The sequence below is a fragment of the Ursus maritimus genome, unplaced genomic scaffold (genome assembly GCF_017311325.1).
Source record: "Ursus maritimus isolate PB19 unplaced genomic scaffold, ASM1731132v1 scaffold_21, whole genome shotgun sequence".
NCBI classification, from domain to species: Eukaryota; Metazoa; Chordata; class Mammalia; order Carnivora; family Ursidae; genus Ursus; species Ursus maritimus.
Genome location: NW_024424564.1, coordinates 10,084,066 through 10,156,154, shown reverse-complemented (window position 1 = coordinate 10,156,154; position 72,089 = coordinate 10,084,066). Strand labels below are relative to the sequence as shown.

At 38.0% G+C, this 72,089-nt stretch overlaps 1 long non-coding RNA gene across 1 annotated transcript; it reads right to left on the bottom strand.

Annotated features, from left to right (window-relative positions):
* Nucleotides 1-32,358: 32,358 nt before the first annotated feature.
* On the bottom strand, nucleotides 32,359-39,808 carry LOC103656857. Its single transcript, XR_005836672.1, has 3 exons — nucleotides 39,616-39,808; nucleotides 36,196-36,280; nucleotides 32,359-33,213 (listed from the first exon to the last, which is right to left on the bottom strand). It is a non-coding gene; the product is annotated as an uncharacterized LOC103656857 (long non-coding RNA).
* Between the last annotated feature and the right edge of the window lie 32,281 nt (nucleotides 39,809-72,089).

Here is a 72,089-nt window from a genome sequence, read left to right as displayed (position 1 = left end):
TTTTACATGCCATGTAAGCCATGATAATAAATTACAGAAAGATACCCAAATATTCCCATTTGAAAACTGTTTGCAGTTAAATTGAGGAAATAGGGTATGCATGCATAAAATATTTAAAGAAGAGTTAAAAAGCCATGTTTGAGAAAAACACTTAGACTAATTACCCATACAAGTATTGAGGATGATGAAAATGGGGAAAGATATTTAATACGGGACCTGCAACTTAAAAGGAGGGACCTTGAAGAAATGGTGTTTAGTTTGGGATTCTGTGGGGGGATCACTGGCCACTGTGGACAGCCACATTCAGTCACCCAGCGCCCATCCCCCCAGGTCAAATGTGGCTGGTGGGGAAGTGGTATGCTCTTTTCTACTGCTCTCACTTGGCTCTTCTTAAATATTCTCTCACTCCGCTTTTTTGGGTGTGTGGGTCGAAAGTTCAGGAACTTGTCGCTCTGACATAATACCAGTTTGCTCGTGTTGAGTTGCAGTTTTCATTGTGATCTCAGAAGTCGAGTTTTCCACAACACTCTATCAGCTTCTCTTCAAGGGCATATGAAAGCCGATTTCAAAGAAAACAACGTTCGCCCTTCTTGGTGAAAAGTAAGGCACTTCTTGAGCTTTGAACATTTTGTTTACTTCTCTGCTTACTTCACATATTTTGTCCAGATTCCGTTATCTGGTGGAAATATGTGCTAATTCTACAATCGCATTTCTTTGCACATCTGAAATTTTATGTGGCAGTTTGCAAACAACTACAGTTTTTTAGTTTGGTCTTCTTTAGTGGTTGTAACACTGTATTTCTATTTTTAGTCCAGTGACAAATAACTTTTGGTCCTTCTCTCTTAAGATTTTATTATATTGGTATATTTTGATGTGTATTTTATTATATTAGTGAAAAAGAAAATCAAATGTTCCCTTATACTCTCTCCCTCAAAATCGGTCTCCCTGATACTAATGCTCTTCACTTTATTAAAAAAAATTTTTTTTAAATGCTGTTCTCTTTAATCCACACTCAACACTGCACAAATTGGCTTGCTAAAGCACAGGTCTGAGAATGTCCTTTCCTTTAAAAAACCCCTGATGGCTTCTGTGGCACACACAGTCAAGCCTGTGTTCCATCACGTGACATTCAAGGCCTGCCAGAGCTTCTTCCCAGGCCTCCCTCGCTCTTGCTGTTGTTCAGAGCCCACTCCCTTGCTAACCCTGTGTGAAGGGAGTTCTCACACCTCAGTGCCTTTGATCATGCAAATTCCTCTCACGGCATTGGCCTTTCCTCTTCTCTTCCTGGACGTTCTGATCATGTTTCAAGGACTTTCGAACCAGCCCTTCCAGCTCTAAATAATTGGTTTCCCTCTGGGTTTTCCAAGCTTAGGACTCTTACTTCTGTTGGTCATTACCTGTTGGGGGACTTCTGTCAGTAAAAGCCACAGTTTGTTTAGAAGTATTGAGATAGTTGACTTCAGGGACTGACTGCCTTCTGAATCAGTTTGAATTTTGGGAAACTTGAAATTTAAGGCCTCTAATTTGTCCATTCCTGCCATTACGTTTGCTGTCCATAGGCCCTCTAGATTCTGACTTTTATTACAATTTTATTAGAATTTACCCAGAATTCTGATAGCATGTTATGAGCAAGTAGGAAATTAAAGGCACTTGACCTAGTACGGGAGCCCCTTTGGTGTCTGGGGTTCTATTTCCATTGTCTTCTTCAGGCCTCACTGAGGTCAGCCTCATTAGACCCACTTATACAGACAAGGAAACTCAGATTCTGAGAGTCTGGTGATGTGCTCCTGAGGCACATGGGGGCAGGGGAATGCAGTGAATATAGGCATAGGTATCTGAAGGCAGACTACGTGGGTTTAGAGCTACACTGCCTGGGTTTGAATCCTGGCTCTGCTAACTAGCTTGTACCAGTTACTAAACTTTTCTGTGCCTCAGTTTCCTTCACTGGAAAATATGATAGTTTTGTCTTCCTCGTGGGTTTTATTTCTCTTAAGATTAAGTCAATGTATATAAAGCATATAAAACAGTGTGTGATGTGATAAACATATATAAGTGTTAGTATTACTATTACTATTAGTATTAATATTAACAACTCTAATAAGCACAGAACTAAAAAGTGAATGAATCAGGATTTGCACTAGGTCTTTTGGCTCCAAAATCTGTCTGCTTGTACATGTCAAACTGCCTCCTGCTCTGCCCATTTGCCTTGACATTAAAGGGTAGAGTGAAACGTTCTTTCATCTTTTCCCTTAGGAATTCAAACTCTTTATCAAATTATTGTGGTTTAAAATGCATGACTAGTACCTCCTGCATACTTTCTGGGGATTGAAGGCTTTAGCAACCTTAGCATGAGAGAGACCAAATTCTAAAATTATTTTGGTTTAAAATGTACAACCAGTATTTTCTGGGGTTTGAAGACTCCAGAAGCATTAGCATAAAGGAGACCAAGTTGTGCTTCCATAGAAGAGCATGGTAAAAACCATGGGTCCTACTATGAAGGTTGTTCCAGGGTGGTTTGCTACAATATTAATATTGGTATCTGCCTACTGATGTTTGGACTGTCTACACCAGGCCACATGGTAAGAAGGGACTCAAAGCGGCCTGAGTGTGCTTGTTCCAGCACATGCACTAGCAGCTCTCTCTCTACCTTCTTTCCCTCATTAAGGGGTGAAGGAAAGTTTTGTAAAGTTGTAGGAGTTTGTCTTCCTCCGCACCCCCCTTCCCCCTTCTTCTGTTCCACAGAAAGGCATGGGCCCCACATTGCTCAGGAAGAACAAAGCGGAGGTGAGAGGTAGATAAGAAAGGTGTTATGTTTGGCATGACTGGTTTAGGCTTAAGGTTGGGCCTAAATAGACATTTAGGGTGAATTTTTTATATCCCTTGGGTGTAACTTGCTGTGTCTACATCCATATGATACCATATAATTAAACAAGAGACTTTGTTTGTGAGATGCATTCCCTAAGAGTATCCTGTTTTTAATTTAGTGAAATTCATTTAAATCCAACATACTCATTCTGGGCTTAGAGCCATGACATCAGACTAATTTCTGTGGGTATAAATTTGTATAAGATAAGGCCAGCTACTTCCAGGAGTCCTAAGTCTTATTCAGAAAACAAATGAGTATAACTCTAATATGATGTGTTAAGTTCTATGATCATGCAAGGAGGAGAAATGGCCTAGATGATTGGCTGGGGTCAGTGGTGGTAGGAGGAGTAGTCAAGAAAAGCTATCCATGAAGAATATAGGAAATCATCACATGGAAAAAGAGATGAATCCATCAAGCAAAGGGCAGGGCAAGACCTTGGAGATGTGAAAGCACCTGGTTTATTCAACTGATCTAAAAATGGTAGCTTCAAAATGTTCCAAATGTTTTATAAGATGACCACCTTTATGGCACCTATGAGGCAGGTTCTATTATTATTTTCATTTTATAGATGAAGAAACCAACTTGCCCAGTAATATAGCTGGGAAGTGACAAGACTTGAACAAGGCAAACCACCTCCAAAGAAAGATATGATTGTTAGCCATTAAACTTGACTGCTATTCCCTATACCACCTCTCTAGGTTGCCTCTTCTCAACAAGGTTGGCCATCAGAATCACGAGGGAGATTTCTACAAATGTACAGATCCTGGCACTTCCCCCAGGGGGAATTTCATGCCTCTTCTTGGTAAATGGCTCTGCTATTCCACTAGTTGCTCAACCTTGAGCTTCAGAATAGTTCATGACACCTCTTCCTTTTTTATTTTCCACAATCAGTTCATCTCCAGATTTTGTCAGTTTTCCACTGAAAATTTAACCTGAATTCTCCCATTTGTGTATCCACCTCCACTTTCAGCACCCAAATCCAAGCTATCCAAACCAACTGTTCTTTCATCTTCTCTTCTGTCCCCCGTCTAATCCATCCACATCACAGCCACAGTGATTATATCATCCTCTGGCTCAAAGTCTTCCAATGTACCCAAGTTGCCCTAGGGATTCAGCCCACACCTTCATGACAGTTTACAAGGCTCTGCATGGCTGAGCCCATTCCTGTTCTCCCAGTTTATTTCCTGTTGTCCTTCCTCTTGTCCAGCCACATGGATGTTCTCTTACTTCCTTCAATGCGACAAGCTCTTTTCTACCTAAGGGTCTTTCCACATGCTGCTGTTCCTTCTGTGAGGACTTTTATTTATTTATTTATTTATTTATTTATTTATTTATTTGTTTGTTTGTTTTTAGAGAGAGAGCATGCAGGAGGGAGGGGCAGAGGGAGAGGGAGAAAGAGAATCTTAAGCAGGCTCCATGCCCAGTGTGGAGCCATACATGGGGCTCCATCTCAGGACCCTGAGATCATGACCTGAGCCGAAATCAAGAGTTGATGCTTAACTGACTGAGCCACCCAGGCGCCCTGAGAACTATTATTTTCATACCTGGTTCCTTCTCAGGTTTCAGACCTTCCCTGACCCTCTTTGACAAAATATCCTTTCTGTTATTTTCTTTTAGGACAAGCTGTTCTTCTTTTATAGCACCATATGATTACTTATTGAAATCAGTGTTCCTAGCATAGGCTTGAAAGGTCTATGAAGGTAGATATTGCACCTGCTGTATTCATCATTGTATACGTTCTACCTGGCCCGATGTTTGGCCCAGAACAGATGCACAATACAGTTTTAATGAATAAGTGATGGACAAAATGTATTTAAAGCTGCATGAGATTGGAAAAGAGGTCACTGCATTTAGCAAGGAGACCACTGGTATTGTTCACTTGGCTTGTTTCAGTTAAGTGATGGGGAAGAAATCAAAGCTAGTGAATCCTGAAGTTGAATGGGGAAGCAGAAAGGAAATCAAGTTAATGTTATATGAAGGAAATAATAATTACCATGTTCCAAATCTTGAACTAGGCACTAAGCATTTGCTATTTAATCATTGCAGTAACCTTTTTTTGAAAAGATTTTATTTATTTATTTGGGGGGGGAGAGAGAGAGAACAAGCATAAGGTGGCGGGACGGGCAGAGAAAGAGAAGGAGAAGCAGACTCCCTCTGAGCAGGGAGCCCAACATGGGGCTCGATCCCAGGACCCCAGGATCACAAGCTGAGCTGAAGGCAGTTGTTTAACTAACTGAGCCACCCAGGCATCTCTCATTGCAGTAAACTTATGGGCTTCTATTATCTCCATGTTTTAGATAAGGTAAAAAATCTCAGAAAGGTTAAGTAATATGCCCAAGGTCATATATCTAGAACAGAGCAAAATCAGGACCAGGCCTAATTTCAGAGTCCATGCTCCTGACCAATAAAACCAATGGCTCTTGAGTGTGCAGAAGAATCATGGCAGTGGGTACTTATTTAAACCACTACCATCAAGAAATTGAAATTCTGCTACTATCAAGAGAATGAAATGAAGTAGGTGTCAGTGATAATCTAGGGACAAGCATTTTGAATGATTCTAAGGCAGGTTGACGTGTGGATCCTGCTCTATGGAGCATCACTCCATGCTATGCTTCACGAGAGAGCAGATTTTAGGTCACTTGCAGCTTCTGATGTAAGTTCTAAGATCTCTAAGACTTCATTTCATCCATATATTAATAAAAGTTTTCTGGGGCCCCTGCGTGGCGCAGTCCATTGAGCGACAGACTCTTGGTTTTAGCTCAGGTCCTGATCTCAGGGTTGTGAGATCGAGCCCCGCATCTCCGTGCTCAGGAGGGAGTCTGCTTGAGATTTTCTCTCCTTCTTCCTCTGCCCCTACCACTTGTGCTCTCTCTCAATCTCTCTCTCAAAAATAAATAAATCTTAAAAAAAAAAAGTTTTCTCACAAGCTTTGGTGATTAAATGAGCTAGTTTGTAGAATGCTAACATATAGTAGGTGCACAATAAATAATGGCCTTCTCTTAGACTTTTCTTTTAGGAACTTTCACTAGATTAGCAATGGAAGAAAGCAGTAATTCGAAGCTGTGCTAATTTCTGGGAAAGTTTTATTTTCTCCCCCCTCTTACCTCTATTTTATAGATAGAGACACAGTCATAGAGAGTACTGGGCCCAAGGTCATAGAAGGTAAATGGTAGGGGCGCCTGGGTGGCGCAGTCATTAAGTGTCTGCCTTCGGCTCAGGGCGTGATCCCAGCGTTCTGGGATCGAGCCCCACGTCAGGCTCCTCCACTAGGAGCCTGCTTCTTCCTCTCCCACTCCCCCTGCTTGTGTTCCCTCTCTTGCTGTCTTTCTCTGTCAAATAAATAAATAAAATCTTAAAAAAAAAAAAAGAAGGTAAATGGCAGGCTTTCTAACCTCTGTGAAGTGCTGGTGAAGAAATTAGACTTGGAGAGAAGTCTGTAGTAAATGCTTATTAAATTGAATTTCAAATTTAGCTATTCTTTCTATGGGTTTTCTCTTCAAAAAGAATATAATCTTCCCTTTCTCCTTTATTTGTTGACTTTTATATTTCACTCTTTTTAAATATATGTCCTTGTGTTTTTATTATAAACATCAAATCTGTTTAGGAGACCACAGAGTACTGAAATCAAATAAATATAGTCAGTGTGTCAGGGTATAGGCGGACCATAAGCACAGGAGAATTGTGGTGTGGATGCTTAGAAATTGTTCATAGAAGCTACAATAACTCTAGAGGCTTCAAAATAACATATGTGAGAAGAAGGTGAAGCCTTTGCCCACAAGGGAGGGATGACTTGCTCCTGGCTCCTTGCCTCACGGTGGGTGAGATTAGTAAGGACTCTGGGATCTTGTCTTGGGCCTTTCCCTCCCAAACTTGACACCAATTCTGTGCTTCAGCTTTTCTTCAGTTTTTCCCTGGCTGTGCCTTTATCATGCAGAGCATGTGACTCCACTTCCCTCCTTCTGTGGCTTTGCTTTTGGAGCATGAACACGTAAGCCAGCCTGAGTTGAAGCCTCTGCCTGCATGTCAGCTAAAAGCTTTATGTCTGTGTGTCTTGCCTTAGATAAGACCTCAGTAAGTGTCCAGGATTTTTTTCAATTGATGTTTTGATCCCTTAGTTCTTATATTGGTGCTTTTGCTTTTAAGGTTCACTTTGTTCTGACATATTTCATACTTGGTCTCAGTGCCTGGGTTTTTAGCTGCCCTTTATCTCAAAATCTGCTTGTATGGTGCATTAGAAATATGTATGTTCCTCTTGCTCTTTGTGCCATGAATAACAGTTAATCTGACTACTTGGAAATAGACTCCATTCTATTTTCCAAATTTACAGTAATTTAGTATGTGAGTCAGCGTTCTCCAGAGAAACAGAACCAATAGGAAGTGTAGATACAGAAATTAGATATAGATTCATTTTAAGAAATTGGATCATGTGATTGTGGAGGCTTTGTGAGTTGAAAATCTGGGGAAAGGTTGGCAAACTGGAGACTCAGGGAAACGTTGCAGTTCGATGCAAAGGCAGTCTGCTGGCAAACCAGAAAGAACCAGCACGTCAGGTGAAATCTAAAGGGCAGTCCACTGGCAGAAGTCCTTATTGCCGAGGGGAGGTAAGGCTTTTGTTCTATCCAGGTCTTCAATTGATTGTGTGAGGCCCACCTTCACTATGGAGTCCATCTGTTTTATTCAAAGTCTACTGATTTAAACAAAATCTCCTCCACACATCCTCACAAAAACATCCAGAGTAATGTTTGACTAAATATTTGGGCACTGTGGCCAGCAAAGTCAGTATGTAAAATCAATCATCATGAGCTTACTGTATTTCAAACTGGATTCAACAGAACACTATTGTAGATGTTAATAGATTGGCGTGAAAAATAAAGAAGTTCAAAGGTTAAATATATTTGTGGCATGTTACCTACTGTACTTCCCTCTCGTAGTGTCCTATTGCACATTCGTCTGTTAAAGACTGAGAATTCCTGAGGTCAAGAACATTGCTTACTTTGTGCACTGCTGCCCAAGGAAGGCAGGATAGCCCTGACTCTGTGGTGCTTTGCTTGGCAGCTGCCACCTCCACCAACACATGCGGGGACGTTGTTTCCCTAAAATTCCAGAACTTGAACCCTGATTCTCAGACCTCAATTGCATAGAAATGTTTGTCTAAGTGCTAAAAATATGTGCTACCACCTAATCCAATAAAATAGGACAACCATTTTAGTTAGCTGTCCACGGCTTTCTAATAAATCACAGGCAAATGCTTAACATGTCTGTGCAGCGTTGAGGCTGAGCTGTCATGAGTAGTGCTTGGTTGTTCCAGTTCTGTTGTTTTCTCCTTTGATTGCACCTTCCCATTTTGTTTGCACTGCTCTGTCCCATGCCATTTCACATCCCTCTTTTGCCACTGCATGTTTCTTCCCTATACCTCAGGAAGTTTTAACCCAACTGAGTCCTACCATAAAAAGAGCAAAGGTTTCATTGTTCTTTTTGTGTGCTGTTTTCCTTCTGTACTTGGTGGCAAAGTCTTTTACCCTGTGCTGTGTACCAGTAGTTGTCTTTCCCTAATTAAACTACCCATAGGCTGGAATTATATTATGCACGTGAAGTGATAATAATTGATATTGTTTGTGATATATAAACATATGCTTGTTGAGTTTGATGGGGTTCGTAGAAGTTACACCAGTTGGGGGAATCTAAACCTTCCACCTCCTCAAACCACAGGCCCAGGTTAGGTTCATGGCTTTGACACGACTTACCTTGAAATGCTTTCTGGAGGAAGCTAGTTACACATGTTCTTCCCCTTCCTTCTGTTCCCTTTATTTTAGGGAGAAGTGGAGGCGGCATTTCCTTGGTTTAGCATAGCCTCTTCCACCCCCCAATAATCTTTCCTGTTGAGACGGACACATCTACATCTATATCGTTCCTCTGCCTGTCTAATGGCTGTCATGTACTGAACTTAAGGTGACTCCTCTGAATGCAGAGGACCTTGATGTTGTCTCATGAAGGACCTTCCATCCCAGCTCTGTCCACTGACCTGGATGTTTCATTATGCATGAGGATAAGTCACCTAGCCCTGTGGTTCCTGATGGCTCCCATCTCTACACCATAGCAGCCCACTCCTATGATCAACCCTGCTTTTGCAAAGCACCTGGAACTCTTCTATCTCAGAAATTTAAAATCTTTCTCACTTATTATAGATTGTTTTTCTTGTACTTATTTTTCTTTTAAGAATGTAGATACTCCTAAGTGGCTTAAAACCTCAAGCTGTTCTCAGAGGATCACTGTTGGTCTTTCATTCTCCCTAATTCCAACCTCCTCCAGGATAGGTGAAGAAAGAACCATTGGAGACTTACAGTGGAGACATTAGAATGAAAATCCTCTGTGTGGTGAAATCGTCATTGATAGCAGTCTAGGAAGACCAGGCTCATGCCTTCCATTGTCTTCTCTTGCTCTGCCCCACTTCTGGCCTGAGGCTAGGAAGGGGATGGTGTAGGTGCATGCTGTTTAGGGGCCTGAGGGTTGTAAATAATAGATAAATAGAAGGGGTGAAGTCTCCTGAGGGGTGAAGAGATCCTTTGGGGAGCTGGTTTGGGCCAGATCTAGGGCTGGTGCTGGCTGGTGCCAGGGCTAAGACAGAGCAGGGCACCCCGACACCAGAGCCTGAGAGTATGGCACTGAAAGGAGGAAGCAGGAGGCCTGTGGCTTGTTAGTTTTTTGGATCAGGGCTTTAAGGGGAGCTAGGGGCAATATGTTTCCTTCTCGGTCATTCTATATAGTTCACCAGGGTTGAACAAAAGGCAAGGATTCAAGACTGATGCCTAGCTCTAGAATCAAGAGTGTGCTACTTTGGGAGATTCTGGAGACAACCTAGCATGGTGGTTATGGTGTGGACTCTGGAGCCAGACAGTCCTGTGTGACCCTGGGCAAAGATCTTTAACTCTCCTGGCCTCAGTTTCCTCCTTTGTAAAATGGGAATACAAATAGTAATGAGTAGGGAAGCATTAAGATATGTCAAGTGCCTTGGCCATTGTTGCTTTGCATTCTTTTTATTCTCTTATGGTGGTGATGCATCCAAAGAAGGCAGGTGATAAATACTTGCTAAATGAGCCAAGCAATGTTATTTGATTGAGAAGACTGACACAGACACAGAAAAACGTGTATGAGTGTTTTTAAAACAAGCATTGACCTTCAACATCTCACGTTTCCAAAAATATCAATTTCTCTCACACCTTTAGTGATCATACAAACTGCTTAGGGTCCTAGGTAGAGGTAATTGCCAGGGGGACATGACCAGAGTTGAAGCTCAAAGCCTTGTATGTCAGGTACTCCCAGGATAGTCACTGTTGCAAGGGTTGGAAAAGAGAAATCGGGGAAGTCTGGATAAGTGTCAAGCTTTCCCTGAGAGATAAGTAGGTGGCAGTGGATTTGACCCTTGGAGATTAGGGAATGGGAGCCGTGGAGGTAAGGGGCAACACTATCAAAATCCACCACTCCAGGAGAATCAGCAAAAGTGCTTCACACAAGGCAAAGCATTTGTAAATCCATCTGTCCATCCTGGCAGGAGGCTGATACCCGCATTCCCTGGTACTTCAGAAATATTACGAATTTAATTAATGTGACTTAAGACACTTGGCATGAAGAGTAAAGCCAATTAGAAAGAAATAAAAAGCAAAACAACCTGGAAACCACAATCTAGCGACTGGGGCTCAGGAGGCAGAAAAGAAATGTCAGAGTAGGATGTGCTACATTTCCACACTACACTGCTGACAGCAGGAGGCTGGCTTTTTTTTTTTTTTTCTGATAAATGAACACCCCCACATAAAGGAACATCAGACCTTTCCAAACTCAAAACAGATTGCTAGTTCTAACATTCCAGAGTAGCTGAAGGAGGCCTGTGACCCAAACAGGAAATAGGAAAGCAACAGCTCACTCTTGCATTGAAATCTGGTGTATAATCCTTGTCTATTATTCAAAACATCACCTGTTTTATAGACTAAGCAGGGGTGCGGCCAGCAGGGCAGAGATGAGTCTTGGCTCCCACAAAGTTGGGCCAGCTGTGATCCTCTCACTTCAGCCCATGGTACTGGTAGTGGAGGGAACCACAGCCAGTGGGTGTCAGCTGGCTGTGGTCTTACCGTCCTTTTGACACCAGCACTCCTGAGTTCAGTCTGTCTCCTCTGCACTTGAGTCTGTCAACTCCGTAAGTGGGAAGTAAATAGTAGAGACTATTATTGAGGAAAATCAAGTCTCTAATGCTACCACCAGTCCACTGCAGACAATAAATGTAAGGGCTAACATTTGGGACTTGTTGACTAGCTGGAATGTCATCTCAAGGTCTATCCTATGATGCCTCTTTAATTCCACACCTTGAAATATGGGCTCCGTGGGGAGGCAGCTCTCTCTGCATTTTCAGGTTATTTGGGAAGAGTTACAGGGTATATGTGGCAGTGAGAAATGATAAGCTTAGTTTCTGAGAGAGACCACAAGAGAAAGACTACATTTATAGTGGTGGTTAGACACTTTAAATTCTTAGTAACCAATTGTCAAATAATTGAACCACAACCCACATTTTGATTAAACTAGGTCAAATTTAAGTTTGTGTTGCTTGACTTTTGGTAATGTGGGCTGGTGTGGCAAAGAACCACCACAGAAGTGCTGCTCAAGTGAGCACACAGTGAGACTATGGTATTTATTGTAAATGGGCCTCTAGTCATAACAGTTTCTGTTGTTACTGTACTTCAGGAAGCAGGTAAATGAACTGGGTTGATATCACCTGGAAACTCTCAGGCTCCAAGGGCTTTCCCCAAACTGACTGAGCTGCCTCAATTTCTTTATCTAAAAATGTGGGCATGATACTAAGAACCTACCTCCCAGGGGTGGTATAAGGATTAAATTAGATAATACATTCAACGTTTGACAGAGAACCAGGCACATAGTAAGAACCTAAATAAACAGTAGCTGTTATCTTAGCCTAGGAGACTGTTACCATCCCCACTTTGCAGAGGTGGAAAGGAAGCTGAAGTGCTCCAGTAATTCCCCAAGGACAACAGGGTAATAAATGAAATGATGCCATGAGGCTCAGCACATGGACAGTACCCCAAATGTCCTTCCTCCCTCTTCCCTAATATTTGGTCCAGCCAAGGTAAGCACTCAGAAGCAGAGAAACCTAGTGAAGTGAGAACATTGACTACCATATTATGAATGAAGCACATGGGGTGGAAGGCACAGATTCTGATAGGTTTGTCAGGTCAGCAAGAGTTCATCAAACTAGAGGGGCGCCTGGGTGTCTCAGTTGTTAAGTGTCTGCCTTTGGCCCAGGGCACGATCCCAGGGTCCTGGGATAGAGCCCTGCATCAGGCTCCCTGTTCCGCTGGGATCCTGCTTCTTCCTCTTCTACTCCCCCTGCTTGTGTTCCCTCTCTCGCTAGCTGTGTCTCTCTCTCTGTCAAATAAATAAATAAAATCTTTAAAAAAAATAAAAAGAGTTCATTAAACTAGAACAAGGCCTAAGAGGTAAACTTGGGTAGAACCAAGGCAATCAGATGGAGGGGGATGTGTGTCAAGAAGCTTATTAGAGAGGACAGCACAAAAGGTGTGTGAGTGTGCCAAGGGGGTACAGGGAGTGGGATTTGAAATCAGGGAGGTTGGAATATGATGGAGAAACCAAGAAGATGAGGCATGCAGGGCCACATTTTGCTCTTAGTTATTTTGATGAAGAATGTATTCTTCCAACTGGAATCTGAAGAGCAGAAGACCATGGATATATACTTGGGGCTTAGTGAAAATTAGTTTTCTGTAAAAGAAGTCCGTACATAACTCAACTTTGAGACATGCTGAACAAGGGCTGTTCTCTGCTTTTGATAAATTACTGCATTGATTAGACAGCATCCTCACAGTAATCCAGACTTCAGAACCACTCTGTAAATTAATCCTTTCAATTAGAGATAATTCAGCTTATCAGTGATACTGTTACTTGCTTCAGATGATAAGCCGTGCATAGCTCACATCCAATTCCGGACCTGAGTGTTCATGGAGTTCCTTAGGTATGGTGGTATACATTTATATGTGGCAAAAGTTAAATCTAAAAATATCTCAAACAACCTGAATCGAAGTGTGTGATAATGAGATTATTATGAATCTTAGCTCTAGAGCTACATTACCACATTTTCAATTCCTTAATATTTTAAGGTTGCTTTCATTTTATTTTTAAATTAGAGTAATTTTTCTCTCTGTGAGCTTCAAATACGCTAATGTTGAAACACCTAATTCTTAGTTAGCTCAAACCACATCACATATTGCTTCCGGAGTGTATCTCTACACATTGGATAGAATGAAGATAAAGCCCTAGGGATTGGGCAAGCCCTGGATGGACAAAGACTGGATTTCCGAACGACTGCATGGAAGATGCTTGCTGATGTGAACACTTGCCCAGGAACTTTTACAAGAGCAAGAAATGAACTACTATTGTGTGAAGATTCTATCTTTTAAAACCTTCTCAGTCCAGTAATTCAGTTGGAATAATATATTTTGATTCTGTACATTTGATTTCTTAGTTCAAATAATAGAACATCTTGCTTCTTTGTCTTTCCAAACCAACAATACAGTTAGAATTAAATATTTATGACTATTGATAATAATAAATGCCAATCATTATTCTAATGAATTTAAACATAGTATCTCATTTCAATCTCATAAGAATCTTAAACTGTAGGATTTTCAAATCCTCATTTAAAAGATGAAGAACTGATAAGATTAAGGCACAGAGAAGGGAAATCATTTTGCCTAAGATCAGACAACTGTCAGGTGGCTAAGTTTGGGAAACTAGATTTTTTTTTTAAAGAGAGTATGTATGCATGGGAGGGTGGGGGTGGGGCGGAGGCAGAGGGAGAGAGAGAATCCTAAGCAGACACCCCACTGAGCACCACACCTGACAAGGGACTCAGTCTCAGGACCCTGAGATCATGAACTGAGCTGAAATCAAGAGTCTTAACGCTTAACCGACTGAACCTCCCATGCGCCCCTGAAAACTAGATTATTTTGACTCAAAGGTTATATTTTCTCCTGTAAATTTTCAACCACGGAGCAGCTACACATCCAAATTGCATGTGTGCTTATGGCAGAGACTGCTTTCTGTTCACTGAAATCCTTCCTACTGGCACAAGACCACACTATATTTTCCTTTCTCCTTTGCAGTTAGGTATGGCCGTGTTGTCCTTAATAGAATGACAGCAAAGGGAAAATTCATTCTACTTTCAGTCTGGTCCATTACAACTTCCCACATGTGCTCCCTCATGCTCTCTCTCCTTCTGTCAGGTGGAAGCAAATAACAATGAAACCATAGGGTATGAAGGAGCCTACAAGATGGAGTCTCAGTTACTGAATGATTGCACGGAGAGGAATTTCCCTACCGATCTCACTTTAAACCATTTTATGAGCAAGAAATTAACTTCTATTGTGTTAATCTGCTGACATTTTTGATATTTTCTCTAAAATTCAGTCCATTTGATCCAGGGAATTCAAGATGTATCTTCTCATGATCAGGATTCCAGGTCATCTATTTCCTCCCTTCCTTCCTTCCACCCATCCATCCATCCATCCACCTACCTACCTACCTACCCACCTACCTACCTTTCTGCTTTCTACCTACCATAGGTAAATAGCTTTGCCAAAGTATTTTCCTTCAATTTTATTGTATAGATGTGGAATATTTGCATTGTACAATTCCTTGGAAATAATACACAGCAATTATAACACAAGAATTTAGCAGCTGTTCATGTGTTTTAGTGATTACTTTGGAACTGTGACTGATCTCCAAATCTTAGGGGAGCATAATGAGTTCCAGATATGGTAAGGCCTCCTCCAGCTATTTTTGTAGTTTAAAATTGAGACCATGTTTTCTTATATTATTTTATTCTTTATTAAACTTTTTTTCTGACTGAAATTGACTATGGAAACTCATCAACACAGTAATAAATTTGATCTTTTTATCAGATGCCTTGAATGTTTATTATAGGATGATACTCTTATTTGTTAAAGGGGGGCATATGCAGAAAGCCTTTGATATATCTAGATCCATTGATTATTAGTAGAAAAGCATCATATGAAGGTAGCTAATGTTTTACAGTGTGCTTATTGCATGGCAGGTGCCCTTATAGGGACTTTGCATAAATTAAGTCCTTTAATCCTCAAAATGAGCCTATGAGGTTAAGCCCTATCTTTTATCCTTCTTTCACAATGAGGACATTAAGGCATGGAAGCATGAAGAAAGATGCCCAAATTGCATAGCAAGTAGGTGATAGTGTTGGGATATGGACCCATGTAGCCTTTAACCATAACCACACCGCCTATTTTAATAGGTAAGTATTGATTCTATTGTGATTTTCTTTACCATTCTATAGGTATATTAGTTTTCTATTGCTTCATAACAAATTACCAGAAATTTTGAAACTTACAACAATATATACTTATTATCTCACAGTTTCCGTGGGTCAGGCGTCCAGATTTGGTTTAGCTGAATCTTTCCTTAGGGTATCACAATACGTGTAGTCAAGGTATTGGCCAGGTCAGGGGTCTCATCTGAGTTTCAGATTCTTTTTCCAGCTTGTATAATTGTCGGCAGAATTCATTTCCTTGTAGTTGTAGAACTTATTATAGCAGCTTCTTCAAAGCCAGGAAGAGAATCTCTTTGTGACCTCATTGAAGTTCAGAATCCTTTTAAAGGGCTTCCAACTGATTAAGTCAGGTTCACTCAGGATCATCTCCTTTTTGATATTTGTCAACGAATCTGGGATCTAATTACATCTGCAAAATCCTTTCACTCTTGCCATATAATCTAACCTAATCAAAGATGTAACGGAATCATGCATGTAACACCAGGGGCATAGATAGATCATGGGGGCCATTTTAGAATTCTGCCTACCACAATGGCACAATGTCTGATCCCTTCTGTGGGTGAAGGAGATGGATAAGTAATACATGATATAATGAGATGATATCTCCATTAGAATTGACTCATCAACTTCAGCTTATAAAAATATCAGGGGTTTGTTAAAAGTTACATACATAAAATTTTCCTTCTTTAACCTCCTTCTAGAAGAACTCTTTTCACACTGAAAGAAGGTTGATAGTATACATAAGTAACTTTTTTGAATTAATTATAAATATATCTTGCTAGTTTTCCAGGGCATTTCTTAAAACCACCTAGTTACTTTTGTACTACGATCACCCATTGGATAAAAATGAAACTACACTAAGATCTCTCATACACTCTCCAAACATACCATGTTGCATTCATCTCTTCTCACTGTCTTCTCCTCCTGTCATTCTACTCCAAGTCCCTTTGGTGCCTCTGGCTCTCGGCACATGATGTACCTATGTATATGCTCAGTTTTATCTGGAGTACCTTTTATATCTCATTCCCACCCCATCCCGTACCACTGGTCTGCCGGTAAATTCTCTGGTTCTTCAAGACTTGGCTCAGATGTTATTTTGTGTGTGTGTGAAACTTTCCCCAATTTCCAAGCTGAAAGATAAGAGTAAAAGTGGCAGAAGAGGGGCGCCTGGGTGGCACAGCGGTTAAGCGTCTGCCTTCAGCTCAGGGCGTGATCCCGGCGTTATGGGATCAAGCCCCACATCAGGCTCCTCCGCTGGGAGCCTGCTTCTTCCTCTCCCACTCCCCCTGCTTGTGTTCCCTCTCTCGCTGGCTGTCTCTATCTCTGTCAAATAAATAAATAAATAAAAGCTTAAAAAAAAAAGTGGCAGAAGAAGGATTTGAGTTCTAGCTTCAGCTGGAGGGTAGAAATGGGGGATAATACTGGTCTGTACCCCTTGTGAAGGGTTCTGTCTCATTCTGGATTCAAGAGTGTTCTAGAAAGAAATACTTCAGAAAAAAATAAAATGAATTTAGGAAATCAAAGCTAAACTAAAAATATACATGTGTACTCCTAACATGTTCTATCACTAAAGAGGTTGAGATATAAAATGTCAAATGTGCTCTGTAATGTCTGGGACTTCGTTCTTTTTTAACTCTCCACTAAAAGGAACCCGAACTCTTTAAAGACTAGGTGGACCTTTTACTCTTGTCTGAATGCAGAGCAGCTTAAAAATACCTGAAGTAATGCTGACAATGGAGTCAGCTTTGAGGGATTTCCATTGTCCAACTTAAAACCATTTCAGCATAAAAAATAATTATTCATAAACAAGTTCAGTTCTTGATTCCATGAATCCATAATGGTAATCAAAATGGGAAAAGATGAAGTTCATAAAAGACATTGTGATGTGAAAGAAGATTGAACATAATAGATATGCTTAATTTTTATTAATTTTAGAGAATGGTGGTGTTAACATATGTGAGTGTTCTGTTTCTTTTATTGGCTATATGGTCCTTTATTAAACATAGATATATACTTTTCCTGCATGTAGGCAAGGTAAAGAGAATTATGAGTAATCCCAGGAGTTCTGAAAAAGTAAGAAGTATACCAAGAATAAGAAAGACTGTGACCAGCAGTGTAGGAATACATGTGTAGAAATTGAGGGTTGAAAGAAGATAGATTCACCACATTATCCACTGTAAACACAATCTCTCATCTTCTAGGAAACAAAACCTCTTGGATGATTGGACTAATTATCAAGAGATGCTAACGAGGGGTCATAAGTTGATCATAATGCTAACAAATCATTCCAAAATTATATATAATAATGAAAGGACAACAGTGTGTCTTGCAAGCCAAGTAAACCTTTAAGAACGTATCATTTCAGAAAAACATGACAGATTGCCAGGAACCAAAACTGTTTGAAAGATGTGAAAGAAAAAAAAAAAAAGATGTGGTCTTGAAAAGGCCCACTGACATGATAAGTGCCCTTTGATGCTTGAAAGAGGAGGGGGGCACACAGGGGTGGCAGAAATAGTCACTGGATTAAGTCTGAATCACTCTGGAAATTTCACCCAGGGCCCAGGTCCTGATTAAGGATTAATTGATCATAACCTGCAAACTGCAGCGTTTGCTGGTCTGAGACAATATTTCTTTCCCCATTGGTTAAAGGTTACTTTAACACTAGAAGGTATAAATTAATTGGGAAATATAAATAAGTGAGTCTTTAATACGCTAAGTGAGGGTAAGACAGTAACTGCTTTAATCATTATAATAATTTGTGTTCCATTTTTCCTATTAATCTACTTGTTTGCTCCTAAAGTACAATATTATTTATTTATATATGTGGATACTGTAAGTATATTGCTTATCTGCCTCCCTTTTTCTCACCCTTTTCCCTTCTTGTCAAATATAAGGGCTATATTGATGGATGATTGACATACAAAAAATTGTAGGTAATTTAATGTATACAACTTGATGTATTTGGAGGTAAGTATACACCTGTGAAACCATTGCCACAATCAGCGCCATAAACTCCTACCTCATCTCCAAAAGTTTCCTCCTGCCTCCTTTGTTTGGGGTTTTTGGGTTGGTTTTGACCACTGATGCATCCAAGACCCAACACAATACTTATCACATAGTAGATGCTCACAAAATATTTATTGAATGAATAATTGTCTCGTAAAGATTTTTGTAAGTTGTGTTTTTAAGGTTTTTGAATAATTTAAGAAAAGTCAACTCACTAGACTTGTAACTATATTGAAATTTTAGTATTGCTGTTTGAGCCTAACACAGATTGAAGGACATTTCCAAAGAGAGGGAGGGGACAAGTGGAAAATGGTTCTGTGTGTGTGTGTGTGTGTGTATGTGTGTGTACGTGTCACATGCTGGCTAATCTGGTAGGAAGAATTGTGTGCCAGCATAGACTTCCTGAGGCAAACCCTCTATTAAATAGAGATCTATAAAATTCCACCTCCTAGAGTTTTTATCCAGAAGGATTTCAGGAGCGAGACAGAGCTCTTCATCCCTGGAGGGTGGGTCCAGCTATTATTTTCTCCATATTTGGCTGAGGAAACTGAATCTTATAGACAAGTTAGGTGTGACAGAGAGAATATTTTTGGAATCTCTCCAGATGCATCTTTCTTGGTGGATGAACTAGCTTCTCTCTCTGCAACCTGTCCACTGCTACGATTTTTAGAAAAAGAGACAAACTACCACCTCAGAAAGGATATAAAAAGAGGGTATGCATAGAGAATATAAAAAGAATTTCATTACAAGTAATGGGATATTTTCCCTTCCATTCTGTGGACTGCTGAGGAAGAAAGGAAGGAAAATCAGGGATGCAGTTTTTCGGTATATGTATCCTACTTAGAAAGTTCAAAGAAGAGCCCAATTTTTCCCCTACCACTGCTTGAAACTCTGGAGGAAAGAGCCTTTCAGATATCCATCAGATGTGATAGAATAATTGTGGCCTTGGCAAGTGGCTAGATGGATAAGACAGAACTTTGACTTCTAGGGGTTCTGGAAGGTCTCTTAGGCTTCAGTGAGTGGATGGATGAGTGGTTGTGTTGGTGCTTGGAGACCAGAGAATTTGCAGAGGCCTGAGGATGCACAAATTGCTGCAGTGTGAGAAGACACATCAGAGGCAAATGGTCAGGACTAGAGTATGTGCCAGCAAAATGCTCCAAAGGCCAGTGTGGACCCAGTGACACATCAGCTGGGAGGGGACCAAACCATTCACTGGGGATCAAGAGGGCTTTGTCATGCCTTGATCTTGCTGCCATGTGATCATATCAACCCCATCCTCCCCATCTTTGGAAAGAGCAAAGGAAGAGAAAGGAAGTTGGAAAGATTCGACATTTATCCAAAAGAAAATGCATCATAGAAGAGTCCATTTAAAAGAGAAGAGACAATATAATACCTAATATTGGCAAATTTTTAAAAGAGTGTTTTTCATCCCTTGGTACCCAGTGAGGTGGATGTTTATGAGGAAGAGTAAATCTATGATAGAAAATAAAGAAGCAGCATATTGTTCATATATCTGGGTAGTACTTGGAGTTCCCACCCCTGCTAGCTGAGGAACATATTGAAGCCTGCCCAGGTGTGAGGGTGTAACTTCAATCTCAATCTGGATCCTTAGGGTAAGATTCTACCCAGTATACCCTAACATCCTATTCTCAGATGTCAGCAAAATCTGGCTGCCCTACAAACAGTTGCTACATATAAACTAACTTAGCCTTGGGTATTCCCCCAAACAATAGAATTCTGTGAGCATTGAAGCAAAGGAGGCATTAGAGTTTGAGAAAGGAAGAAATCCATCTGACCTGAGTTCAGGAAGGGAAGAATGTGATGTGGGATCCCTGAGGATCCCATGGGCACACAAATGAGTGACTGGGGATGGGAAAGTGAACTCTGTTAAGCTCATGGTATGGTCTCTTTCTCTCTGTCATTTCCAGTGTGGACTCACAGAGGTTCGTCAGATGCTCAAAGAAAAAGAATAGGATCGGTAATAGGATGGGTAGTAAGGAGGGCACGTATTGCATGGTGCACTGGGTGTTATATGCACCTAATGAATCATCGAACTTTACATCGGAAACCAGGGATGTACTGTATGGTGACTAACATAATATAATAAAAAAACATTACAAAAAAGAAAAAGAATAGGATCAATTTCCATGGAATTCACACTGAGCAGGTCCTCAGTGGGCCAAAATGTGATGAAGGCAGGTTTGCTTTTGAAACCCACTTAACTTCATTAAAGAAGAATTTGGTTCTCAAAGGTATCGCAGCAGTAAGAACAGTCAGAATTGGTAGATTCAAAAGATGATTTTTATCTATCAGTTAGACAGAGCTAGGGCTCAGCAACACTCACATCTAACGAGGAACACCAAATCTTATAATAAAAGACTGATCAAAAATCTGAAGGCGATAAAGTAGGAATGAGAATAACGAGCTATATTAGCAAAAAGTAGACTTTAGTAAATTTTAGGCAATGCAGAACATTTATATAATTATTTCTGGGACTATTCTGAAAAAGTAAAAAAGAAACATTGCAATTATCTCAGACGTGTTAGAATAATACAAAACATTCCAAATAATGCACAACCATCTCTCCTGACCCTTAGCCTTTATATCACAAATACACAGGTTTTGGCTAAATTGTCAAGAAAATTAGCTCTCTAGTTTGCTTTTACCTGTTTAGAGAGATTTGGAAGCATCATGGGAGAAAAATGTGGTGCACTGGTATTTCCAGCCCTACAAATGTGGATTAGTCATGACCATCCTCAAACCAACACGGGCTGTTTGGGATATAGAAATATACTACTGATTCCAACTGACATGCACAGTTTTCCTCAAAATTGCTCATTTTGCAGATGAGGAAGGAAATGGAGGAAACGACTTCAGTATAATGACTGAGTGAGGTGCCATTTCATGCAGAGACCAGTTGGATTCAAGTCCAAGCCTAAGATCACCTGCCCATTCACACTGTTTCAGCACAACTATTGGCAGAACTGAAAAAAATTTAAGCTATTAAAATCAATAATTCATCACCCTTTCCTTATATGTGCCAATCAAGAAAAAAAAGGGGAGGTTGGGGCTTAGGTGGGAAAGGAAATAGAAATAAGAAAGAGGGATATGGGGGAATGATGGTAGGAGGAACAGGGAAGTTTAAATTGTTTTTACTCCAAGTAATTTCTAACTTCAAAATACCATGTATTTGTAAGGAGATCTCATCAACTCAGCATCAATAGAATGAGCACTCATTTTACTTCAGTTTTCTAGCGTGGGGCTGGCCTGGTGCTCGTGCATATGCATTCTCTCTACATTCCCTCTGTGACCCACGCTGTGCACCTGCTGGTCACAGTGAGGGGGTGGATCTGATTTACAGAGACGTTCACTGATCCATACACAAATTGAACTCAAAGACCTTGGCTTCATTGATTCTGGACTAGCTCATCCCTCATTTCCTAGATTCGATTGCATTAGCCAGCCAATATTTTTCTTAAACATCACCACGAGAGGAAACATCACAATTCATTACTGCCAACCTTTTCCAATGTTGAATGAAGTGTTTAACCTAAATCAATAATGTAATTAATAAATGAATGTAGGTGAGCACTTTTGAGAACAAGGTTGAGGATTACATTCTTAGAAAAAAGTAAGTTTTTCCCTTGTAACCTCTTCCTGTCCTCATCTGCACATACCTTATTTGTCTTCTGAATGAGTTTATTTCTGGAAGTGGCAAACTACAGATTTTAAACTAGAAAATCAGAGAATCTCAGAAACTTTGTTTGCCCTATTTCTTAATGTCATACGCCCTCTGGTGGTAAAATCAGGGGACTTGCTGTGGTTTCATTTGAGTTCTCCAAAGCGAAACATTTCAGTAAAATGAAATTTAAAAAGCATTCATCCTAATTAGCTGCTTGTTGTAAATAAATATATTTTAAGAAACTAAAGCACTCTTCAACATAACCTGAGACTAAGAATGTGAAGTAAGTACAGAGTAGTGAAGGGTCCTAGACAGTTGGCAAAATTGCCCTCACCTTTCTGGAGTAGCAAGGATTCCAGGCCTTTATCCTGTTCTCCATTTCTCCACCTTCCTTTCTGAAATAGAGAAGAAAACTTCATGATTGCACATGAGTACTTGTTACATATAGGCCAGCTCTTCTTTACTGCTAAATTACAGCTGATAGCTTGGGCAGAAAAGGAACTCCCTGACATCTGTTGCCTGGAACAATATATACAGAAAATTAGACTGTAAGACAATCAATGACCATTGGGGTACAATCACTAGGAGTTTATTCATAGAAAAATTATATCATTACTTGGATCATATCCTCGAAAATATGAGCAGTAGTTGGAAAATAAAAATAATGAGTCAGAGAGAGGGAACATACTGATCTGGGGGAGAATTTATATAAAAAAAAATCTTTCCAGGGGCACCTGGGTGGCTCATTCAGTTAAGCATCTGCCTTGAGCTCTGGTCATGAAACCAGGGTCTTGGAATCGAGCCCGCTTCAGGCTCTCTGCTCAGCGGGGAGCCTGCTTCTCCCTCTCCCTCTCTCCCAGCTTCTGTTCTCTCTCTCTCAAATAAATAAAATCTTTAAAAAAAAATATCTTTCCATGTAAATTTTTTAGCTTTTCATAAAGCAAATGCTTTTAACATTTTTATTTTGAGAAGAAAATATCCTTTTATTTTGAGAGGGTGTCAGGTTGTACCTTTAAAAACAAAATTTTATATAACCATAGATGACAGGATTTTAAAATGCTTTCTTTTCTTTTTACTATTTAAAAAAATTTTTTTTTAAAGATTTTATTTATTTATTCGACAGAGATAGAGACAGCCAGCGAGAGAGGGAACACAAGCGGGGGGAGTGGGAGAGAAAGAAGCAGGCTCATAGCGGAAGAGCCTGATGTGGGGCTCGATCCCATAACGCCGGGATCACGCTCTGAGCCGAAGGCAGACGCCCAACCACTGTGCCACCCAGGTGCCCCCTATTTTTTTAAATTTTTATTTGAATTTCAGATTAATAAGAATTTGCAACAGTGGTACAAAATATAGTATAAAATTTCCATATGCCTTTTATTCAACTTCCCTAAATATTAACATTTTACTTATTGGAAATTAACATTGATACTATACTATTAACTAATCTACAGACATTATTCAACTTTTGCCAGTTATCCCAAAATTGCCCATTTTATGGTCCAGGATCTAGATTATGATTAAATCAATAAATTCATATTATACATATAAATACCACAGAATTGACATTGAAATTTTCTCAGTTCGTTGTATTTGGAGTCTATGATTTGATGTAGCTTATTTCTGATGATGTTAATTTTGATCACTTGGTTAAGGTAGTGTCTAATGGATTTCTCTACTGTAAAGTAACTATTTTTCCCTTTGTACTTAATTAGTATCTTATAAAGAGATACTTTAAAACTGTTCAAATACTCTATACCTTATCCTGTATTAACCCACTAATTTCCAAATGAATTTTTTATTTCCATCATTTTTTGACATTTGTTAATTAAAATTCTGTAAAGAAGAAAGGTTTTCCTTTTTTCTCACTTATGTATATGAAAATATGTATCTGTATATGTGTAGACATACATATATATGTATAGAGACATAAATATTTATTTTATTCTGTATGTCCTAATCCATTACTGTAGTTTACTTTGTTCTTCAAATTGGCACAGATTTGACCATTGGGAGCCTTTTCAAGTTGATTTCTATGTCCTTTCTACATTGCCCATTTTTTAAAAAAAGATTTTATTTATTTATTTGACAGAGACAGCGAGAGACGGAACACAACAAGGGGAGTGTGAGAGGGAGAGGCAGTCTTCTCACCGAACAGGGAACCCGATGCGGGGCTCGATCAGATCATGACCTGAGCCGAAGGCAGACGCTTAACGGCTGAGCCACCCAGGCGCCCCTACATTGCCCATTATTTTTTTTGAGTACTTCTTTTTCCTGCACCACAAGATGTTCCAGGCTAATTTTATGATTTTCCTGCTCCAACCTTGGCATCATTTTTCCAAGGATAACCCTAAAAATTATAATAGTTACTTACGGTTATACTTTTTCTTATTTGTAGCTCCTTTCTCTGACAGTAAGAAATCTGCTTCTCATTATTCAAAGTTTATCTACTTGTTTGCACAGTCCTAAAAGATACATGAACTATTTTCAGAATTACTAACTCATGCCCCTTTAGGGAGATGGAGGAAATTACTAACTAGTATACAATGGTTGTGTACATTCGCTTTTGTCTTTAGTCTTAAGAGCACATAGTCAAAATACTGTTTTCAAACTTATTTAGGTTTACTCTTTTCTTCCCCACCCCCTTCAGGGTAGTGTAGTTTGTAGTAGAGTTAGGCTCATTTGTTATTATTTGTATGAATTTTGGGTCCTCCTCTCATCCTGCTTGATTTGAATCACTTATTTGTGTTTTTGGTCTATGAAATATTATCATGGTTTCTAAGAGTTGGAACTGTACAAAGAATTATACTCAGGGAACTGTTTCTTCCCCTGTCCCCATCATCCCTCCCACCTCATGCCCCTCCCTTTTATTTCTGTAAGTAAGTAATCTTTAGTTTCAGGTTATCTTTTTTGGGGGGTGGGGAGAAATGAGTAAATAGATGTACATTTTATTTCTCTTTCTTTTATAAAAGATGGCACATAATAGGTACTCCTTTGCACTTGTCTTATTTCTGCTTAATGTATCCTGGAAAACAGTCCATATCCTGGAAAACAGTTCATAGAAATCCTCTTGTAGTTTTTCCTTCTTACAGCTATGTAGATATATGTAACTTATTTCACCATTCTCTTATATTTAGACATTTGCATTGTTTCCAATATTTTTTAAAAAAGATTTTATTTATTTGAGAGAGAGTACACAATCAGGGTGGAGGGGGAGAAGCAGGCTCCTCACCAAGCAGGGAGCCTGATGCAGGGCTTGATCCCAGATTCCCAGGATCCTGACCCACCTGAGCCAAAGGCTGACAGACACCCAACTGACTGAGCCACCCAGGTGCCCCTGTTTCCAATATTTTGCAACAATGAACAATGCTGTGATTAATAACCCATGAAAACATATTTATGTATTATTAGAGGGGTATCTTCTGGATAAATTCTTAACAGTGGACTTGCTATGGGTAAAAAAGTAAGACCCATCTATATGCTGCCTACAAGAGAATTGTTTCAGACCTAAAGACACAGGCAGATTGAAAGTGAAGGGATGAAAAAGCATTTATTATGCAAATGAAAGTGAAAAGAAAGCCAGGGTAGCAATATGTATGTTGGACAAAATAGACTCTAAAATAAACAAAACAGAGGATCATAGAGGAAGAGAGGAAAAAAATAAAACAAGATGAAACCAGAGAGGGAGACAAACCATAAGATACTTAATCATAGGAAACGAACTGAGGGTTGCTCAGGGTTGAGGGTGGTGGAGGGTTGGTGTAACTGGGTAATGGACATTAAGGAGGGCATGTGATATAATGAGCACTGGGTATTATATAAGACTGATGGACCACAGACCTGTACCTCTGAGACCAATAATACATTATATGTTAATTTAAAAAGTAAATTCCAAAACAAAGACTGTAACAAGAGACAAAGAAGGGCACTATATAATCATAAAGGGTACAATCCAACAAAAAGGTATAAGAATTATAAATATGTATGCACCCATCATGGGAGCACCCAAATACATAAAGCAGCTAATAACAAGCATAAAGTATTTGATACTAATAACAATAATAGTAGGGTACTTTAACACCCCATTTATGTCAATGGAGAGAACATCCTAACAAAATCAACAAAGAAACAGTGGGTTTCGATGGCACATTGGGCCAGATGGCTCTAACAGATGTATTCAGAGCATTCCATCCTAAAACAGCAGAATATACATTCTCTTCAAGTGCACATGGAACATCCTCCAGAATAGATAACATATTAGGCCACAACACAACTCTCAACACATTAAAAAAGACTGATGTCATACCATGCATCTTTTTCAACCACAATAGTATGAAACTAGAAATCAACCACAAAAAAAATCTGGAAAGAACACAAATACGTGGACGTTAAATAACATGGTACCAAACAATGAAAGGGTCAACCAAGAAATCAGAGAGGAAATAAAAATATGTGAAGACAAAAGGAAATGAAAACACAATGACCTAAAATCTTAGGGATGCAGCAAAAGCTGTTCTAAGAGGGAAGTTTATAGCAATATAGGCCTACCTCAGGAGTAAAAACAAAAATCTCAAATAACCAACCCTTACACTTATAGGAGCTAGGAAAAGAAGAACAAACAAAACCCAAAATGAGCAAAAGAAAGGAAATAATAACAGAACAGAAATACAAAACTAAAAATAATTAATTAATTAATAGAACAGATAAATGAAACCAGGTTCTTTGAGAACATCAACAAAATTGATAAACATTAAGCCAGATTCATGAGAGAGAGAACTCAAAATCAGAAATGAAAGAGAAGAAATAATAATTGACACCACAGAAATACAAAGGATTATAAGAGAATACTATAAAAAATTATGTTCCAACAAATTGGATAACCTAGAAGAAATGGATAAATTCTTAGAAACATATAACCTCCCCAAACTGAATCAGGAAGAAATAGAAAATTTGAACAGACTAATTACCAGCAATGAAATTAAATTAGTAATAAAAAAACACTCCAAACATATAAAAATCCAGTTCCAAATGGCTTCACAGGTAAATTCTTCCATACAAGGAGTTAATGCCTATTCTCAAACTGTGCCTCTTCTCAAACTATTCCAAAAAAATAGAAGAGGAAGGAAAGCTTCCACATTCATTCCATAAGGACAACATTACCCTGATACCAAAACCAGATAAAGACATTGCTAAAAAAGAGAACTATGGGCCAATATCCCTGATTTACATAGATGCAGATATCCTCAACAAAATAGTAGCAAACCAAATCCAACAAATCATTTAAAAAAATCACTCACCATGATCAAGTGGGATTTATTCCTAGGATGCAAGAGTGGTTCAATATTTGCAAATCAATCAACATGATAAATCGCATCAACGAGAGAAAGGATGAAACACTTATGATCATCTCAATAGATGCAGAAAAAGCATTTGACAAAGTGCAAGTTCCATCCATGATAAAAACCCTCAACACAATAGTTTTAGAGGGAACATACTTCAATATAACAAAGACCATATATGAAAAATCCATGGTGAACATCATAATGGTGAAAAACTAAGAGCTTTCCCCCTAAGGTGTAGAACGAGACAAGGATATCCACTCACCACCTTTATTCAACATAGTGCTGGAAGTCCTAGACACAGCAATCAGACACAAAAAGAAATAAAAGGCATCCAAATTGGTGAGGAAAAAGTAAAACTTTGACTATTCACAGATGACATGATACTATATATAGAAAACTCTGAAGACTCCAGCAAAAAACTTCTAGAACTGATAAATGAATTCAGTAAAGTCACAGAATATAAAATCAATATACAGAAATCTGCTGCATTTCTATACACAAATAATGAAGCAGCAAAAAGAGAAATTAAAACAAGCACATTTACAATTGCACCAAAAATAATAAAATACCTAGGAATAAACTTAACCAAAGAGGTAAAAGATCTGTACTCTGAAAACTGTAAAACATTGATGAAAGAAATTGAAGATGACACAAAGAAGTGGAGAGAAGATGACACAAAGAAGTTCTTTGCTCATGGATTAGAAGAACAAATACTATTAAAGTGTCCATAATACCTAAAGCAATCTACAGATTTAATGCAATCCTTATCAAAATGCCTACAGTATTTTTCACAGAACTGGAACAAATAATCCTAAAATTTGTATGGAGCCACAAAAGACTCCAAATAGCCACAGCAGTTTTGAAAAAGAAAAACAAAACTGGAGGTATCACAATCACAGATTTCAAGATATGCTACAAAGCTATAGTAATCAAAACAGTAAGGTACTGGCACAAAAACAGGACACATAGATCAATGGAGCAGAATGGAAAGCCCAGAAATAAATCCATGATTATATGGCCAATTAATCTTCAACAAAGGAGGCAAGAAAATGCAATGGGAAGAAGACAGCCTGTCTCTTCAACAAATGGTATTGGGAAAATTGGACAGCCACATGCAAAGAATGAAACTGGACCACTTTCTTACACCATATGAAAAAATAAACTCAAAATGAACTAAGGACCTGTATGTGAGACCTGAAACCATAAAAATCCTGGAAGAGATGGCAGGCAGTAATTTCTCTGACTTCAGCTATAGGAACGTTTTTCTGGATATGTCTCCTGAGGCAAGGGAAGCAAAAACAAGAATAAACTATTGGGAATACCACAAAAAGCTTCTGCACAGCAAAGGAGACCATCAACAAAACTAAAAGACAGCCTACTAAATGGGAGAAGTTATTTGCAAATGACACACCCAATAAAGGCTTAGTATTCAAAATATATAAAGAACTTATAAAAGTCAGCATTGAAAAAAACAAACCAATGAAAAAAATGAGCAGAAGACATGAACAGGCATTTCTCCAAAGAAGACAATACAGATGACACATGAAAAGATGCTCAACAGCACTAATCATCAGGGAAATAGAAATCAAAACCACAATAAGGTATCACCTCACACCTGTCAGAATAGCTAAAGTAAAAAAACATAAACAAATGTTGGCAAAAATGTGGAGAGAAAGGAACCCTTGTGCACTGTTGGTGGGAATGCAAACTGGTGCAGCCACTGTGGAAAACAGTATGGAGTTTCCTTAAAAAATTAAGACTAGAACTACCCTATGATCCAGTAATTCCACTACTATTTACCCAAAGAATACAAAGGACTAATCAAAAATGTATATGCAGCTCTATGTTTATTATAGCATTATAATATGCTTTGTTTATTATATGTTTATTATAGCCAAATTATGGAAGCAGCCCAAGTGTCTACCAACAGATGAATGGATAAAGAAGGTGTGGTATATATAGAGAGAATATTACTTAGCCATAAAAAAGAACAAAATCTTCCATTTGCAACAACACGTATGGATCTAGAGAGTATAAAGTGAAATAAATCAGAGAAAGACAAATACCACATAATTTCATTCATATGTGGAATTTAAGAAACAAAGAATAAAAGAGACAAACCAAAAACAGACTCTTAACTATAGAGAAGAGACTGATGGCTACCAGAGGATAGGAGGGTGGGGGGGAGGGTAGGGGAAATAGGTGGTAAGGATTAAGGGTACATTTACCATGATGAGCACTAAATAATGTATAGAATTGTTGAATCACTATTTTGTGCACTTCAACTAACATAACATTGTATGTTAACTATACCGGAATTAAATAAAAAAGTGGGCTTTCTGAGTCAGAGGGTAAGTGTAGATGTAGCTTCTTAGGTATTGCCAAATTTCCCTCCCAAAAACTTGTGCTAGTTTGTATTCCTACCAGTAATGTATGGGAGTGCCTGTTTTTCTACAGAATGTGTTGTCATATTTTTAAATTGTTGCCAGTCTGATAATTATATACCAGTATAGTTAAATTTGTATTTCTGTAATTGTGAGTGAGGTTAAATACCTTTTCCTATATTCAGAGGTCATTTTTATAAGTTGTTTGTGAATTGCCTTTTCTTGCCTTTTTTCCATTTTAATGAGTTTTTAAAAATTCTTTTCCCCTCAGTTTTTAAGTTCTTTATATATTAGCAATATTAGTATTCTATCTATAGTTAGAGCTGTGTTGTAAACACTTTTTCAAAGTTTGTTGTCTTTGACTTTTATTTATGATTTTTTCATCATAAATATAAATTTATATTTTTATATAGCCAATTTTCAATTTTTAAAAAATTGCCTCTGGGTTTGAGTCCTAGTTAGGAATCTCTTCTTACACCAAGTTGGAGGAGGAATTTACCTATTCATCTGTGTTTTCTTCTAGTATATTACTTTTTTTTTTTTTTTTACATTTAGATCCCTGTTACATTTGGAGTTTATGCTCATGTATGGTGTGTGAAGCGTGGATCTAATTTTATTTTATTCCAAATGGTTATCCTGCTGTCTCAGAACAATCTATTAAAGTTACAGTATTTTTCCTAGTAATTGTGATGCCACATTTACCATATATTCAAGTTCCATAGGTACTTGGGTCCATGTCTGGGTTTTCTTATCTATTCTCTTTGTTGGTCTATTCATGTACCAGTACCACACCATTTTAATTATGAAGACTGTATAGCATATTTTATGTTGATTAGAACCATTCCTTCTTTCCCACTTTTCAGTGGGAATACACTTTTCAGTGTATTCTTGGATTTTCTTCCATGTTTGTCTTTCCACATGATTTTTAATAACCACTTGTCTACCTCCATAAGAAAGCTTATTTGTGTCTTTCTTGGGATTGTGTTAAATTTTACATTAATTTAGAAAGAATGGACAATTTATGATATTAAGTCATGCCATCCAAAAACTGGGAATATTGGGTAGCTGAGTAGGTTAAAGCCTCTGACTTTTGATTTTGGCTCAGGTCATAATCTCAGGGTCATGAGATTGGGTCCCGTGTTGGGCTCAGAGCTGAGCATGGAGCCTGCTTAAGATTCTTTTCCTTTTCCTCTGCCTCTCCTCTCCTAGCTTGCACACTCTCTCTCTTAGAAAACAAAAACAAAAACGGAATGTCTCTCCATTTGTCCAGCTTTCCTTCTATAACTTTCAGGGGTGTTTTCCTCACATCGTTTTTACACCTTTCGTTTTACATTTATTCCAGAGTATTTAGTCCTCTTTGTTGTTAATGTAAATGAAGTTTTTCTATGATGATGTCTTCTCATTAGTTATTATATGTATATATGAAAAATAATTTCTGTATGCATTCCTTTTTCCTGCTACCTTTAACTTGTTTTGTCATGGGAGTTCATGCTTTTTCTTGACTTCAGCCAGAAATACATTTTTATTGTGATAAGCCTTTGAGATTTGGTTCATTTGTTACAGTAGTTAGCCAGTTTTGACTAATACAAGGCAGACATGATTTTAGTCCTTTGTCATTATAAAGAATCTGAGACCAGAGATATTGATAAATTTGCCCAAGTTCACAGAGAGAGCAGTAGGCAAAACTGGCCTTTTAATCAAGAACCTGTGCTATTAACCACTGCGTAATACTCTGTCCTCAAAGTATAGGCTCCCCACGTGTCTTGTTAGTTTCTGTTTGAAAAAGAGAAAAAGCAAGTTGATACATCATCCTTTTCTTCATCTGCTGTGGCAGCCATATTATTAATACAGGGAACTGAGTGGGAGTATGAGGAGGACAGATATGGATGGATAATAGCACTGGACTGGATCAGCAAGCAACACAGATTTAAGAGAAAGGGAGTTTCATTGCACTTCACAGACTTCATATAGATAGAAAACTATGTAAGATTTTTGGCTACAGAATTCATAAAAGCTCAGTTCTGGTCCACTTTCCAGTTCGCTTCTAGTGTGCAACCAGTGTGATCTTACAAAAATGAAAATACTTAAATATCATTCCCCTTCCTCAAATCTTTCAATGGATTCACTTCGTCTCAGAATAAAGGCAGAACTTCACATGGCCTGTACTTCAGTCTCCAGGCTCAGCTCCATGCTTTACCACAGTGCTGCTCTAGCCCTAGTAAAGTACCTGCAGTCCTTCATCCTTCTACATCCCATCCAGACAGCCTCTTCCCCAGGAGGCTTTCCTGATCCCTGCATCATATACCCCTTGCATGCCTTCTGTAGGGACTTTGTTCTAACCTTTATCACATTGTATTTTATCACTTAATTGTCTGTCATAAACTCTTGAGGGTATGGACTATTTTAATTTTAGATTCTAAATTCCAGTACCATATTTTATGTAGTAGGTACTTAATATGTTTGTTGACTGACTGAATAAATATTATTTTCTTACCTTTTTTTTTTAATTTCATGGCACACTCTTATCTCTTCTTTAGATAGTTTCTTCTTGCGTGGGAAGTGATTTTCCTATATCCTCAGGATTGTCATCATTATGAGCTGTGGACTGTCATAAACTTTTCAGACTTTCAAGAGAAACCTCAAATCTATGATTTAAGTTTTTTTTAAAGAAAATAATCAACTGATATATTTTTTCCACTTTCTTTTCTGTCTGGGAATGATTTGTAGCTGTCATTGGGATGAATAATCCATGGCCTTTTATAAAACTCAAACCTGAAAATGTTCTTTGAAATCTGATCGTGCCATTTCTAAAAGGCACCAAATGTCTGGTCCAACTCTGGCAATTGATATTTTACAAGTATCAGATGTATTCTCTGAACTATTTTTCTTTACCTATAGCAGTGATAAGAGCTAGTTTTTATTGAGCTCCATCTGTGTATTAGACACTGTTCTCAACATATGACATATAGATTACTTTATGCAGCAGATTTAATTTTTCACCATATTCTCATAGATGAAGAAGCCGAGGCATGCAGAGCTTAAGTAACTTGCCCAATAGTAATAAAAGGAACTGAGATTAGGTTTTCAGGGGAGCCCAATCTAGAGTTTATATTCTGAAATTGCATTAGGCCACTTTCTTCATGTATATTTCACCCTGTTACGCTTCCTGGAATATGTAATGTTGTTTGTGTGCTACATGTATGTCTATTATTATCTCCCCAATAAGATCCTAAGATCTTTCTTTGGAGGGAGTAGTCTTGCTCTTTAGCCTCTACAATATGTTGTATTGTGCTAGACACATTGTGTGACTATTTCATAAACACATGCTCAGTTGCTTTTAAAAGTTTATTTAAATTCACCCCCAATCTTAGGAAATTGTATATAGGGATTTTAACAAGTTAGGATAAAATAGCATATTTTTAAAATCTCTAAATTTGTTGATCTAAGAAATGAGTTTATGATTATGATTATTATTATTATAAATGCAACAGGAACTGAAGAAGGAGAGAAGATCCTCATGACATCATCCATTATTGTCTCTCTTCTCTGTCAGGCTCCTACATGGATATAATGATGCTTTGATGAATATTAATGAAACGGAGTGACTTGTGACGTATTTTGTTTGTACCAATGCTGATTAATAAAGCGTTAATTTTACTCATTCTTTTCATAGCTTGCTCTCCTGAGGGTCACGATTGTTTTCTGAAGGAGTAGGAAGCTTGTTATTACTGTATGAAGGTCGAACTGAATTCTTTACCTCAAGGTCACCCTCAACTAAGCTTGTGTGCTCCAACTTTCCTGTAATGATGCGTGTCCTTCTCATCTGGAATGCCACCCAGTACTTGGGAGGTTAAAATATTCCCCCATGCCACAGTGGATGGGGTTTGGGGAGGGCATAGTGGTATCAACCATCAAGGAAATAATAACTTTTCACTCTTTCCTTCATGCAAATAGATCCCAGCAGTCTACCAAACCTACCTGAACATGTCTGAATTTACTGAATGTATGTTTACAGAATAGATCTAGTAAGTTACAAATCCATTACTCTCTTAAACCACTGTCAAACTCAAGAAAGCAAAAGGGAAAACAAGTGTATATATCTTATAATATATACAAAGCTCAAAGCTTCTATAAAAGATTAAGTCTTCCCAGAACTTTTGCCACATTATCCTTTTTATTAATAACTTCTTGTTCTAATCATTTTGGGTTACAAAAATAATACATGTTTTTGGTAGAACTATTGAAAATCAGAAATGCATTTTTAAGTGCTTAGTAATTCGTAATCTCTTCATTCAAAGATACCCACTGTTAATATTTTGGGGTGTGTGTGTGTGTGTATTTTCACTAACTCAGCCTTCTATCATGGACATTTTTTAGATCACTTAAGATTCTTCAATGACCTTTTAAAAAAGGTTTTATAATGTCTGCTGATAACTGTATAATGTTCTATTTAATATCTGACATTGCTGTATATTTTGATGCTTTCACTGGGTTGAACACCAGCTTGTATGCTGTCTGAATAAGAGTGGAAAGTAAATCATGAGCTGCATAAACACAGAGGGAGATTTTCTAAAGGAAGGAAGCAACCTTCATCTTCCCAATAAAATCCTGGAATTGAAACATTAAGAAAAGTAAGTTCTTTTTTTTGGTGAAAGGCCCCAGAACTCAGATGCTTATCTAAGGTTTTTTTCAAAATGATTCAAGTCCAGTGGAGCTCTGTTCATGTCTGAAATCCCTCACCACTGTGCAAGGGTAGGATAGTGACATGAGCACATCTTTATCGCACTTATAGCAACTTCATTTTCTTTTTTTTTTTTAAAGATTTTATTTATTTATTTGACAGAGAAAGACAGCCAGCGAGAGAGGGAACACAAGCAGGGGGAGTGGGAGAGGAAGAAGCAGGCTCCTAGCAGAGGAGCCTGATGTGGGGCTCGATCCCAGAACGCTGGGATCACGCCCTGAGATGAAGGCAGACGCTTAACGACTGAGCCACCCAGGCGCCCCAGCAACTTCATTTTCTTAAGCCAAGCTGCAAATATCACAAATACAGCCTTACACGCAGTGCTTTGGTTGCCCCCAGTGATTACCAACTGCTGGGAGGACTTAAGGGAATGAAAATTGGAGATAAAATCAAAAGACATTTTTACAACCTTAGAACTGGCACAGCCATATCACCTCTACTTATGCAAATAATTTACCTTTTCTATTCCTGTGTAAAGTAAACACCTGCTTTGAGATCTATTTACCCAGAAAACACTGGTGACTAATTTATCAGCTAAAAGATCACAAACTAAAAGGAATTAGATTAGCCCTTAAAAAAAATTAGATTGAGACATGTAGTGAGAGAAATAAAAGAAAAACTTCACTTTTGTATTCTGCGCAGTGAAGCATACAAGGCTTTTATAGCATGGAAGAGCACATTAAAAAAAAAATGGTGAGCACATTAAAATATATACTATCTTATACCTGTTAAACTGTAAAGGATTAAAATAATGAGTATGGGCAAGGATGTGGAGCAATGGAAACTGTCACACAGTGCTGGAAAATCACAGAGCAGTTATGTATGATCTTGTAAAGCTAAAAGTATATATGCCCTTCCGTAAAGCTTAAGGAAAGCCAGAGAAAAATTAGGGTGTTTTTTTAGTCTTGTCTTTTAACATAATGAGGTATAAATTAAGATGAAACTTCAAAGTCAGATGTCTTCATCCTTGCTAAGGCTCAGGAGAAAGATTTTGGAGCACTGGTATACAAGGACAGAGCAGCGGGAGCATCTTTATCAGGCACAGGCACAGGTAGTGAGGGGGGCATTGAGAATTTAAAAACAAATATAACCAACTAAAAGTCTGCTTTATTATCACCCTGTGTCAACATTTCTAAAGAGTATTCCTCCCTGAATAAAAGTCTGAGTTCTTTACAATTATCGTGGTTATTGTAAAATTACTTCATCCTTTCATTATCATTGTTTTCTACATGGAAGTTAATTCAGAGAACTTTCAGTGATGCAGTCAATCTCTAATACTCATAGACTCAGCTAATAATACCTCAGGGGATAATGGGATTGAAGGGAGGTTTTCTAGAACAGAGTATATTCCACCAAACTGGTAGATAAAGGGAAGAAATCAGTAGAAAGGGATGGGTTAAAGAGAAGGAGTAGTATATAATTAATGCACCAAAGTCTATAGGCTTTTGTATTGTGGCTCCCTTTGGTGACTCTGAACCTGACCCTGACTTTGCTTGACTAATGAGACAGTAACACATATGATGCAAACAGAGACTTGTAAAGTGATTGCACACAGAGGCTTGCTCTCTTTTGGCTCTTGGCGGGGATCCTGCAATCACTTACTAATATGTGAACAGACCCTGGATGTTTTTGATGATGAGTGACATGTGGCCTAGCCACTTTTGTCACCTCAGCTAACATCAGGCCAATTTCCAGACATGTGAGTAGGGCTATTCTAGACCATCCGGTCCCAGGTAGGTCTCCAGCTGGTCATGTGAGTGAGTACAGATACACAAGCAAGCAGAAACATCCAGCTTACCTTTAGACTTGTGAGCAATGCTGTACGATTGTTGTTTTAAGCCACCAGGTTTTGAGGTGATTTGTTACACAGCAAATACAAAGTCCTTGAGTAGGTGAGTAAGGATGGGATAGAAGGCAGAGGCAGAAGGAGACTAATTAGTCTTGGATATGATATCATATATACATATTGATATTCAAGATCCTGCCCCCCCCCACCCAAACACACACACCCTTTCCCCCACTTCCCTCAGGGTGAGGGAAAAGAATCCAGTCTCTGAGCTGAAACTGCCCAAATTTAAATCCTGGCTTTGTTCTTTACTGGCTCAGTGATCTTTGGCATACGTCTTACTCATCTGTAAAATTGAGATGATGGCATTTACCTCAAAAAGTTGTTGAAAAGATGAAGTGATATATAGATAAGGATCTGGATCCTTAATAAATGTTTTAAATGTTAGCTAAGTAGGTACCTGGGTGAAGATACAGCATAAACTGGAGATAAAATGATAGGGGAAGTTGAGAAAGTATCAGGGAACATCAAAACTTTCAGGAATACAGGATGTAAGACACCTTCAGAAAATAAAAGAACAGTAAGAATCTGAGGATAAAGGAAATAAATCGTGGTGAAAATTTTTTAAGAAGGTGATTATGGAGGAATTTTTCAGTATGGTTGAATAACAGTGATAGTCTAATTAGAGTTAAAAAGAACACGTATATGGAAGCCACACTCAGCACAGTTCCAGTTTTCTACAACAGTGCTCAGTTGCTCAGGAGTAGAATTAGAGAGAGCAAGTAATAGGATCATTGGATGGCAGATAGACAAAGAAATGGGATCGGGGGAGCTAATACTAGTTGACCATACAGCCTGAGTTGGCCTGGAAGCAAAAGAGATCATAAAGGAACTGATTGAGAGAATGGAATGGGGTCAGAGAGCAAAGAACAGGAGTCACATAGACCTATTTGAAAGTAGAAAGCTGCCGCTTTCTTAGTTGGTGGATAGTATCATTTTTACCCTTAGTGACTTGCTCCCTTGCCTAAAGCCAGTGGTCCTGTTAGCCTACGATTTTTGCATAGTTTTTGTTCCAAATGACATATTTTCTGAACTTCTTTAAGGAACACTAAACTATTTAAAAGAGAGCTCTGGTTTTAAAATCCAGCCAATCTTGAAGAATGTTGCTATGGCTGATGTCAGGGTCTTTACTGCCTGAGCTCTCTTCTAGGATTTTTATGGTTTCAGGTCTCACATTTAGGTCTTTAACCCATTTTGAGTTTTTGTTTGTGTATGGTGTAAGGAAGTGGTCCAGTTTCATTCTTTTGCATGTAGCTGACCCATTTTGGATGGAGCTAATGAGTATAATGCTAAGAAATAAGTCTGTCTGAAAAAGACAAATACCATATGACTTCACCCACATGTGGAATTTAAGAAACAAAACAAATAAGCAAAGGGAAAAAAAGAGACAGAGAAACCAAGAAAGAGACTCTTAACTGCAGAGAACAAACTGATGGTGACCAGAGGGAAGGTGGGAGGGGGGATGGGTGAACTGGGCGATGGGAATTAAGGAGTGCACATGTTGTGATGAACACTGGGAGATGTATAGAACTGTCGAATCACTGTGTTGTACACCTGAACTACTATAAACTGTATGTTAACTGTATTGGAATTAAAATAAGATTTATGAAAATCCAGCCAATCTTGGTGGCTTTCTTCTGAGGATGCTGTGCCTATTAGATGATCTGTCTCATCTACTAAACCTTTTCTACAAGTGACCCTTATTAACCTTGCATGTTAGGCAGCTAGAAACAAGATTTTATCTATAGTACTCGGATGTGCATCTGGCCATATTTGAACATCCTCTGAATCTAGCCATATTCAAGCATCCGCTTATCTGCTGAGTGAGCCTGAAAACTCCTGCCTCTCCTCTCTGCCTTCTTAGGTTCGCCTTTTTCCAGATGCAGCTCATGTGCTCAGTCTACAGAGTCCGTCCCAGTTGTTCCAGCCCTATATAATGTCTTCCTTTTCAAAACCTTTGCAGCAACTCATCTGACACTTAGCATGTGCTATCTTTTATTCTAGGTTTTCTTAAACCCCAAGAATCAATACATTTTAAAGCCAGAAAAGGTTTCAGAGAATACCTAATCCAATTTTCTCATTTTGCTGATGAGAAACCTGGAGACATTGAGTAAGTGACAGAACCGAGTGACTAGAACCCTGCCTGCCTTTGTCGTTATTTGGTATTTTTGTACCGTGTTATATGTAAGTCTAAAGAGGAAGTCATGTTCCTCAGCACAAGGACTTCTTTGAATCGATAGCATTTACATGTTGGGATCCTCAATAGATACTCTCCCACAGTGACACGTTGCTTTACCAAACTACATGAGACAGCTGAAAGAGGAATAAATTCTTGTGTAGGACAGATTTTATAGTTAAAAAAAATTGTTTTTCAAACTCGTAGATGTATAAGGTTTTCAGAATAAAATGTATTTGAAAGTTTTTGTTATATAAGATGTTCAGGTGTTTCCATCTTTGTTATTACAAGCAAAAGGAAATTAACCAACCTTAGTTTTGTTCCTTTAATTTACTGCTAAGTGTGGTCTTCTTTAGGATGTATATGAACCATTTCTAACTGGTGTAGGTTACAGACACTTGTTTGAATCCCAGAAGAGGAAAATTCTCCCATCCAGCCTTTTTGCCAGTTAACTGGAAGAAGCTTACCTTTGTGGTTCTTGATTTTAATAAAAGAGCATCAAAGAGTCAATTTAATAAACAAAAACATTTAAAGTGCAATTGAACTTAAATTGTTAAATGGATTGGACAAGAATGGAAAAAGCAAAAGAAAATATAAAAATATAAATTGGGAGCTAAACAAATATTGTTATTAGAAATTACTAATTTTTCCAGTTTTGAATTTTAATTACAAAAAATCAATTACCCAAGATTATTCATTACCTATAATACGTGACTTGTCATTCATTGCCTTGAACAACTTCTCTGAACCCATTTGAAAACTGAGTACAGAGCCTGCCATTTTCATTCCAAGTCCACCTGTGACCATGTTAAGAAGACATTACCCAGCATAGTTTAATCAAAGCTTACTGGGAACACTATCACAATATAATCAATGCTCTACATGCTCATTTCAAGATGGTGGCTTTGTTTTGAAATCTCAGGACAAGTTTGTGAGCATCCCAAAATAGAAAAATTCTTCCAGTAATTCTTCCCCTGAGTGTAGTTGGGGCATTCCAGCCATACAGTTCTCCTTCCTACTCTCCTGTTCACCTTCCTCCTTCCGCTTCTTCCCTCACAACAGAGAAGTGACAGCCACCACCCACTTGCAGTCAGTTCTCCTAATTCCACCCACAGGAGCCAAAACATAAAGAAAACACATGTATTTGTTTAAATATGTAACTTGCAGACAACATTTTCAGAGAAAAATATTCTCACCCTCTTGGTGCTAGTCCTCTGTGTATTTTTCTTCCAGGTTTGTTCTTCCCCAGATGACTGTAGTTTTTGCTGGCATTTCTCTGAAAGTATTTTCAAGACCTGGTTAAGAGTAAGAAAAGCTACCTGAATTTGCAGGCAGCTTCCTGTTGGGCTCACGTTTTGCAGAATGCAAGCTTGGTGTGCAGAAGGTGGGCAAAGTGTTTGAAAAAACAGGAAGCACCTGTGAATGTGTGACTTTATTCCTGGAAGCAGAAGGCTCCCTCTGAGATGGTTGTAGATGCTTCCTGCTGTTTCACCTATGAGCACTTTTGCAAAACCTTTAAATACTTTAAAGACCAAGAATGGGCTTCCAGATGGCAAGATTATTTGGAAAGTCTGGTACATCTGTGGGCATGGTGGAAATCCACAGCTTTTCTTTCTTTCTTTTTTTTTTTTTTCCTATGCAGGTTTCTCTTTTTGCTGGGGATATTGATATGCCTGGAAATTAGAGTAGGCTTTTAAAAATTATTGTTATTGTGATAAAAACATAGGCTAACATCTGCCCTCTTAACAAATTTTAAGTGAGTGTATAGTGTTGTTAACTATAGACAGAATGGTGAAGAGCAGATCTCTAGAACTGTTTCATTTTTCATGACTGAAACTTTATGCCCGTTTAATAGCAACTCCCAGTTTCCCCTCCCCAGCCCCTGGCAATCACCATTCTACTTTCTGCTTCAATAAGTTTGACTATTTTAGATAACTCATATAAATAGAATCATGCGATATTTGTCCTTCTGTGACTGGCTTATTTCACTTAGCCTAATGTCTTCAATATTCATCCATATAGTAGCATATGACAGGATTTCTTTCTTTTTTTAATGGCTAATATTCCATCATGCATATATATTGCATTTTCTTTGTCCATTTATCTGTCAGTGAATAAATAAATGTTCATTGGGTTGTTCCCACCTCTTGGCTATTGTGAATACTGCTGCAATAAATATGGGAGTGCACAGATTCCTTCAAGATAGTGATTGCAGTTCTTTTGGATATGTACTCAGAAGTGGGAGGACTAGATCATATGGTAGTTCTATTTTTAATTTTGTGAGGAATCTCCATGTTGTTTTCCATAGCAGCTGCACCATTTTGCATTCCCACCAATAGTTACACGAGGGTTCCAATTTCTCCATATCCTCACTAACACTTGTTTTCTGTTTGGTTTTTTTGTTTTTTTGATAATGGCTATCTTTGTCATTTTAGGCTGCTATATAGCAAAAATACCACGAACTGCATGGCTTAAACAATAAACATTTATTTCTCACAGTTCTGAAGGCTTAGAAGTCCAAGATCAAGGCAGTGGCAGATTTGTTCTCTGGTGAGAGCCCCCTTCCTGATTCACAGGAGGTTGTCCGGTCAGCGTGCCCCCATATGGTAGAGAGAGAGATCTCTGGGCTCTTCATCCCCTTACAAAGGCACCAATGCTATCATGGGAGCTCCACTTCCATAACCTCCTCCGTACCTAATTACTTCCGAAAGGCTCCGGCCTCAAATAGCTTCACAACAAAGATTAGACTTCAACATATGAATTTGGGGGGGCACACAAACATTTAGTTCATAGCAGAGGCCATCTTAATAGCTGTGATGATATTTCATTGTGGTTTTAATTGCATCTCCCTGATGATTAGTGATGTTGAGCATCTTTTCATATACCTGTTGGCCATTTGTATTTTTTTTTTTTTTTGAGAAATATCTGTTCAAGTCCTTTGCCCAGTTTTAAACAGGTTATTAGGGTTTTTTGTTTTGTTTTGCTATTTAGTTGGAGGAGTTCCTTAAGTATATTGGAGATTAACCCCTTATCAGATAAATGGTTGGCAAATATTTTCTCCCATTCTGTAGATTGCCTTTTCACTCTATTGATTGTTGATTTTGCTGTGCAAAAGATTTCTAGTTTGATGGGATTCCACTCATCTGTTTTTGGTTTTTTTGTTTTTCATGTCATTTCCAAGAAATCATTGCCAAGACCAATGTCATGGAGCTTTCCGCCTATGTTTTCTTCTAGGAGTTTTACAGTTTCAGGTCTAATGGTTAAGTCTTTAATCCATTTTGAGTTGATTTTTATGTATGGTGTAAGATAGTGGTCCAGTTTCATTCTTTTGCATGTGACTGTCCTATTTTCTCAACACCATTTGTTGAAGAGACTATCATTCTCCATTGTGTATTCTTGGCACCCTTTTTGAAGATCAGTTGACCATATGTATGGGTTTATTTTAGGGCTCTGTCCTCTGTTCAATTGTTCTACATGTCTGTCTTTATACCAGGACCATACTATTTTGATTGCCATAGTTTTATAATATGTTTTGAAATCAGAAAACGTGATGCCATCTTCATTCCTTTTCAAGATCATTTTGACTATTTAGGTTCCTTTTTGGTTTCATACCATTTCAGGAGTCTTTTTTCTATATCTCTAAAAAATGCCACTGGGATTTTAATAGATATTGCATTCAATCTGTAGATTGGTTTGAGTAGCATGGCCATTTTACCAATAAGTCTTCCAATTCATGAACACAGGATGTTTTGCCATTAATTTGTGTTTCTTAAATTTTTTTTCAGCAGTATTTTATAGTTTTCAGTATATAAGTCTTTCATTTTCTTGGTTAAATTTGTTCCTAAGTATTTTTTTTTTGGTGCTATTGTAAATGGGATTGTTTTCTTAATTTCCTTTTTGGATTGTTCATTATTAGTGTATAAAAACGCAACAGATTTTTTTTTATTATGATATGTTAGTGACCATACAGTACATCATTAGTTTTTGATGTAATGTTCCATGATTCATTATTTGTGTGTAACACCCTGTGCTCCATGCAATACATGCCCTCCTTAATACCCATCACCGGCCTATCCCAATTTGAAGCCCTCAGTTTGTTTCCCAGAGTCCATAGTCTCTCGTGGTTCATTTCCCCTTCTGTTTACCTCCCCTTTGATTTTCCCTTCCTTCTCCTAACGATCTCCCTGCTATCCCTTATGTTCCACAAATGAGTGAAACCATATGATAATTGTCTTTCTCTGCTTGACTTATTTCACTTAGCATGATCTCCTCCAGTCCCATCCATGTTGATACAAATGTTGGGTGATCATTCTTTCTGATGCCTGAGTAATAGTCCATTGTATATATGGACCACATCTTCTTTATCCATTCGTCTGTTGATGGGCATCTCAGCTCCTTCCACAGTTTGGCTATTGTGGACAGTGCTGTTATGAACATTGGGGTGCATATGGCTCTTCTCTACGTCTGTATCTTTGGGGTAAATACCCAGTAGTGCAATTGCTGGGTCATAGGGTAGCTCTGTTTTTAATTTTTTAAGGAACCTCCTCACTGTTTTCCAAAGCAGCTGTACCAACTTGCATTCCCACCAGCAGTGTAAGAGGGTTCCCCTTTCTCCACATCCTCTCCAACATTTGTTTCTTGCCTTGTCAATTTTTGCCATTCTAACTGGCGTAAGGTGGTATCTCAGTGTGGTTTTGATTTGAATTTCCTTGATGGCTAATGATGTTGAACATTTTTTCATGTGTCTGTTAGCCATTTGTATGTCTTCATTGGGAAAGTGTCTGTTCAGGGGTGCCTGGGTGGCTCATTGTTAAGTGTATGGCTTTGGCTCAGGTCACGATCCTGGGCTCCTGGGATCGAGTCCCGCATTGGGCTCCCTGCTCAGTGGGAAGTCTGCTTCTCCCTCTCCCACTCACCCTGCTTGTGCTCGCTCTCTCTCTCTGTCAAATAAATAAATAAAATCTTTAAAAAATAAAAGGAAAAGTGTCTGTTCATATCTTCTGCCCATTTTTTTATTTGATTATTTGTTTCTTGGGTATTGAGCTTGAGAAGTTCTTTATAGATCTTGGATACCAGCCATTTATCTGTAGCGTCATTTGCAGATATCTTCTCCCATTCCGTGGGTTGCCTCTTTGTTTTGTTGACTGTTTCCTTTGCTGTGCAGAAGCTTTTTATCTTGATGAAGTCCCAAAAGTTCATTTTTGCTTTTGTTTCCCTTGCCTTTGGAGACATGTCATGAAAGAAGTTGCTGTGACCGATGTCGAAGAGGTTACTGCCTATGTTCTCCTCTATGATTTTGGTGATACCTCTCTCACATTGAGGTCTTTCATCCATTTAGAGTTTATCTTTGTGTATGGTGTGAGAGAATGGTCGTTTCATTCTTCTGTATATAGCTGTACAATTTTCCCAGCACCATTTATTGAAGAGCCTGCCTTTTTTCTACTGGATGTTTTTTCCTGCTTTGTCAAAGATTTGTTGACCATAGAGTCGAGGGTCCATTTCTGGGGTCTGTATTCTGTTCCATTGGTCTATGTGTCTGATTTGTGCCAGTACCATGCTGTCTTGGTGATCACAGCTTCGTAGTATAGATTGAAATCAGGCAATGTGATGCCCCCAGCTTTGTTTTTCTTTTTCAATATTTCCTTGGCGCTTCGGGGTCTTTTCTGGTTCCACACAAATTTTAGGATTGTTTGTTCCAGCACTTTGAAAAATGTCGTTGGTATTTTGATTGGGATGGCGTTGAAAGTGTAAATTGCTCTGGGTAGCATAGACATTTTAACTATATTTATTCTTCCGATCCATGAGCATGGAATGTTTTTCCATCTTTTTGTGTCTTCTTTGATGCAACAGATTTTTGTATGTTGATTTTTTTTATCCTGCAACTTTGCTGAATTTATTAGTTCTAATTGTTTTTTTTTTTTGGTATAATAGTTACAGTTTTCTATATATAAGATCATGTCATATACAGAAGTAATTTTACTTCTTTCTTTCCTATTTAAATGTGTCTCATTTCTTTTTCTAGCCTAATTGTTTTGGTTAGGTCTTTCAGTACTATGTTGAATAGAAATGGCAGAAGTGGGCAACCTTGCCTTGAACTTGATCTTAGAAAAAAGCTTTCATTTTTTCATTTGTGGGTATGGTGATAGCTATGGGCTGGTTATGTATGGTACTTTTATGTTGATGTGGCAAAAATAGCAAAAAAAAAGTAGCAAAAACTGCTATTTACAGTTTTTTTTAGTGTTTTTATCATGAAAAGGTATTGAATTAGTCAAATGATTTTTGTGTCTATTGAGATACCTCGTGTTTTTAAAACTTTGTTCTGTTAATGTGGTGTTTTACATGAATTAGTTTTTGTATATTGAACTATACTTGCATCCCAGGGATAAACCCTACTTGGTCATGGTATTATGATTCTTTTTAAGTGCTGTTGAATTTGATTTGCTAGTATTTTGTTCAGGATTTTTGCATCTATATTCATCAGGGACATTGGTCTGTAGTTTCCTTATAATATCTTCTGGCTTTGATATCAGAGTAATGCTGGCCTTATAAAGTTAGGTTGGAAACATTCCACCCTCTTCAGTTTTTTGGAAAACTTTGAGAAGGACTGATGTTAATTCTGCAAATGTTTGGTAGAATTCACCAGTGAACCCATCTGGTCCTGGGGTTTTTCTTTGTTGGATGGTTTTCGATTACTGATTCAGTATCTTTACTAGTTGTAGATCCATTCAGATATTTTATTTACTTATTATTCAGTCTTCGTAGGTTATACATCTAGGTATTTACCCATTTCTTCTCATTTATCCAATTCTTTGGTATATAATTGTTCATAATAGTCTCTTATAATCCTTTTTATTTTGGTGGCATCAGTTGTAATGTCTCCTCTTTTATGTCTGATTCATTTGTCTTCTCTCTTTTATTGTAGTTAGTTTAGCTAAAAGTTTGTCAATTTTGTTGAGCTTTTAAAAAAGCCAACTCTTAGTTTTATTGTTCTTTTCTATTTTCTGTTTCATTTATTTCTGTTCTAATCTTGATTATTCCTTCTACTAACTTTGGGCTTATTTTGTTCCTCTTTTTCTAGTACCTTGAGGTATAGAGTTAGGTTGTTTATTTGAAATCTTTGTTAATTTAAGTAAGACTATAAAATTTCCTCTTAGTACTTCTTTTGCTGCACCCCTGAAGTTTTGGTGCATTGTGCTTTTTTTCCCATTTGTCTCAATATATTTTCTAATTTCCTTTTTGATTTATTCTTTAACCCATTGATTGTTCAAGAATATGTTGTTAGATTTTCACATATTTATGACTTTTCCATTGTTCTTTCTGTTATTGATTCCATTTCATTCCACTGTGGTTGGAAAAGATTCTTGGTATAATTTCAATCTTTTTAAGTTTTGTTTAGACTTGTTTGGTGACTGAACATGTGGTCTATCCTGGAATATGTTTTGCGTGTGCTTGGAATGTGTATTTTGCTGCTGTTGAATGAAGTATACTGTTGCTAAGTCCATTTAGTCTATAGTTTTGTTCATGTACTCTGCTTCCTTATTGACCTTCTGTATGGATTTCTATCCATTATTGAAATTAGGGCATTTCAATCTTCTGTTATAATGTTGCTGTCTATTTCTCCTTTCAGTTCTGTCAAAATTAGCTTTATTGATTTAGGTGCTCTTATGTTGGGTGCATATATATTTATAATCATTACAAATCTTCTGGTGATTTGATCCTTTTATCATTATATATTTGTCTCTTGTGACAGTTTTTGCCTTAAAGTATATTTTTTCTAAGCACCCCTTCTCTCTTTTGGTTAGTATTTGCATGGGATAACTTTTTCCATTCTTTACTTTCGGCCTGTGTCCTTAAATCTAAAGTGAGTCTCTGTGGAGAGCGTATAGTTTTGCTTTTTAAAAAGACATCACTTCAGCCACTCTCTTTTGATTGGGGAGTTTAGTCCATTTATATTTAGAGTAATTGTTGATAGGAAGAACTTATTATTAACATTTAAAAAATTATTTTCTGCCTCTCTTGTAGTTTCTGGTTAAGAAAAATGATAAGCTCCCTTCTCTACCTAGCCTTCAGATCACCAGTCTAGTTCTGGGATCCACCTTAGGAGAGGCAATTTTGTCAGTGAGAAAAAAAAAAAAAAAACCAACGTGATAGAAGAAAGATTTATAAATTATAATATTATAAGGAAAGGTTGAAACCCTGAGAGTATTTTGCCTGGAGAAAAAAGTGTTTGTGGAGTATATAGTTGTCTTCAAATATGTGAAATTTGGGATACAATTTTAATTTTCCTATATACAGATCTTCCCTGACTTATGGTGGGGTTATATCCCAACGCACTGTATGGGTATATATGAATGTATCGTAAGTCAAAAACACATTTAATATACCTAAGCTACTAAACGTCACAACTTAACCTAGCCTACCTCAGACATACCCAGCATACTTACATTAGTCTACAATTGGGCAAAATGATCTAACATAAAGCTTATTTTATAATGAAGTGTTGAATATCTTATGTAATTTATTGAATACTGTGCTGAAAATGAAAAACAGAATGGTTGGGTACAGAATGCTTGTAAGTGTGTTGGCTATTTACCCTCCTGATCACATGGCTCACTGGAAGCTGCCTTGCCACCACTGCCCAGCATCATGAGAGAATATTGTTATCACATATTGCTAGCCTGTGAAAAGTTCAAAATTCAAAGTACGGTTTCTATTGAATGCGTATTGCTTTTGCACATCGTCAAGTTGAAAAATTATAAGTAGAACCATCATAAGTCGAAGACCATCTGTAGTTGCAGGGGTGAGTATTCAAGCAAATGGGCTGAATAAATAGGGGAATAGATTTTGGTTTAATATATGGGAGAAACTTCATTATCTCTCTGAAAGTGGCAGGAACTACTTCTTGAGAGAATATGCTTCTTATCACTGGATGCTCCAAATATTGAGAGCTACTTATAAAAGATTTTGTAAAAAAGGAACCATATATTAAAGTTTGAATTAAGTGGCTTCTAGAATTCTTTTATCTCAGAGATTATGCTTCTAAGAATCATCACCTCAGATTTCTCTGTTTTCTAAATTATGCCTTTCCACACTTCAATTTGTTTAAATCAAGACACACTTGTGATACAGAGCAATATGCAAGCACTTGCTCCAATCGCAAGTTTTCCAAACCCCCAGCAGACTCAATTTGGATTCAGGCAGACCCCAAGCTCCCTTCTGCAATCAAATTCATACGCAGACCATGGTGAGCTAGCAATGGAGCAACACATGGCGTTTCAGTTCCTCTTGGGGAATAGAGGACATGCCACCAAACAGGTGGCTTCAATTAATAGAGCTGCTACTGCCAGAAGAAAACGGGGAAATAATCAAACCACTAAGGAAATGACTACAGGTAGATGGGGTCAGTCTTGGAGTCCTCTGGAACGTGGCCAGAGAACACAGTTCCACCAGGCCAGCACAGCAAAGATTAATTGAAAGGAAGAGCAGTAAATCACCGTGTATTCTGTAGGTGTATCTGTGACAAAACTGACTTCCTCTTAAGCTTTAAAGCACAGTTAAAAAAAAAAAAAACCCACAAGAACACAGAGAAAAAAGCTGCTATTTAATGAGATGACAGCAGAGCTGTGCTGGAGATAGTGACTTCCAAATTGTGAGTGAGCCGTAAAACTCCAAGCACAGTCCATCCGACCACATTCAGTCTGTTGCCAGTGTGCTTTGGAGCCTTCCTGTCCCCATGCCTGCTGGAGCTCACATCTGATTCATCTGCTGAAGTTAGCCTCCAACACCACCGCCCTCTTTCCTTAAGTACAATGACAGTGGGAATGTTCTCTTAGCACAGGCCAGGAACACGCTGTTTTGAAAGCATCATGAGTTAGTTGATTTTAAAAGAATGGTCAAGGAGGAGGACACATCGGAACATCTTCGGTTGGCTGCTGCTTTAATTCCATTCATATTGATGTAATCCTCTTCCGACCCTCTGATCCCAGTAACATTTCCAAAAATCATTTTCCCCCCTCAGGGCAGATCCTATACAACCAAAGCACACAAGGGCATTGTCTTCGTCTGTTTGGGCTGCTCTAACAAAATACCACAGACTGACGAACAACAGAAGTTTATTTCTTACTGTGCTGGAGGCTGGAATTCCAAGATCAAGGTGCCAGCACGGTTGGCTTCTGGTGACAGTCCTCTTCCTGGTTCATAGAGCTGGTGCCCTCTCACTGTGTGGAAAAAGGCTATGGATCTCTCACATGGCAAAAAAGGGTGATCTCTCTGGAGCCTCTTCATAAGGCATCAAACTCATTCAGTGTCTCTTAAAGGCCCCATCTCCTAATACCATCATGTTGGGGGCTAGGATTTCATCATATGAGTGGGGGGGGGCACATTTAGCCCACAGTAGGGGTGGTGACATGGGGGCTATGTCAGGAAATTCTGCCTGTCTCCCTTGAAAAATGAAAATTAAATCATTAACAACCCATGACCCTACAAGCCTATTATGCCAAGTAAGTACCTTCTCCATTATTAGTGATTAATATTACAAAAAGTCTGGGGCACCTGGGGGGTTCAGTTGTTAAGCGTCTGCCTTTGGTTCAGGGCGTGATCCCAGAGTCCTGGGATCAAGCCCCATACTGGGCTCCTCTGCTGGGAGCCTGCTTCTTTCTCTCCCACTCCCCCTGCTTGTGTTCCCTCTCTCGCTGGCTGTCTCTCTCTCTGTCAAATAAATAAATAAAATCTTAAAAAAATATATTACAAAAAGGCTGTGCACCTGTGAGTAAAATGCTTAGTTATCTTCCAAGTTGGATAGCTCCTCACTTAGTCTTCACTCTAAGTAAAGCTTGTGCTGCTGCAGAGGAAACATGGGGAGGCCTAGATCCCAGTTGGTTAGTGTGGCCATGAAGCCATGACAGGCATGCCCATGTTCTCAGGGGGTCTCAGATGCAATATTCCATTCCTGTCTAATGTTCTTTTCATGGAACTCAGGTCGTCAGGATCATCCCTTTGTAAAACTGGATTTGCAAGCACAACAATTTCAGTCCTGCCATAAAAGAATTTCCAATCACTTGTATCAGGATACTTAGGAAAAGTAGAAAATAAAGAGTGAGAATAGAAAATATAGGGAAGCAAGAAAGTTTTTGAGAATCAGAAGTTTATGCAGGAGATTCAGGAAGATGAGAAAACATAAACTAGGCCTGAGTTGCCTGTAGTCTGGTAACTTCTGTGGGGACAGAGGGAGCATGAAATTTAACCTGCAAGATACTGCCCAAATTAGAGACGACCCCTTCTGTGAAGTAAAACTGACTTTTCCATATTCTAATCACAACGAAAGGGGAGCTTCATGACACCATGAGACAGCAACCAAAGGGCTTGTTTGTTTTCTTGGCTTATTTCCTTGACCATTTATTTATTATAAAAGCAATGCTAAGCTAAAGCCAGGTATTATATCTCCTGCTTCCATCCCGGTCAAAGGTGACGTCTAACTAGTACTTCCCACCCCTTTTTTGTAATAGAATCACAGGAGGCAAACAAATACAGTCTCCAGAGGGCTTTGCACTAGACATTCTGCCTGAATTTGTTATTTTCTCCTCCCTCAGTATGGTCTGTATTCTCAGAAAAGGCACTCAGATCTTGGGTAATTTCCTTAAGGATAACAGATGATAGTTAGACCCTACTAATTTTATGAGCTTCTCAGGAGAAAGGAAAAAAACATTACATGCAGAATATGAGGAGATCTTTAAGAACATAACATAATGCTGTTTTATTTTCCGGTTATAGAAACCTACTACATGCCCATAGTGTAATATTTTGAAAATGTTGAAAAGCATAAAAATAAATAAAAATTACCCATAGCTCCCTCATTTAAGAGGAGTCAGCCAGAGAGTTGAATCCTGTTTCTGTATCCCCTTTAGTTAAGAATGGTTTTTACGTATTTAAAAAGTTGTGAATAACCACCACCACCACAATAATACACACACACACACACACACACACAGAGGAACATGCAGCAGAGCCCTTGCGTGGCCCACAATTCCTAAAATATTTATTATCTAGCTCTTTACAGAAAAAACTTCTGCTGACCCTTGATCCAGAAGTAATCACTATTATTTTGGTAACTTTTTTCCTAATCTCTATTGAGTACCTTTAAAGATTTTTTTTTTTTAAGATTTTATTTATTTATTTGACAGAGACAGCCAGCGAGAGAGGGAACACAAGTAGGGGAAGTGGGAGAGGAAGAAGCAGGCTCTCAGCGGAGGAGCCTGATGCGGGGCTCGATCCCATAACGCCGGGATCACGCCCTGAGCCGAAGGCAGACGCTTAACGACTGTGCCACCCAGGCGCCCCACCTTTAAAGATTTTTAAGAAAAAAAAAAAAATCTGTACTGTTATTCTGTATGGTTTTATATTTTGCTTTTTACTCCCACTTTAATGTCACATCATGAGCATTTTCCCATATCACTAATTTTTTAAAAAACCGATCCCATTTTAATTATACAAGCCAGACAGAAATAACTACCTTTATGGACCAGGACTCTTAGCAGTTATTCCTAGTTCCCCTAGAGTTCAAAAATTTCAGATGATGAACATCTGTTTATCTCTTAAAAATTACTTTTGGGTTAAAGTACATATAAAATTTACCATCTGAACCATTGTTAACTGTACAGTTCGGTGGCACTAAGTACATTCACACTGCTGTGCAGCCATCACCACCCTGCGTCTCCAGAGCACTTCGTCTTGCAAAACTCAAACACTATGTCGACTGAAGAATAACTCTTCATTCTCTTCTCTCCTCTGAAAACATATATAATATTTTGGTTTTATACTTTCTGGCTCTTTTCATTTGATGTCTCTCTATCAATGTTGGAAATAAAAGTAACTCTTTTGAACCTTGGTTTTTGAGGTGAAGTAACACAACTATAGAGCTGTCAACAGTGCTTATGATAGCAAACTTAAAAAATGTGGTTTATGCGAAACAATCATTCATAATTCAACTAAAGGGTAGCTTGAGATTTAACAGAAAATTTTAGAGATGTGGTTAAAATTCTGGCCCTGTAATATATTGGCTAGAGGTGTTAGGAATAGTTAACCACTCTGAGTCTCAGTGTTCTTATCTGAAAACCAAGGGCAATAAAACTGATAGGGGTGATGTAATGTTTAAATGAGATAAAGTATGTAAAAATAATTTAAAATAACATCATGTGATGTAAATATTAGTTATGCTGTAAAGACATTTGATATCAAACAAGGTAATCACTTATTGGAGAAGGAAGTATTTTAAATAGATATTTTTTGAGTAACAAGGTCATTACATTGAAATAATAAGGAACAAAGGACAATTTCAGAAATGACTTTTTAGCAGCTCAGTTTTTCCCTGGAAATTTACTATTGTCCTGGGACTATCACATGGTTCAAAAGCTGAACATGACATTTAATTAAAATGCAGCCTTTACATGCTATGTGAAGAATTTTAAGTAGTCTTGCTCAATATAAAATATGCCCAATATCAGCATATTATGTCTTTTTTTACTAATAGTTTGTCCTTCGGGATGTATTTGACAGTCAATCTGTGAAAGAGATAGATTAGAATTTTGTAATTTTGAAATGCTTCTTAATATCTGTCTCTGTTTTGTGATAAATATATCATTTCTTCCCATACCATTTGCAATGGTTTAGGAGATAAATATCTCTTTAAAATATTGCCAAACTCTATAAACTTGAGTTCTCAAGTTTTCATGGGCATAAAGTGGGATAAAATAATCTCAAAAGATTGTTTTTCACAGGTACTATTCTTTGAAAGCTTCCTCTGGATAGACAAAGTAATGTGACTATATATAAAGAATTTTTGTTAAATATTAAACATTTGCTATTCTGTTAATTATCCACATCAATTCCCACTGTTAATAAGGTGCGCCAGATAATTGTATAACTCAACCGCTCTCTGTGGCTTCTTGTTTCTACACAGCAATGTGGAAATTAAAATTCAGGAATCAGATGGTGACAAAGGCCATTCAGAGTTGCTAAGATTCCCCAGTAAAAGAGATGAGACTAAGTTTGTGGGTCATCAAGTTTATATCATTTCTTTTAACAAAAAAGTAAAAAAAAAAATTACGAATATAAGCATATGTAAGTATTTATAAGAGTCTCCAAAAAGTAAGGGTTCACTGAAGCTTCAGCTTCCGGTAAATCCATCCCTGAGCAGGTAGACTGAAAGGGGAGCTTTCTCTCCTGGGTAGTCTTTCTTTTCTTTCCATCTGTCTTCTGCCTGTCTCTTGCATTAGTGTAAAAAAACCAGACGGGTGGAGCAGCTGGGTGGCTCAGTCCTTGAAGCATTGACTCTTGATTTAGGCTCAGGTCATGGTCTCAGGGTTATGAGATGGAGCCCCTCATAGGGCTTCGTGCTAACCGTGGAGCCTGCTTAGGATTCTCTCTCTCTCTCTCCCCCTCCCCTCACTGGCATGCACATGCTCTTTATAAAAAAAAAAAAGAATTGAAGAAGAAAAATCCAGATGAGTGATACCGTAGAGACCAGCGAATGTCATGTTTGTGACCGTAAAGCTCAGTAGTGTGCTCGTTGAAGAGCTGGTTGTCCTGCTGAAGCAAATGTTTCTAAGATTTCAGGCTATAGTTGGGGAACAGGCAGCCAACTAAAAATTCACACCAAATGCACAAATAGAACTTGGATCCAAGAGACATTCTATGGTTTCTTTCAATGCAAATAGGAGAATCTGTCAGCCCACAGATTTACCACCATTCTTGAGTGAATTTCTTATACCACGTGCAAATGTGACAGTACTGGAAGAATATTAAGGTGATTGTTAGTAGCTTGCTGCATACATGGTTATGGTCTCTGTGAGGAGCATATCAAGCTGACCTTTTTAGGAAAATCATGTCTGGTTTGTTGGGTGGATTAACTTCCACTCTCACTCTGAAGTAAAGGAGTTTCAGAGAGCTATTCGGGTGACAAAATGTACAGATAAGATGGCATTTCTTTTCTGTCTGGGTGACAATGTGCTGAGTGGCAGTCTGATTGCATGATGATGGCTGGGAGGCTTTAAATAGCAGGCTATACTCCTTTGAAGCACATGTAGCTGGTTTAGACATAAAATGACCAGAGTTATAGAGGTAAAAGAGAGGATTTATATAAGCAAATGAGAGAACTTATTAATAATTTTTAAAACTAATAAATATATATATATATAAATTTTGCTGAAAACTGTATTTTTTAAAAATTCGTTTATTTACTGTTAAGGTTTGGTGATAGATATCCAAAATATGGATGTAAACTCATTCAGTATAAAAGTAAGATTGCATTTGGGGAAAAATTAATATACTCAACTTCATAGTTCTTTCCACGTAAATTTTGGCCTTCATGAATACCATGGTCTAAAAGTGTTGTGTCATCATTCTATCAAAATCACCTGCTCAAACAGGACTTGGGGCTATGCTGGGCATTGTGGAAAGGAGGTGTCAGGCAAAAAAATTAATAATAACAGTAAATTAAGCAGTTTGTCTTCCCACATCCTCTGTCTTCCCCATTAGCCTCATTATTTCTCTTTCCTGGCGTTCCTACTCCTCTAGTCCCCTCCATATCATCACTCTCCCCACCCTACCATGTTCTGCTATAGTGTCAGCCGATAAGGTATTCTGTCATTAAAAAGTAAGCCTAATTCTCCAATGTGATACTTAGTAATTGGCTAAGACTTTGCAATGTGAAAAATTAAAATATAGTGGAATGACAGGCAGTAGGATTTGAACTTGAAAAGATTTCCTTAGTTTCCTCTTAATGGAACAATGGGATTAGCTTCCTGCTTCCTCTCTAGTGAGTCTAACTCTAGGGAGCCTTTTAGGAGGGAAAAATCTAAGACAAAAAATAAACTCCACATTGACAGAGGCAACCAGGCTCCAAGTCAACTGAAGAATTAGACTTTTGGAATTGGAAGGGTCCTTAGGGTCAAAACCTGAATTTTCTTCATCATAAAATTGGACCTTAGGGAAGGCAAGTAAATTGTACATGACCACTCAACTCATGTATTGGTAAATTTGGTACTAGAATTCAGGTCTTATAAAATTTCTAGTCCAATACTCTTTTAATCAGCCATATATATATTGCCACCTCCAAAAATATATATAAGTCCAATGAAACATAAATGAAGTAGAGCATATCATAATGTTTTTATTTTTAGTAAGTAATAACAATTATGAGGCAGGAGAATCAAGTTTTTTTAATGTATTGAGGAGAGGTGGCGAGACAGAAGAGAAATGAATAAGCTTTAAAAACAGAATGGGGTGGTCCTTCCGGAAACCAGGGTGGGAGGGGTATGTATGGAACATGAGAGTGGATACAGATGGAGGATGAAACTTTCTCTTCACTTGTCACTCAAATCTCAATCCTCTTTCCTACCTTTATCAAGGTAAATCAAGCTCATAACCAAAGGTCATGTTGAATACATGCCTTTTCCATTTTATCATCAATGTAAGTGAAGGAAGACAATAATCAATGACTTTTAGTTGGGACACATTTATGAGCTTTTATCAGAGAAGGAAAAGTTTGACTAGACCTAGACTTGGTGTTAGCAAGGAGACAATTTGTCTGTCAGGTGCTTCTAAACTGTTCCTTATAGAGACCAAGATGGTGAATGTAATCATTAACCCAATACCTATTTACCTGGAACAGCCGCTCAAGACTTACAGCCGATGCCATTGGTGCTCCATCCATATCTCCTAGACCTTCAGTGCATGCCGGCTGGACTTCCAACCACCAGTTCCTGCATTTCTATTCCTGAGGGCTTTTTATGACTGCTAAAGCTTTATTTGCCTCCATATGGTTGTTAGATAGACCAGGGAATTAGCCATCAACTGGGAGCACCTGGGAGCTCCCATCAACTAATGAACAATAGGAGTTGGAGTTGATGTATAAATACCCTAGCTTCATTACCCTTGAGGCTGATGTTTTCTTTTGGTTTGTAAAATTTCCCACAGTAGTAGCTGGCTTGATAATGCACCCTTTATTGGTGCCTTCCGTTCTTGTTCTGTGTCTCACTTCCCTAACCTTACTGATGTTTCTTTCAGCTCTGAAATGAACTACTTGCACCCTAATCCTAGTCTCAGAGTCTACTTTTGAGAAAACCCAAATGGAAACATCAGAATCCTCACTATATTAGCTATGGGGTCTCACAACAAGCTTCAAGAGAATCTACCTACATCACACATATAGTTGCAAGAAGCCTGGTTTCAGTAACTTTTTAAAAAATCAGGGTTTACTTTGTTGAGGGTTTTTATCATGAATGGATGTTGTACTTTGTCATATGCTCTTTCTGCATCTATTTAAAGGATCATATGGTTCTTATCCTTTCTTTTATTAATGTGATGTATCATTGTTGATTGATTTGTGAGTGTGAAGCGCCCTTGCAGCCCAGGAATAAATCGCATTTGATTGTGGTATTCACCACATTCTTTTAATGTCCTGTTAGATTTAGTTTGCTAGTATTTTATTGATACTTGTTGCATCCATGTTCATCAGGGATATTGATATTTTTTTAGTGGACTCTTTGTGTGGTTTTGATATCGGGGTAATGCTTTTCTATACATCAATAATGAAGGAGCAGAAAGAGAAATCAAGGAATGAATCTCATTTATAATTGCACCAAAAGCCATAAGAGACCTAGGAATAACCCTAACCAGAGAGGTAAAAGATCTGTACTCTGAAAACTATAACACACTGATGAAAGAAATTGAAGATGACACAAAGAAATGGAAAAACATTCCATGCTCATGGATTGGAAGAACATATATTATTAAAATGTCTATATTACCCAAAGCAATCTACACATTTAATGCAATCTCTATCAAAATGCCACAAGCATTTTTCACAGAGCTAGAAATAAACATCCTAAAATTTGTATGGAACCACAAATGACCCTGAATAGCTAAATCAATCTTGAAAAAGAAAAGGAAAGCTAGAGGCATCACAATTCCAGACTTTAAATTATATTACAAAGCTATAGTGATCAAGACAGTATGGGACTGGCACAAAAATGGACACATAGATCAATAGAGCAGAATAGAAAATCCAGAAGTGAATCTCACAGCTCTATGGTCAACTAATCTTCAACAAAAGCAGGAAAGAATATCCAATGGAAAAAAGAGTCTCTTCAACAAATGGTGTTGGGAACACTGGACAGCAACATGCAAAAGAAAGAAACTGGACTTTCTTAACACCATACACAAAAATAAATTCAAAATGGATTAAAGACTTAAATGTGAGACAGGAAATCATAAAAATCCTAGAGAAGAATATAGGCAGTAACTTCTTTTTTTTTTTTTAAGATTTTATTTATTTGACAGAGAGAGACAGCCAGTGAGAGAGGGAACACAAGCAGGGGGAGTGGGAGAGGAAGAAGCAGGCTCCTAATGGAGGAGCCTGATGTGGGGCTCGATCCCAGAGCACCGGGATCACGCCCTGAGCTGAAGGCAGACGCTTAACGACTGTGCTACCCAGGCACCCCTACGCAGTAACTTCTTTGACATCAGCCGTAGCAACTTCTTACTAGATATGTCTCCTGAGACAATGGAAACAAAAGCAAAAATAAACTATTGGGACTTCATCAAAATAAAAAGCTTCTGCACAGTGACGGAAACAACAAAACTAAAAGGCGGCCTATAAAATGGGAGAAGATATTTGCAAATGACATATCTGATAAAGGGTTAGTATCCAAAATATATAAAGAACTTCTTAAACTCAATACACAAAAAAACAAATAATAGAGTTCAAAAGTGAGCAGAAGACATGAATAGGCATTTTTCCAAAGAAGACATATAGATGGCCAATGGATACATGAAAAGATGTTCAACGTCACTCATCATCAGGGAAATACAAATCAAAACCACAATGAGATATCACCTCATACCAGTCAGGATGGCTAAAATTAATAACACAGAAAACAACAGGTGTTGGCAAGGAAGTGGAGAAAGGGGAACCCTCTTACACTGTTGGTGGGAATGAACACTGGTGCAGCCACTCTGGAAAACAATATGGAGGTTCCTCAAAAAGTTAAAAGTAGAACTACCCTACAATCCAGCAATTGCACTACTAGATATTTATCCAAAGAATACAAAAATACTAATTCAGAGGGATACATATACCTCGATGTTTATTTGCAGCCCTGTCAACAATAGCCAAACTACGGAAAGAGCCCAGATGTCCATCAACAGATGAATGGATAAAGAGAATGTGGTACACATATACAATGGGATGTTACTCGGCCATAAAAAAGAATGAAACCTTGTCTTTTGCAATGATGTGGATAAAGTTAGAGTGTTAAGCTAAGTGAAATAAGTCAGTCAGAGAAAGACAAATACCATGTGATTTCACTCGTATGTGGAATTTAAGAAACTAAACAAATGGGAAAAAGAGAGGCAAACCAAGAAACAGACTCTTTACAGTACAAACTGATAGCTACCAGAGGGGTGGTGGTGGGGGGTGAGTTAAGTAGGTGAAGGGGATTAAGGAGGGCACTTGTTGTGATGAGCACCAGGTGATGTATTGCAAGTGTTGAATCACTAAATTCTATACCTGAAACTAATATTGTGCTGTATGTTAACTAAATGGAATTTAAATGAAAACTTGGAAGAAAAATAGGGGTTTATTATTTTTTTCTATTATAAGAATTCCAGTAGCAGGCAGTTCACAATGTAGTTTCAGCTGTTCCATGACTCCAACAAGGAACCATATTCTTTCTATCTTTTTGCTTTATCATCTTTAACTATCAATCTTAGGCTTTTTGTTCCTGTGACAAAATTGCTGTTATACTGCAAGAACCAGAGCCATATTCCAGACAGAGGAGAGAATGTTAAAACTTTCCTTTTCACAGAGCTTTATTTTTTTAGTCAGGTAAAGAAGCCCTCTCTAGGCTTCTTCACTTCTCATTAGCTGAACTAGATCACATGCCCATCACCAACCAATCACATCCCAAAGGAACAAGATTAGAGTGCTTGGTTTAGATCACTCATGGTTCATTTCTGGGAAAGTCTCTATCTACACAAACAGGAGTCTGTTACCAGGGAAGGTGAGGTAGTAGTGGCTTAGGCAGGCAACGGGCAACATCTCCTCTATCACCCCCTAAAATCACTATTTGTCAGCACCATGGTAAATATTTCAGCTTCCTATTTCCATATGACCCATTCCAAGTCAATGGCACATCAGCAGACACACTCAAGGTCATAGGAATATAGAAGTCAAGGAGAGTAGACTTAATGTGCCTTTCTTAAAGTCTGTTTTGTATTCTCTTTTATTGAGTCCTAGATAACTTTAGAAACTATATTTCTTAATCAGTCTAGGCCAATTCGTATAAAGCCTGAAAACTGCAAGCCATACTAATTAACAGTTGCTTATAAAAGGAACTCTGCTCAGATGAGAGCACTATTTTTTTCAGATATGAGAAGAGGACAGAATTCTAAACAATAAAGCTACTTAGAAGAAACTTGTTAAATGAAATTGAAGGCTGAAAACAAAAGAACAAAATTTTGGTCTCTATTTAGTTACCATGAAAGTGTCCTTGCAAAGATGTCTATAAGAAGCCCCTTGGGTAAAGGAGAGTCTCATCAACAAAGTGTTGGGAAAACTGGATATCCACATGTAAAAGAATGAAATTGGACCCTTATTTTACACTGTACACTAAAACCAACTCAAAATGGATTGAAGACTTCAACATTAGACTGGAAACTATAGTACTCCTAGAAGAAAACAGGAAATTTTATGACATTGATCTTGGGAATATTTTCTTGAATATGACACCAAACACAGGGCACAAAAACAGAAATAGACAGGTGGGACATCAAACTAAAAAGCTTCTTCACAGCAAAGGAAATAATCAACAGGGTGAAAAGGCAGCCTACAGAATTGAAGAAAATATTTCCATACTATATATCTGATAAGGAGTTACTTTCCAAAATATATAAGGAACCCCTACAACTCAATAGCAACAACAACAAACAAACAAGACAGCCCTCGTCCCACCCTGTGGAATTAAAAATTTGGCTAAGAACTTGAATAGACACTTTCTCAAAGACGATGTAAAAATAGCTAACAGGTATATGAAAAGATGCCCAACATCACTAATCATCAGGGAAATTCAAGTCAGAAGCACAATGAGGTATCACCCTACACATATTAATATAGCTATTTTTAAAAAAGAATTTATTTATTTATTTATTTATTTATTTATTTATTTAAGAATGAGCAAGGGAAGGGGCAGAGGGAGAGAGAGAGAGAGAAAATCTCACCCAGACTCCACGCTGAGCTTGGAGCCCGATGCAGGGCTCGATTCCAGAGCCCTGAGATCATGAGCTGGGCTAAAATTAAGAGTCAGATGCTTAACTAACTGAGCCACCCCAGTGCCCCCATATTAAGATAGCTATTATGAAAAAATCAAAAGACAAGTGTTGGCAAGGCTGTGGAGAAGTAAAAACACTGCACACAATTGGTGGGAATGCAAAATGATTCAGCTGCTATGGAAAAAAGTATGGAGGTTCCTAAAAAAATTAGAAATAGAACTACCCCATGATGCAGTCACCCTTCTTCCAGGTATTTGTCCAAAAGAATTGAAATCAGGTTGTTGAAGAGATATTAGCACTCCGATGTATAGCGTAGCATTATTCACAAGAACTAAGATGTGAAACAACCTAAATGTCCATCAACAAATGAATGGCTAAAGAAAATGTGGTATATACATATGATGAAATACTATTTAGCATTAAGAGAGAAGGGCATTTTGTGGTGTGTGACCACATGGACGGACCTTGAGGATATTTTGCTAACTGAAATAAGCCAGACACTGAAAGACAAATACTGCATGATTTCACTTATTTGAAGTATCAAAAATAGTCAAATTCATAATCAAAGACTAGAATGGTGGTTACCAGAGACTGGGAAGTGAGGAAAATGGGAATTACTACTCAACAGGCATAAGGTTGTAGCTAAGCAAGATGGATAAACTGCAGAGATCTGCTCTACAACATTGTAACTTTAGTCAACAATAATATATTGTATACGTTACATATGTTAGGAAGGTAGATGTTAAGAATTTTTACCACAATAAAATTTTTAAAAATTAAAAAAGGGAAGTTCCCTTAGAAATAGCTGGATGTAACATTGGACACTGCCTCCTGTGTAATATAAACATTAATCTTAAAACATTGCATGCTAATTTGTTGTCAGAGGACAGTGTATTCAAATTGGTGTCTGAAAGTTCTAAAGAAATATAAAATATATATTCTTTTTAGGAGGCAAGAGTCTCAAACTTTACCTCTTTCTTTCCACTGGCCAAGGTGAAATGAACAAATCAATGACTCTCTTAGACATCTAATCTTAAAATAAACTTTACAAGATAGTTTCTTTCTACGAAAACAAAATATCCTTGTCCTAAGCAGAATGTACCCCATCAAGAGCCAGAACCTGGGGACTTTTGCCAATCAGATGGTGAATTGGAAGGGTCATTCATGTTTTCTAGAGAATCATATAGAACAACTTTTAAGGAATTAAATGTAAATGGAAACTCACAAAAGCCAGTTAACCTAAACTAGAATCTGTTCTGCTCCGTGAAACTTTATGAAGCAGACACAGTTAATTCTGATAATCCCATATCTTACAGCTTTGAAAGCCTTTTGATTCCTCTTGGGAAATCAAAAGCAATCCAGAAAAATCATATGCTCCATTGTTATAGGCCAGGTATTGTCAAGGGTGTCTCAGATGAATTAACTCTTAATCTTCTGAACAATCTAAAAAAGTGAGTGCTTTTATTATCATCCCTATTTACAGATGGGGAAATGGAGGCACAGAAAGTTTAAGGCATGTGCCCAAGATTGCACAGCAACTCTACATGAAAGAAGCAGTATTCAATCCCAGGCCTTCTAATTCTGAAGCTGACATATTTAACCACTTTCACTACATGGAAGATTATGGGTCAGTGTCCTAACTGTATTAACTAACCTGGTGTGTCTTTACCTCACAAATACATGAAGAATTGGAAGGGAGCTCCTTTTAAAAATTAACTTGACATTAGTTACTGGTTTTATAAGAAACCTGTGTCAGTTACTGAGTCTAACGGTAATTGTGTTACTACAGAAGTAATATATCTGCATATTTTATTAAATAATGAATCTCTACCAGAATGGGGTAAAAGGCCATCAAAGTATGACTCTTCTAGAATTCCTATGATCTTATTGCTTCAACCTCACCAATTCCCTGAGACAGTGAAAATAACTTTGATAAGCTAAGCCCTGCAGGTGATCATGTTCTGAAGGGCAGTGTGTGTGATCAGCTGGTCTTACAAGACTTCGCTATTAACTGCTGTTGGGTTATCAGAGAAATGTTAATCATATTAACAAAAAAGCCCAGTGCTTTAAAAAATTCTGGAATAAGTTATTTTGGTATACAATATGGTACATCATGAAAGTTTTTGCTAGAAGAAAATTATAGTTAAAATAGGGCAGCTTCATTCTTCCCTGTTAGAATGGTGAAATCATGATGTTATCAACTGAGTAATGTCCAATAGCCTGGGATCTCAGAAAAGGAGGAGGAGGAGCAGGAGAACAACGAAGAGGACTAAGGAAGGATTCTAGATGGATTAATACTTTCATGCATATGTTCTTTTAAAATATTGTTTCTTCAGGTGAATATAGGGGGAAAAAAGAGGTAAACCATAAAACAGACTCTTAACTATAGAGAACAACCTGAGGGTTTCTGGAAGGGAGGTGGGCGGGGAGATGGGTTAAATGGGTTATGGATATTAAAGAGGGCACTTGTTGTGATGAGCACTGGGTGTTGTATGTAAGTGATGAATCACTGAATTCTGCCCCTGAAACTAATCTTACGCCATATGTTAACTAACTAGAATTTAAATAAAAACTTAAGGGGCGCCTGGGTGGCACAGCGGTTAAGCATCTGCCTTTGGCTCAGGGCGTGATCCTGGCGTTCTGGGATCGAGCCCCACATCAGGCTCCTCCGCTATGAGCCTGCTTCTTCCTCTCCCACTCCCCCTGCTTGTGTTCCCTCTCTCGTTGGCTGTCTCTATCTCTGTCGAATAAATAAATAAAATCTTTTAAATAAATAAATAAATAAATAAAAACTTAAAAAAATAAAGTTACATAAAAATAATAAATATTGTTTCTTAATGTGAACACCTTTTGGATAGTTTGATGCATATTTTCTTTATCTTTGGGCCCTACTCAGCTCAACGAGGGTAAAAATATATAAGCATTTCCTTAAAAAACAGAAGATAGGGTCTTTAATCTCAGTCCAGGGGTTGATTTCATCAGTGAATAATTCTACTCTTGATTCAGTGAAAGAAGGAAATGTTATAAATCAGATATTCCAAAACTAAAATCATTATTTGTGAACATGTCCTATAGCTTTTACCTGGTGTACAGATAATCAGTCAGCCACTGATTCAGCAAATATTTATTAATTATCTTTCATAGCTCAGGTACTCTTAGGCACTGGGAAGGTAACAGTAGATGAAATAAAGTCCCTGCTGTCACAGAGCTTACAGTCTAGTTGGGCAGGGATTGTCAGCCCACATATAAATAAGTAAAAGTGTGTGTCTGGTGGTAACAAGTGCTAGGAAGGAAAAACCAGCAGAGTGGAAGTGGAGTAGCTGGGAAAGGCCTTTCTGATAAGATGACGAGCAAATGATGTCATTTAGTTTCCATGGTGTACATTTTGTAAATGGTTTTAAGACCCTACCAAGCAGTATCACTGGTTAACACTAGCAATACTATGGGTGCTTTATTGTGATTTTATGTAGTCAGAGTGGTTGTCTACCTCTATTTCTTTTGAAAATTTTCTAGGCTAAAATTATGAACATGATATAAAACTCTGTAGCTTTGATTTCTCGTTCATCTCTGGCTTACAGTGCCTTAATAAATGTTTCCTAGGGCCTGACATGTAGGTATTAACTTCATTCACCTCCAAATAAAGTTAAGAAACCACCTGTCTTAGAGGTTGTCCTCATAAGCACTTCTCTATTTTCAGGAGGATCTCAGCTCTGCCCCAGCTCAATTTTCTATTAAGTCTTATTTAGTTAGCAAACAAGAATAGCTGCATTGTGGATACTTGCCAAGGAATAAAACTTAGAATAATAACCAAAAAAAATAAAGATAAGAACTAATAGTGTTGAGTACTTACGGGCATGGTGATGTGTTAAGCATTTTATATGTTTCTTTCACTTCATTATTACAGCCACTCTGTGAGATCGGTCTTTTTAACAGCCTCTCCAGGTGAAGAAATGGAGAGGCAGTGTCAATTTCTGAAGGTCAGATAGCTAGCCAGGAACTGCATGGGACCCAGACCCAGGTCTGTGAGCTCATCTCTATCCACTTCTGGTGCACAGTTTTCCTCTTTCCTTCCTATTTACTACTTCTAATTATGTGATCCTGATAGAAATCTCCTAAACTGCTCTTTGACTAAGGTAGGGAATAAATAAATAAAATGTCCATTCTACAGATTTTTCTTATTTGTCCTCTGGGAGACTTCTTCTCTGTGATTGGAATATTCCTCCAATAATGTGTTGCCTTGTCTAGTGTCCCTTTCCCAACTATAGCTGATCTCTGCTTCCCACCCTTCTGCCTGCTCCCTCTTCTGCTCTGCCCTATTCTTTATGCCATCCCCAGCCTATTTTCTGGAGTAATTGTTTAAGAACCCTGAAAGCAGTTCAATGTTGTCCAGCTTTTGGTGAAGATACTGACAGTCTTTGACTTCCTGTACAGAATTTTAAGCTCTGCCTTAATCAACCAGGGTCTGGAAAATTTTACCATCTTTACATATCAAGAGATGTCTACATCAAAGGTGTAAGGTTATCAAGGAACTGAATGGGGCAAGATATACCCCCTGAAAGCATAAAGTTACGCAATTTAGTAGGAGCTTTATTGGGATTTTATTTTTTTATTTATTCCTTTCTTTTCTTTGACCTTGTCCCTTAAAATTGTTTTCACTTAAATTGTGTATACATGGATATGTATATGTATATTAAGGTTTTATGATAAAATATTCCAGTTGATTAAACATTTTAAAGATGTAAAAAAGCAGTGGAATTTCATGAGATATTTGAATAATAGATGAATAGAAATGTGATGATCTTAGAAGGATAATATAATGTGAATTTGGTTATTACTACTGATTCTCATAGAAGTTGTTTCGAATATAAGAGCAAATTCTGGAAACAGGATGAACAACCTAAATGCCTCTCCCTTCTCCTCTGTTCCCAGTTCTAACTGCAGGATCTGAGTGAGAGGTCTCGGGCTCTAGTGAGATGGCCCTCAGGAAGCTGGTGTGGGGCTTTCTCCCTGAGAGTCCAGCTAGAGCCTCTAAGCCCCTACTGGGGATCCCCAAGACAGGAAGAGAACCAGGGTTCCCTGAGGAATGAGATTACCCCACTGGCATTGGTTCCATCAGAGTACAACTGTTCTCAAGAATCCCTAAGAAGTAGGAAGAACACTGAGCTGTTGGGCTAGGTCTGTACTGTATAAGGAGACAATAGAGTGGGGAAGACTCCTTCTAGCTTTTTCCTCTGCCCCAGGACCCCCAGAGTTTAGAAAATGCTTTGATTTCTTCCTGGTGGACCACCCCCACTTATGGTACTGGAGATATCAGACCTGAGTCTCAATGAGCCAGCAACAGAAAAGGCAAGAATGCAGCTATGTGGTGCCATCATTCAGAGAAAGACCAAACCAAAGAGGTTGGTGCCCAGAGAAATGGCTCTCCTGAGTACCTCTGGGGACACAGCTGTGAGCCCACTCCAGAGGTTTTCTGGAGTTGAAAAAAACAAACATGATCTTCAAAGAAACAAAGAAACCCAAAAGGTGAATTGAAGAAAATATGGATTGTGTTGATACCTGCATGAAGGACAAGAAATGCCAAGTACAAGCAATTGCTCAAAGAACAGAACAAATGTATAGAGATGGAAAGATTACGGGAAGACACGAATGGGTCCAGAGATTTATTGTATGAATAATAGGTTGTCCCCAACGAGACAGATGGAAGAGATGGGTGAGAGGCAATAATTTTATAGATAATAGATAAAAACTTTCCTAGAATAAAGGCAAACCTGAGTTTGTAGTTTGAAAGAAGATACTTAATTCCAAGCAGATTGGTAAGAAAAACAAAACACTATACCTGGGCATATCATAACAAAAGTCTTGACCTATAAGCATGAAAAGAAAAATGTTCATGCTTCCAGATCAAGAAAAACAAACGCCCCCCAAAAGAGAAAGAATTGAACGGTTTTTAGTGAAAGAGCACATCGTCAATGTTAACAACCTAAGACACAAAGTCCAGTTCTGATTTCTGTTTCCTCCATTTACTGCCTGAGTGACCTTGAGTAAGTTACTGACCTGTATTTCTGTTTGCTTGCACATAGAATAATGATAGTAATCGGACTTAATCCATGAGAAGAATAATGATAGTAATCGGACTTAATCCATGAGATCTTTATGAAGATTCAATTAACTAATAGTTAATTGATGAGCAGTGCTTAGAATGGTGGCTGGCCCAGAGTAGCAATGCCTGTTATTGCTGTTACTGCTCGATTATCTCAAAGCTGCAAGTCAGAGACAGAAGAAAATCATCGGCAGCAAAAAGGACAAATTTCAGATATCCTATACCCAGTTAGTTGTTCTCTGTTCTAGTGACCTGATGTCTGCGACTAGTAAGAGTTGAGAAAATATATCACCACGTACCCCATCTGAGGAATTTTGAAACATGCATGTTTCTTATCTTAAAAGAATATGAAGAAGAGAGGAAATAGAGACCTTCATCTTACACCTAGGTGAGAGGGACCTCACCTGGGCCCTAAGCTTTACTGCATCCCACAGATCACAAACAGACCAAAAATAAATTTATCAAAGAACATTTGGATATACCTAAATCTAGATAGGCCCGGATGCTGAGAGCTAGTGCTCATAGCTGGCACAATACAAACCATCACTGTAAATATTTACTTTTGAGGGGAGCGTTGTCCAGGGAAATGCTTCTCCAGAGCTTCTCCAGCAAATGGAGGATATAAGCACCACAAGTACTTACGTCAGGAAAGAAAATTTGATTAGTTTCTCAGATCCTTCCTCTCAGATAATGTGAATGAAATAGTTCTTCCAGACTGAAGTGTCATTTTCCACTAGCACTGAGGGTCTATTTTTTTCTTGTTTCTCTTCCTGTTCCAAATCCTGGCACGAGAAATACTAAAAAATTAGCATGCTGTTTGCAACATTTGCACATTGCAGCTGAGGAATACTTTTCAGTATTAACAATGCAAATTACTTCTTAATTTGCACATATGTAGATTAGACATAATATGAAGGAAGCATATATATATTGAAATCATTGATACTAGATGGATACTGAATACTAAAATTGTGAATAGTTATATTTTTGTAAAAAGAATAGAATGAGATTTGTTAAATGTTTAAAATTATAGCAGAATTTAGCCTTTTAAACATAAATTGGATTCAAAAATTTCATTTATTAATTATAAATTCTATTTTATTTTTCAATTTAGTAGATAAATATATTTGAAGAATATTTTTAAAATGTTTTAGGTTATTTTTCATTTATTTTAATTTTTAATGAAATTATATTCAATTTTTATATTTGTGATTAAATTACATTTTATTTTTGGTTGCTTAGGTTCTTGTATTATTATAAGAACATAATAACTTTTGGGTGCCTGAGTGGCTCAGTTGGTTAAGCGTCTGCCTTCAGCTCAAGTCATGATCCCAGGGTCCTGGGATGGAGCACCACATCAGGCTGTCTGCTTGTGGGGAGCCTGCTTCTCCCTCTGCCCCACCTCCCTGTTGGTGCTGTCTCTCGCTATCTCTCTCTCTCTCTCTCTCAGATAAGTAAAATCTTTAAAAAAGCAAACAAAACACCATAGATTTACCTACACTTTTTGATTTTGTCATTTGGCAGGTATATATTTCCAACATTGGAACAAATAGCATATTTTATTTAACAGTTTGTTAACTTGATTTATAACTTTTGCATATTTATATATAAGGTGTATGGGCATCCATTTGTCCTCTTGTCCCAATGTCCCACAGACAGACATTTAGAGTAGGCCTAGTGGTGAACAATGAAACTCAGTTAAATCTACATAGATAATAGGTTATCTGGGAGTGTAGTGTTAGTACCAAGAACTCTTAAATTTTGAAAAGAAAGCTTCAAGGAAAATTCCAATAAGAGCATAGAACTATAACAGTTAGACACAGGAGTTGGTCTTTGGGAAAGAAGGAAAAGTTGAAGTTATCCTTAAAAAAGGTTTCATCGTATAGGATTGTTGAGGGAGAAGCAGGGAATAAATTTGGTATCTTATTTTTAAACATGGAAGAAATTTGAATCTGATTATGAAAGATAGGGATGGAAATATTTATATAATTAAAGATAGAGTTTACACACACACACACACACACACACACACACACACAGGGTTTTAAAAAGCACACCTGTGAAGAACATACCCCGTTCATCAAATTTTATGCTACAAACAATCTAACAGTTAAATATATACAGAAGAAGAATTATGAATTCAAGGAGCAGGCATCAAAAACAATTATAGCAGCAATCTTCAATATATTTTATTCAGAACAAGCTCTAACAGCCCCAAATAAGTAACAATATGGAACATATTGATTTATCAAGAAACTCAAATATGTGACATTTGTTACAATGTTCATGACACTTCAGTAAAAATTGTACATTCACTTGACCGTAAAGAAAATCTTAATGTTGGTTTTAACATACATGTTATTGGCCACAATTCTGATCGTATTCAATTAAGTGGGAAACAAATATTTAAAAGGTTACCAAAAAAATGTGTAGTACTTGGAAATAAGCATATTCCTGGATAAGCTTCGTATCAAAGAAGAAGTCAAAAATAGAGTCTATCTATACAGAAATTAATAAAAAAATGAGATTCTACAATAACCTAAGAATGTAGAAGGCAGCTAAAGTGGTTCCAGGTTTGTAGTACTTCCTGGCTCCTAGCCCAAACAGACACACTCTCTAGTGGAAAATATATCCGCTTTAGGCCTGCAGGGTTCCTACATAATAAGACAAATAAGGGGTAGCAAAAAAATTCACCGAGCTTACAAGGAAACAAGGCACCATAAGAGATATTTCATGGAAATTGCAAATAGCAGATTTAGACCTCTGAGAACTTCAGATTTTGAAGCTTATGGAATACTTGAAAAATAAAGATAAAATCACAAAAAATAAGCAACAGAAAACTTCTTTGTAGCAAAATAGAATGCTGAAAATGAAGAATATTTATTAAAATAAAAAACACAGAGAAAGAGTTAACTTGCAAATTAGATACAATTGAAAAATTAGTGAACTAAAAAAATCAATAAATTATTCAGAATACAACACAATGAGACAAAGATACTGTATTAAAAAGAAGGTAAGAGCTATGGAACATAGAATGGTAAATTCTAACATACCTAATCAGTCTCAGGGGAAAAGAATAAAATAAGAGGAATATTTAAAGGGAACATGGCTGTTTAGAGATTTACTCAGGATAAATAAGAAATGTACATCCAGACATATAATAATGAAACAGATTATTATCAAAACTAAAGAACAGAGAGAAAAGAGCAATCACCATAAGGGAGCAAGAATCAGACCAAAAGCAACCTTTAGCAGCAACAACAGAAGCCAGAAGCCAGAAGCCAGTTGAATAATGTCTTTAAAATGTTGAGAGAAAATAACCGTCAACCTAGAATAGTATACTCGTCAAAAAACTCTTTTAAGAATGAAGGTGAGGGGCATCTGACTGGCTTAGTCGGTAGAGAATGCAACTCTTGATCTTGGGGTTGTGAGTTTAAGCCCCGTGTTGGCTGTTGAGATTACTTAAAAATAAAATCTAAAGGAAAAAAAAATAAAGGTGAAATAATATATTGTCAGATAACAAAAAGTGAGTTTTATCATCAGCAGACCTTTATGAAAACCCCTTATATAATGTGTACTCTAGAAAGAAAATGATCTCAGAGGGAATGTCTGAGATGGAAGGAAAAAGGATGAACAAAGAACATGATGACTATAAATGTAAATCTAAAACAAACATTGCATGTTAATATGACAGGCTAAAATGGAAACCTCAAGGACCAGGCAGGAACAGTAAACAAACTGAAAGTGGAGGGAGAAGATTGAAGTGTTTCAAGATTCTTGCATTACTTAGGAAGCAGATAAAGTAGTGTTTAATTTTAGACCTAAGTTAAATATGCATTTGGTGACCCACTGGAAACATAAAGTGAAACAAATGGAAATAGACTGTATAATTTCCTAATCATGCACAGAAAATGGCAAAAAAAAAAAAAAGACAAATGGGGTAGAGTGGCAGGGGGTGGGAAATCAAATCCTACAAAAAGCAGGTTGCATAGAAATCAAGAGCAAAAGGATAGAAACAAGTCCAACTATATTAATTATCATAAGGCATATCATAAAACATGGTAGCCAGTTTAAAGAAAAGCTATATTGGATTTTAAAAATCCAGATATAAATTATTTTATAAGGGACACGGCGTGTTCTTATAGTGTCAATTGAGGTGCCTGAGAACACATACAAGGAAGGGATCAGATGTGCAGAGATTTATTGGGGGAAATGCCTGTGAAAGATTTAGAAAGAGGGAGTAGGAACATGAGGAGAGAGCCTTCAAACAGCCAGACAACAAGGCAGGTTTGACACAGGTAGAGGGGAAAGGGGAGAGTTGGATAGGAAGAGCCTCAGACGACAGCACAGTTCTGAGAAAGCTTCAGTCAGACCAATGCAGTGCATGGCCAAGATGGACCATTAGAATGATCCCACTGAGCTTCAGTGGCCAATTTCTACACCCCCTGCTGCTCTCATCATTGGCTGAGTGCATCCCTGGTGAGGCCTGTCCTCTGTGGGAATGCCATGGTGGAGCTGAAAGTCTGGCCAGCAGAGCTTGTCTGTAATTGCTTCCCTGCCACAGCGAGGCTCTCTTGCAGAGAGAGTGAGCAGTGCACTGTTGTGCTTGCCACACACAAAATATGTGAGACTAGGATGATGGGAAAAGATACACAGAGCTAGGACTAACAGCAAAAAATAAGGTGAGGTATCTGTCTTAAGAAAAAAAATATGTAAGACAAAAGACGATCTTTATGAAAGTTAATCAATCTCATTACTTTCTTGCTTACCCACCTTGTCGGCAGAAATGGCCTAGAAATCAAGACAGTATAATAGCAATGAGCACACCAGATTTTGGTGACTAAATGCCATTCCCCATTAGGAGAAAGTTGAGCTCCTTGGAACAGTATCTGATCCTAGGGAAAAGTACAGGATGAGGCACGAAAGTAGAACATCACAAAAAAGTAATGGGGACATGTCAAAAGGATCTAGGAGCCAGCTTGATGGCAAGGGGAATTCATGGATTACATCCTTAATTCTGCTCTCTGGGAGAAACTCCCAGTTCTCTGTGGAGCCTGGCACTATTTTCTGAAAAATTTTTTATATTAAATAATATTCTCCATGGCCCATCTGAAGTGGGCATCAGGAATTATTCAAGGGGTCTGTAGAGGTTTTACTGCTTAGATTTTGCCCATGAAAGTTTGGGATTCCAAGTCCATTAAATACTCAGTGGACTATGTGGTTTCCTGGGCGGTAAAGATCCCCCAGTAATAGACTTCTGATCCCTTTTTTTCTGGTCGGTCTATGTATCAAGAATCACATCCCAAACTCACTGCCTAAGGATAGAGTCACAAGACTGCTTAATCTGTTTCCCTCTCCCCAAGTGCTTACCTTTCTACTTGATGGTGTCAGCTTTGGTGACATTTGAAAGAATAGGCTTGGGTGGCTTTCAGTAGCCTTTGCTTATTTTTGCCAGGGGACTGGAATCACTCTACCTAACTGAGGAATCTGAACAGTCTCTCTTTCTCAAAGGTTTTATTCTTCAGTTTTTCACTTCTTAGATTCTAGAGGAGTTCGCTTTTTCATCCTTGCGATTTCCAACTGTGATTTCAAATCAGCCGATTTTCATGTAAGGTTGTTTCTTGTTTCTTTTATGATAACCTTGCTCAAAGCAGCAAGAAAAGCCGCCACGCTTGAATACTCTTTACAACCACTCCTCCTAATGACACAGGCTCACTAGGCATACAGTTTAAGTTATGACAGGTGGCAATTTCACCAAATATTTATCCTCTGTATAGTATTGGGTTCCACGTTTTCTACCTTGTGTTTATCTGTTTCCTCACTGCTTACACTTGACCCCTACGCTAATGTAACTTGTTTTTTGTTGTAGTGGACGCTCTCTGTTAACTTGCGGCTTTCTGTATTATTTGGAATGGCACTACCTACTGTAACATATAGACCTTAGCCTGTTAGTTAATGTCTGCCTAACATAATGGTCCAGCGAGTGCCCTGGTTGGTAGGAGGTTTTCCTTTACATAGTAATTCAGGGACTTTGATTCCTTCCATCTTATGCCTCCAGAGCCTCGGTGTCCTCACCTCCTATCAGTGCAAAGGAAATGAGATCATGAAGCCTAGAAGAGAAGAGACACACCTCACTCAGCTCACATTCCATTGGTGAGAAGTAGCCACATTAATTCCTGGGTGAATGACAACTCCACACTCAGAAAGAAGCACGATTGTATGTGGAGAGCTGGCTTTCTCTACCAC